Source organism: Sorex araneus, chromosome 3 (genome assembly GCF_027595985.1).
Source record: "Sorex araneus isolate mSorAra2 chromosome 3, mSorAra2.pri, whole genome shotgun sequence".
Taxonomy (NCBI): domain Eukaryota; kingdom Metazoa; phylum Chordata; class Mammalia; order Eulipotyphla; family Soricidae; genus Sorex; species Sorex araneus.
The window spans coordinates 218883007-218950726 of NC_073304.1; the positions used below are offsets into that span (position 1 = coordinate 218883007).

The window sequence follows — 67720 nt, forward strand, 5'->3', positions numbered from 1 at the left end:
CCAGCCCCAACCACCCCCACTCTTAAGCCCCAAGAAACAAGAGGTCAGAGTCCTCATTTAATTTGCAGTAGAAAGACTTTATTAAAAGGTCAAGATTCAACAGGGAGCAGGATCAACCCCAAACCAGATTGCAGAAGAGAGGTGTCTCCCCCACCTTGCCAGGTGAGTAGGTCAAAGGCAGCCGGTGCATCTGGGCTCAGCCAGACCACCCCACAGGGCTCGGGAGCTCCTCGCCAGCAGACAGACGTCACGTGGGGTCTGTCCATCAGGAGGGTGCTCAGCTGGGGGAGCGCCGGGGAGTGCGAAGGGGCTTAATACCGCATGAAGTAGCCTGTGGGGAGAAGGAAGGCGGTGAAGGAGAGACAGTGCGGGGATGTGCAGGACACAGGGGCACCTGGGACAAAGCTGGGGGCACTGGAACTAGACAGCTGCAGACCTTGGGCCCACCTGGCTCCCCTCCGATTCCTAAAGGTCCACTACGGCAGCCCTGGCAGACATCCTCCCCATTTTGGAGGACCCTGGCTCCTGAACTGCTCCCTCTTCTCCTTGATAGCTTCATCAGCAAATTCTTTGGCTGCTGTTACCCCTCCTTGGCCCTGCAGTCACTGGTGCACAGAAACACACCCGCAGCGACCAGAGGCCAGCTCTCCCCGCCACTCTAGGCACGGTGCTCCGGCCCCATCACTAGCTCCGCCTTCGCTTCCTGTTACCCATTTTATTTGGCTAAATTCAGCCTGCGCAAGAGGAAGATCTCTCCGACCTAGAGAGCACCTGCCCTGCCTGAGTCATTCTGTCTACACGTCCCTTTAGGAAATGGCATCTCGTAACTGGTGCGAGCTGGAGGAACAGACAGACCCACTGACTACGACTCCTGAACCGCTTCTGCCTGAACTGCTGTTGGTCTGGGCTCCCCTCCTCGGGGTGGTCAGCAGGACTGGCCCTGGCACCCTGCTAAGCCCCTCGGTTATGCTTTGTACTATCTGGAATCAATTCTTGACCTTCTCCCAGCCTCATTTTCCTGATCTCTGGAGTGAAGATATTACCAAAAGGCACCTCATAAGGTATGGTGGAGCTACACAAGATACGGCATGATTTGCAACCTCCCCCCATGCTCTTGCTACCCGGGTCATGTAGAAATTTGGTCCTAGCCTCATAGAAGGCTTTGGAAATAACAGCAATCCATTCAGGACCCACAGTACATCCATGATACCTCACTCTAGACCTCCATTAAATCTAGTTCTTCTCAGAGTCTGTAGTACTCAGGGACCCAAAGATACTCAGAAACAGAAACACCCTGACAGATAACACCTGTGTCCCACCCCACAACCTCGAGTTGTTGCTTACCTTGTGTATCATCACAGTTGCCAGATTTCGAGGAAGAGGACTGGGACTGGGGTGGTTTACTACTTCCTCCTCCGGATCCACTTCCTCCTTTGGATCCACTTCCTCCTTCACAGCTGCCACTATTTCCTCCTCTGGATCCACTTCCTCCACTATGGCCACCACTGCTTCCTCCCCCATAGCTGCCTCCACTTCCTCCACCGTGGCCACCACTGCTTCCTCCCCCATAGCTGCCTCCACTTCCTCCTTTTGATCCACTTCCTCCACTGTGGCCACCACTGCTTCCTCCCCCATAGCTGCCTCCACTTCCTCCTCTTGATCCACTTCCTCCACCATGGCCTCCACTGCTTCCTCCCCCATAGCTGCCTCCACTTCCTCCTCTTGATCCACTTCCTCCACCATGGCCTCCACTTCCTCCTCTTGATCCACTTCCTCCACCGTGGCCTCCGTAGCTTCCTCCAGAGCTACTGCCTCCACTTCCACCTTGAGATCCACTTCCTTTCCCGCCTCCAAAGCCCTTTTGTTCAGCGCCACAGGAATCACTGATCAGGAAAGAAAACAGAGAAAATGAGTGTCCCCCACCGATCTGCACGGTCCAGACCTAAACGCGAGTCTTCCTCAGTTGTCTCTCACACAGAGTGGAGGACAAAGGCAGGCTGGCTCCCCACACAGCTCCCAGCAATCGGGACCAGTCCCTGAATGCCACCCTCCTTTATACTGGCCAGACCCCTGGGCCCCTGATGGGATGAGGAACCCTCACGAGACCCTTGTGCACAGGAACTTTCCCAGCTGCCTCTGTCCCAGGACTGGAAGTGACGTCAGGGGCTAGGCGTTCCCAGGGATGCCACCAAGTCCTAGCACTTACAAGTCCTCCTGGCCGCCCTGCAGGAGGCTGCGGTAGGTCTCAATCTCCTGCTCCAGCCGCGTCTTGATGCAGAGCAGCAGGCTGTACTCCTGGTTCTGGCACTCTGTCTCGGCCCGGATCTCAGTCAGCTGCCCCTCCAGGCTTCTGATCTGGTCCTGGATCTGCTGCAGCTGCCCGCAGTAGCGGTTCTTCGTGTCTTCCAAGGTCTGCTCCAGGGCCGATTTCTAGGGGCAGAAGGAGGCTCTCAGCAGGGGGGTGCGGGATGGCTTTTCCCCGTCTTTCACCCCAAAGCCTGCCATGTCACGCCATGTCCGGGCAGAGGGTCAGGAGAGCAGAACCACCAACCATGCTCAGCTGGGACTGCAGCTCGATCTCCAGCGCCTGCACGCTTTGCCGCAGCTGGGTCAGCTCCTTGGTGCTGCACTCCTTCTCCTCGCCGCTGTTCTTCACCTGCTGCTCGATCTGCGCCATCTGCAACAACACCAGAAGCTCAAGGAGGACCAGCCTGGGCTGAGGCTGCCACGGCAAGGTCCCGCCCCCTCTCATGGCACCCACTTTCCAGGGTCAAAACTAAGTCAAAGCCCAGGACTCTCCGATCCAGATCCCCCAAACTAACTTTTTTCTCTCGGCAAGATCCTTCACACCTTGCTCCTAAACCACCTTTCCAAACTTGGTTTGTTTTGGTTTGTTTGTTTGTTTGTTTGTTTGTTTGTTTGTTTGTTTGTTTGTGGACCACATTCAGCAGTGCTAGGGGTGACTACTCCCAGTTCTATGCTTGTATGGAAAGGTGCTGGGGGTCGCTCCCAAGGGACCATGGCAGTGCTAGGGGTCCAATCTGGTCCTCCTGCGTGCAGAGCAAGTGTTCAGTCTATTGAGCCACCTCCCTGGCCCTCTAACCTTATTTTACATGACCGCAGACATGCACATTCTCACACTGCAGCCTCTGTCCTCTTTTGGGATGCTCTAGGCCAGGGACGGGAGACCCAGCCGGATGGGGGAGAGGGGTCAGCACACAGCATATAGTTCACGCTGATTGAGGGCCATGCTGCTGACCTCTGCTAGAACCTGGCTGCCCAGGGCCCTGAATTTTCATGCTCAGCTGCCATTCACAGGTTTGTATGGCCCGAAGCTTCTCCAGCAGCCGTCTGTGGCCTGTGTCTGATTGCTGAGCTCTGTGCACATAGCCAGGCACCATCACTCTGTCTACATGCCATGGAATTGACAGAAGGTGAGTGACAGAGGGGCCAGGGAAATAGTACAATGGGGAGGACATTTGCCTTGCACTCAGCCAACCCAAGTTCGATTCCCAGCATCCCATATAGTTCCTTGAGAAACATCAGGGGTAATTCCTGAGCACAGAGCCAGGAGTAATCCCTGAGCATTGCCAGGTGTTTCTCCCCCCCCAAAAAAAAGGTGAATGAGAGGGGTCTAGAGGATAGAGGGGGGTGGTGGAAGGGGATGGCAAAAGGGGGAGAGAGAGGAGGGCAGGGGCCCATAGGCAGCTCAGCGGCCCACTCTGCTCACCTCAGACTCATATCTTTGTTCGATGTCCTTGCGGTTCTGCTCACTGAGCTGCTCATACTCCTGGCGCATGTCGTTGAGGATCTTGGTGAGGTCTCTGCTGGGCGCCGCGTTCATCTCCACGCAGACATCACCAGTGGTCTGGCCCGTCAGCTGGCTCATCTCCTTCCGGGGAGGAAGGAACCAAGAGGTGAGGTGACCGAAGCTGCCGGCGCCCTCACTGCCCTCCCCTTGCGCTGTAACCAGGGTCTGAGTGGGGAGACAGAACCCAGCCCCTCCATGGGCAGTGCTAAGCAGCATCTGGAAGTCTCCTCAAGCACCAGGGACTGGAGGTCTCCCAGGCAGTGCACCCAGCTCGCTCCACACACACACCCTCCCCCCTATCTCTGCACTGCCGCTCCCCGGTGTCCCCATAGCCAGAAGCATCAGGGCCCTACCTCCTCGTGGTTCTCCTTGAGGGCTTTCTTTTCCTCCTCCAGAGACTCCAACTGCAGCTCCAGGTCGGTCTTCTGCATGGTCAGGTCGTCCAGCACCCTGCGCAGGCCGTTGATGTCTGCCTCCACACTCTGGCGCAGGCTCTGCTCCATCTCAAACCTGCAAAGCAGCCGGCGGGGATGGGGAGAGGGAATGAGCAAGAAGAGGCCAGTCCCTGAAGGGTCCCCCCCCCACACCTAGAGTACCAAGGGGTGGAGGAAAGGGCTTATGAGAGGAAGGGGAGTGGCGGCAGGGCTCACTTCATCCTGAAGTCATCCATGGTCATGCGAGTATTGTCCAAGTCCAGGAGGGTCTTGTTGTTGTTCACTGTGAGACACACAATCTAAAAAGAGATGTGCCAGCATGGAACACAGGCTCCCCTCCTAGGACTATGGTTCAGGGGGCAAGAGGCCAGACAAAGCCACAGAAGAAGAGGAACCCATCCAGAAAGATGCTCAAGCTGTGGGAGGTGCTCCCAACATCTGGCATTAGGGCACCCAACCCTCGAAACTTTCCACAGGGCGCGGAGTATGGCCTTTAGCCACTCGCTCAGGATGGATCTGAAGAAATGACCAAGAACTTCAGGGGGGTTCGAGATCAATGACACACAACTCCTCGAGGGATCTGCTCATTGGCTATGATGTTTGGAGTATGCTAGTTCAGGCGGGGGGAGGGAAAGAACTTGTGGCTATAGGGAAGTCCAGAAAGAGTTCAGGGAGGAGGTGGTTCTTGAAATAGTCACTACCTAAAGGATGGCTAAGGTCACACATGAGTGAATAAGTGGAAGAGATTTGGGGTGGAATAAATAGAACATCCAGAGGCAGTGATGGTGTGAAGGCAAAAGCAGCAAGTGGCTAGACTATGAACTGCTTGAGGAGCAGAGGCTAAGTCTGGAGCAATATTCTGCCTGCAACAACACTGACAGGTTGTTATTCACTAACCAGATAACAGATAGTTAAGTGGATAGATGTGACTGTGGGTGGATTGATGCATGGATGCATGGATGCATGGATGGATGGATGGGAAGAGGGAGGAAGGAAGGAAGGAAGGAAGGAAGGAAGGAAGGAAGGAAGGAAGGAAGGAAGGAAGGAAGGAAGGAAGGAAGGAAGGAAGGAAGGAAGGAAGGAAGGAAGGAAGGAAGGAAGGAAGGAAGGAAGGAAGGGTAAATGAGTGGTAGATGAATAGAGAAATGATGGGTGAATGGGAAGTGAGAAAGAAGGAAGAATGGAAAGGGAGAATGAAATGAAGGACAGATGGATAGATGAACAGACAGATAGATGATGGATGTATGGCTGGGTGGAAAGGTAGATGAATGAATGGGTGGATGGATGAATGGATGGGTAGATGAATAGGAAAGTGGGTGCATGGGTGGTTGGATGGATGATGGGTGGATGGATATGTGAATAGAAGATAAATACATAGGTAGAAGAATGGATAGGTAGATGACATTCATGACTTAAACAAGTAACTTGTGTATCTGGTTCAAGAAGACTGAAAAAATGCAAGTCAGGCTCTGATAGGAGCCTAGAAGGAGCAGGAAGGAAAAGATATGATTTCTGTTCAAACCAAGAGGATTGAAACTCCCAGGGAGTGAGAAGAGAGACAAGATCAGATGCTCCCTCTCCCGAATCAGGACAACATGCTTTGGGCAGAAGCATGCACACTCTTCTCTCATGGCATTAGACAAGTTTAAAACCAGCTGAAACTGAGAGCTGGTCTTCCCACCCTCTGCATTAAATGGGGAGAAGACCAGGTCCCAGAGAGAGTACAGGCTCTTCATGGCCACACAATCAATTGGTGGCAGACCCAGAACCCACAATCAATTGGTGGCACCTCTGGGTCGCAGGGAAGGGTCCCCATTGCTCTGCTCCCTCCACTCTGTGACCACACCCCAATCTGGACCCAGGCTACAAGGAAGCCCCCCACATCCAGCCCGAAGCTTGCCATGTGGATCTTCTTCCTGACTCTGCCCAACCTCTGAGATCTGGGAGCCAGATGTTCAGAGGCCACAGCCCAGGCCAGAGTCTCAGCAGGTGCCACACTCAAATGTGTTTCTAACACAAGTGGAGTTTGCAAAAGATGGATTCCCTGGCTTTTCTCTCCGCTTGAAGAGTAACGTCTAAACTGAGATGGTGGCAGGGAGAGAGAGAGTGATGGAGACAGCTTGGCACCCCGCCTACCTGCTTCTTGAGATCCTCGATGGTGTCGTAGTAGTCAGAGTAATCTTTCCGGCAGGTCTTGGACTCCTGCTTCTCATACCATGCCCGGATCTTACTCTCCAGGTCGGCATTGGCCTCCTCCAGTGCCTGCACCTTTTCCAAGTAGGTGGCCAGCCTGGAATTGAGGCCCTGCATCGTGGACTTCTCATCAGCACCCAGGATACCACCATCGCCGCCTGGAGCCCCGCCACCGAAACCACCCCCAAAGCCTCCTCCAGAGCCCCCAAAGCCTCCTCCAGAGCCCCCAAAGCCTCCTCCAGACCCCCCAAAGCCTCCTCCAGACCCACCTCCAAAGCCACCTCCGTAGATCCCAGAACCCCCAAAGCCTCCCCCAGACCCACCACCGCCAAATCCTCTGGAACCTCCACCAAAGCTTCCGCAAAAACTACCGCCGCTCATGCCCCCGCCAGACCCTCCACCGCAGCTGGACCGGTAACTGCCTCCCCCACCGCGGCCACAAGCCCCGGAGCTGCCCCCGCCGCTGTAGCCGCCAGAGGAGCTGAAGCGGCTGCAGGAGGAGCGGGAGCTGCCCCCGCCCGCCCCGCAGCTGCTGATGCTGTAGTAGGAAGATTGTCCGCAGCTCATGGTCCTGCCGGTGGGTTCCTGCAGGTAAGATCAACAGGAGGAGAGTAGAAGCTGGTTGCTTCGTCTATGGCTGTTCCTCGGGAAAAGCCTACTTATATCCCCCGTGGAAAGTGGCACACCTGGGTGTGCCCTCTGCGCCAGCCTCCCTCCATGGCGTTCTGGGACAAGGAGGCGGCTGGCTGTCCCAGGCTCCGCGTCCTTTGGTGACTGCCTGGAGGTGGCCCAACCTCTCTCCATTGTGTGGGGTAATTTAATGATATTAGGCTGTCAGGGGCCCATAAATCATTACTACCCCCAAGGGGCTGACCCAGATCCCGTAGTTTATCTCTGGCTGCGCTGCCAGCATATCTGAGACTGAGCCCCTCTGGGGTTGACTCCCAGGCTGGGAGTGATTCCCCCCACACACACCACGGATGGCACTCTGCCCTCTTTGTGCCCACTGGGGCTAGGGCAGCAGGAGTCATTAGAATGGCTGGTGTGGGGGAACACAGCCCTGATCCACAGGTAACCCCAATTGGATGAAGAGCCCAGTTCTTCTTCTTCCTGAGGATCTCTGAGGCTGCTGGGGTAGAATCTGCCCTCCAGACACTCCAGTCTGATGGAGGAGGCTCCAGTCTAATGGAGGAGATGGATGGATTGCCAGAAAAATCTTGGCTGGTTTCAAAGCAGCTTGTGGGAAACAGCAGGCAGAGGACACGGGGAGGTCTCCGGGAGGGAGTGGACTGGGTAGGTAAAGGGGGGCTGATGCTAGCTGACCTCTGAACAGGAACCATGCAGCCTCATTGCCTTCTGGCAGCAGCTGTAGACATGACCTTGGCTGGGTCTAAGCCCAGGAGGGACATAGAGACTCCCCCGTGTCCTCCGGAACAAGCAAGCACCTGGTTCCATGATACCCACCAAGGTCGGAGGGAGAAGATGGTGGGCTCGGGCCAGGCCACTGAGCTACGCCCCAGCTCTGTTCTCTGGCCACTGAAGCACCAGCTCCCTCATTCACCTCTCAGAAGGACTCTCAGAGTCCTTTAGTCAGCCTCTGGGTGTCCCTCAGCCTGAGCCCAGCCACTGCTCAGTGCTCCCTCTCCGCATAAGGGCACGAATAGAGAGGGGACCCATGTCTGACCAAATCACTCCCTAATTTTGCCCCAAGAAAAGGGTCACTTTCCCAGCATTCAAGGCCCATGCAGACTCTTCCATTCTGACCCCCATCTCCTGCCGTTCCCTAGTCCCCCCTCCCTAACTCAGACATACCTTGCTCCAGTCACCTTCCCACCTAGATGACACTCATTGCTCCCAGATTCCATCAACCCAAAGGTCCCTCCCGGTCTTTCCTACCAGAAAACTCCTGCTGGTCTTTGAGGACATGTCCATGAACCTCCTTCTCCAGGAAGTCTTCCTAGTTTCTCCCTCTAGGGCTGCTTTGCTCTGATAGTGTCTCATGTTGTCTCTCTGCATCTCCAATCACCATCCTGTGTCCACAAAAGAACCCAGCTCCCCCTGTGCCTGCTCAGTGGGTTCTGGTCCAGAGCCCAGCACCATGTCAGGGATGAAGGAACGCTAAGCAGCCATTCCAGAGAGACAGTAAAAACTTAATGAGAGGGCTGGAGCAATAGCACAGCGGGTAAAATGTTTGCCTTGCACACGGCCAACTCGGGTTCGATTCCCAGCATCCCATATGGTCCCCCGAGCACCATCAGGAGTCATTCCTGAGTGCAGAGCCAGGAGTAACCCCTGAGCATCGCCAGGTGTAACCCAAAATAAAAAAAAAAGAAAAAACTGAATGAGAAAGAAAGCAGAAAGCCAGGATCTCTGAGCTAAAGGGCTTTGGAGCTTCCTACAGGACCAAGAGGCTCTGAGATGTGTCTCAGGGACAATTTGGTGAACCAGAATCACTTGGCAAGGATGGCTCTGCTTTCCTCTGGCTATCAATCTTCTAATTTGGCAAGGAGTAAGTCTCAGCTGCCCCCCCAAATACCCCCTGGACATAGCCTCCTGAACACCCATCCGTGTTTGAAATCTCCTGGTTAACAGAACCTAAGTTGGTCCCCAGCTTCATGTCTGTAGGAAGCAACGACTTATTGTGAAGAGTTTATTCACAGAGCCGCACCCCCGGCCTCTGCCATGTGAATGACCCGGCTTCACGACTAGTCTCAGAAGAGACACCAAGACCATGGAAGTCATAGGTATACTGGTTTTCAAGCTGAAAACTCTGGGGTCTCCTCAGAAGGGGGCAGGGGCTGGGCAGGGCGAGCTGAGAATAGTCCCACCTCCACAGATCCTGGAGCCCCTGGAGGGCATGGCCACATGGTGACACCTCCAAACTCCACAGTTACTGACAGCCCAGTAGGAGCACAGCAAATTAGATGGGAAAGAAGCCTACGTAGAAGCCCGATAAGCTCAATAAACAAAAGCAATAACACTGAAGGCTCAACTAGTAAGAAACAACTCAGTCAACCCTCAGACGATGACTTTAATAGCACTATTGTGAGATATAACAATTTTCACAAATTTTCTTTTATGGAATTTTTTTGATGATTTCAATGAACATTTTTTTGTAACAAAGAAATATAAAATAAATTATTTTATGCTGCTAAGGGGGGCAAGCTGGGGACAGTGGTGAAGGGAAGGTAACACTGGTGTTACCTTTGGTTCTAGTACATTGAATACCTGAAACAACTGTGTTATGAACAACTTTGTAAACCATGGTGTTTAAGTAAAGTGGGGGGGAGGGGGCGGGAGTTTATTCGCAGGTCAGAAAAATAGTACAGCAGGTAAAGCAGTCACTCGCCTTGCATGTAATAAACCCAGGTTCCATTCCTGATACGCCAGATGGTCCCCTGAAGCCCTGCCAGGAATGATTCCTGAGCTCAGAGCCAGGAGTGTACCCTGAACACTACCCAGTGTGGCCCAAAAACAAACAAAAATCAGTTTATTCACAAAATGTTCTTTGCTATCTGACAGGTAATTCTGAAGCTCACCCTTGGATAGTTACAGAGTCCTGGGATTTCCTTCAGGAAGACATCTCTGTTGAAACGAAAGGCAAGCTGACCCAGCAAAAGGAAGTTTCATAAGTGTCTGAGCAGGAAGTGCCAAGCACAGGGAGTGAAAAAAGCCAACAAGCAGATCAGAGAGATCTGGAAGGCCTTTCGGGAGCACTGCAGGGGCGTCTCAGACGGGTGACTGGGGCCTTTCCTCAGGCTGTCGCCCAGCTCTGCTAGCTCCATCTCCCCAAATACCGGGAGGGGTGCCCGCCCCAGCTGCACCCACTCTGCTGCCCTCCCCCCACCCATGTCGGTGTGTCCCCTGGGTCCAGAGTGGACCGGGGGAGGAGAGGTCAGGCCGACTCAGGGTGAGGGCAGAGCTGACCAAGCACTGCCTCGGGCCCAGCCCCTGCCCTCTCTGCAAACGGGTTCACCCAAGGATCCAGGCTTGGCACCACCCAGCGGTCGTTCCTGCACTCCTGGATTCCCACCCGGCAGCCCTGGGCCAACTCAGCCCCTCCCAGAAGCCCCTCACTCTGCCCAGCACCAGGCAGCAGCTCGCCTGCTGGGTCTCCCTGAGGGCCGGGCCCAGCACAGGGGTCAGTGAAGGGCAGCGGAGTGAAGAGAAAAGGGAAGCGGGCTGCACACCCTGCATCCCCTCACCCTTGCGTCCCGCGCCTCGGTTTCCTCCTGAGAAGTCCCTTCGGAGTCATCAGAGGCAGAAAGACAGTGGGTGGGTGAGGCCATGCGTGCCGGGGCCTGGAGGGTTGAAGCCCACCTACCTCACCTGCATCAGCCTGCCCCCCCCCGTCCCGGGCTGCCTCTGCTCCCAGCATGGGGGCGTGGGTGGGGGCCCATGCGGGGCTGATTCTGTGTCCCACAGACAGCATGAGGGACCCCAGCAGAGCCATCCCCCAGCACCTCCCTCCCCTCTCCACATCTGGACCAAGGTACCAGCAGGGCAGGGTGAGTTCAGGACCAGGGCTGCGGGGCGGGGAGTGGCCTACAGCACCCCCCTCCCCGAGAGCCGGCACTCCCCTGGAGTATTTCTGAGCCCCTGCCTCCCAGAAGGCACAGCTCAGGCCCCCCACCCCGTACCCCAGAAACTCTGCTGCCTCTCCTTCTACAGTTGGGGCAGGGTGGGGGAGAGAGGGATGGGAGGACTCAGACAGAGGAAGCAGGAGGTAAGCAGAAGAGAGTTGGCCTGAGAGGGGTCCCTGGAGGGTGAGATTGGGGACATGGTCAGTCTTCGCCAGCCAGGAAGCCCCACAGCCCGTAAGCGGCTGCTCCCCGCCCAGTGCTGACACGGAGCCCCAGGCAGCCAGAAGCGCCTGACTCAGCCAGTAGCTGGCGGCCTCGGGGGGTGGGTGGGCGGCTTCTGCGCCCGCCCCACCATTAGTGACTGACTGCACGCCCCTCTTCCTCACCGGGCTCCCAGCCTCCACCAAGCCAGCTCACCCCGGGTCAGGGCTCAGCCCTGATCCCGAGCACACGCCAAGCAGAGGCCACCTGAGGTCCCGGTCATCTCCTTCCACTTAACCTGAAGTGGAAACCTGAACCTCCGTCTCTCACTGGGTTTGGATTCCACCCTCAGGGGCATCTCCGGGGGATAGGCCCGGGCCTGGGCATGAAGGGCTCGGCCTGCCAGACCTCCCTCCCCCTCCTGGGAAAAAAAAAAAAATGGGGTCACACAGAGCCTGGGAGAAAAATGAATAATCCTCCAAGTGTGGGGGAGTGCCGTGCAGTGGTGGGCGCTGGGGGGTTGCCATGAGGGTACAGCCCAGACTGGGAGATCAGGGAGGGTCCCCCTGAGAAAGAGACGGGAGCGGGGGTGAGTAGGAAGAAACTGGGGAAGGAAGCACCCCACAGGGGAGAAACAGACAGGGCGCCAGTGGCAGCACCGGGCGGCAAGGCGGAGGGCAGGGGCTGGTGTGGCTGATGGCAAGGGTCGGCGTGGCTGAGGGCAGCATGGGTCACGGTAGGGAGCACCTTTGAGGAGCACCAGTGGGGAGCACCAGTGGGGAACACCATTAGGGAGCACTCTTGGGGAACAGCATGGTCAGGAGCAGAGGCAGTGAGGTGGCACCCTCGGGCCACCATCTGGGAAGGGAGCGGTGAGGGGGGCATGAGGAGCTGTGACCGAGAGGGTGTCAATAGATTGTGAAAGGCACAACCTTTCCAGGCTGTCAGGGGCGGGGCCTACTCCCACCACCTCTCGGACTGGCTGGGAGCCCTGTCATTCGTGATCACCCCATGCCTCCAGTCCAGTCTTTCCCAAAGTGGGTGCTGATGCCCCCCTGGGGCGGCCGAAACCACCCAAGGAGTGGGAGTCCCCTTGGGTGGCACTTTCTGTTTGTTCTCTTAAAGAAGGTCCATCGTTTCGGGGAACAGGGGGAGGGGAGGGAGGGATCTTTTTCTGAAAGCAGGGGGGGCAGTCAAAGTCAAAAATCATTTGGGGGGGCTGGAGCAATAGCACAGGGGTAGGGCATTTGCCTTGCACGCGGGCAACCCGGGTTCGATTCCCAGCATCCCATATGGTCCCCTGAGCACCGCCAGGGGTAATTCCTGAGTGCAGAGCCAGGAGTAACCCCTGTGCATTGCCAGGTATGACCCAAAAAGAAAAAAAAATCATTTGGGATCTCGCTCTCGTTTATTGAGTCCCCATTCAAACAAATGGGGCCAGGGAGCAGGGGGGTCTCACAAAGGTAAGGCACCCTGGTTTCTTCCATCAAGGAGACTCCAGGGCCCCAGATAGGACGATGTTGCTTTGCCCTCCAGCCCTGACCCAGTTCATCCGCTCGGTTGGTTTTGGGGAGGCCATACCTGGAGGCGCTGGGGGTTGGGGGGTAGGCAGTCTGCACCCTAGTCCATTGAGCCATCTCTCTCCACCCACTCACAGTCACTTTTAACTCACTCAAGCCCTTGAGGCTCAGAGAGGCTTCGTCACAACGGGAGGTGGGCAGGGTCTGCCCCACAGCGGGAGGTGGGCAGGGTCTGCCCCACAGCGGGAGGTGGGCAGGGTTTGTCCCCATAGCGCCTTGGCCAGTGCTCTGCCCCTCCAGTCCCAGCCTCATACCCTCTGGGTCCCCCTCTGCCATCTTCCTCACTGGGTCTCCCTCCTGGTTCTGTCGCAATTCATCTCCTAGGCTCCCCCACCAAGGGGAATAAGCTTCAGAAACACATCTGAGGGGCAGAGAGACAGCAGAGCAGGTAAGGCACAGCCTTGCAAGCAGCAGACCCGGGTTCGATCCCCAGCACCCAGGAATGATCCCCGAAACCCAGGAATGATCCCCGAGAGCAGAACCAAGAGTGAGCCCTGAGCACAGTCAGGTATGGCAAAAAAAATAATAATAGTAAAAATAAAAAATAAATCAACACACCTGAATGAGTGAATGAAGGAATGAACGAGGAGTGAGTAAATGAATGAGGAGTGAGTGCATGAATGAGGAATGAGTGAATGAATGCGTGAACAAATGGTTCTCACTAGTCCTGGTCCAGGGCCTTCACTATTCTCTCTCTCTTCTCTCTCTCTCCTCTCCGTCTCTCTCTGTGTCTATCTCTCCCTGTCTCTCTGTCTCTTTCCCTGTCTCCCTATCTCTCTCCCTGTCTCTCTGTGTGTTCTCTCTGTGTGTCTCTCTGTCTCTCTCCCTATCTCTCTCTCCCTGTCACTCTCTGTCTCTCTCTCTGTCTCCTGTCTCTTTCCCTGTCTCTCTATATATGTCTCTCTGTCTCTCTCTTTGTGTTCTCTCTCTGTGTCTCCTGTCTCTCTCCCTCTATGTATGTCTCTCTGTCTCTCTCTGTGTCTCCTGTCTCTCTCCCTGTCTCTCTATGTGTGTCTCTCTGTCTCTCTCTCTGTTCTCTGTGTGTGTCTCTCTGTCCCTCTCTGTGTGTTCTCTCTGTGTGTTTCTCTGTCTCTCTCCCTATCTCTCTCCCTGTCATTCTCTCTGTCTCTGTGTGTGTGTTCTCTTTCTCTGTGTCTCTCTGTCTCTCTCCCTGTCTCTCTGTGTCTCTCTGTCTCTGTGTGTTTTCTGTCTCTCTCCCTGTGTCTCTATGTCTCCGTGTGTCTCTCTGTCTCTCTCCCTATCTCTCTCTCTTCCTTCCTCTCTCTCTCTCTCTGTCTCCCCCCACACCCTTTCTCCTATGCTGAGCCTCCACCCCACATTCACCAGAGCACCTCAGAAGAACTCTATTTCCCTCACAGCCCCAGCCCGACAGCTGATACCAGGAGTGCCTTGAAGCTGGCATCTGTCCTATATGTGCCCTGAAGTCCTGGCGTCCCCCATCACCTCAGGGCACCTCGGAGTTCGGGAGGGAGCCCAGACCCAGACTCACAGGCCTGCGGGACTGGTGGCCACGCAAGAATAACAGGTCACCTGTGGCCTCAGGGAAGAGCCGCTCTCCAGAGCAGGTGCTGGAAGGAGAGTCTGTGGCTCCCTGGACACTTCTCAGGCCTTGTCACAAAAAAAAGATCTCCCCAAACTATAAAAGACCCCAAATTCTGAATTTCAAGGTGGGCGCCATCCCCTCAAACAAAAAGCTCAAGCTTGGCTGCGAAGGAGGCGTGCTTCTCTTGCGGGGCTCGGCCTGCAGAGAGAGAGGGACAGAGGGACAGAGCGAGCAGGCCAGAGCAGCAGCGCCCAGCATCCTGGCTGGCCGGGTCCAGACCCTAGAGCAGGGGCCCTTCCAGCCTCAGTTTGGCTTCGGCTCCCGCTAGGGAGGGCAGGGCAGGGAGGGCAGGGCGGGGAGAGCAGGGCAGGGAGAAGGGTGCCTCCCAGATTGCTTTGGCGGGTAGGCGGGGATTGGAGCCAGAACGCTGGGCGGCAGTTCCCTCCGTGTCCACTAGACTGTACTATGGAGTCACTTTCCTGGTTCCTGTCTGGGGTGGGGCTGGGGGTGGGGAGGCAGACTTGGTCTTAGTGGGGTGCTTGTGGGAAGCAGCGGTCTCAGCTACATCCCAGTCAATGCTGGCCCCATCCTTGCCAGTGGAGCAAGGGGCCTAGGGAGAAAACCCCAAGGGCAGTTGCCTCTATGTGGATGACTGCTCTGGGGGGCCCTTATCGTCTGGGGTCCCCGGTACCCAGGTTGGGCCCACCAGGAAGCCAGCTGCCCCCCCCCTTGCGCCTCTGAGCCCACTAGCCACCAGGTGGACTCTGTCCACTACCCAGGCACCGGACAGGCCTTCCCTCCTGGAAAACCCAGTCCCTGCACCGAAGTCTAAGAAATTCAGTTGCTGGGGCTGGAGAGATAGCACAGCGGGTAGGGCATTTGCCTTGCACGCGGCCGACCCGGGTTCAAATCCCAGCATCCCATATGGTCCCCTGAGCACAGCCAGGGGTAACTCCTGAGTGCAGAGCCAGGAGTAACCCCTGTGCATTGCCAGGTGTGACCCAAAAAGAAAAAAAAAAAAGAAAGAAATTCAGTTGCCACTACTCCTCCCTCTGGGGTGAGAGTAGACTCTGGCACCCTGCCGGGCTCGGGGCGGTCTGGGGATTTGTGTGCCCAGCTGAGCACTCTGGCTTGGGGCCTTCCTGGAACGACGAATATTCTCTGCTCCTCATTCGGATTCCTGGTTCCGGGCATAGGGTTGGCCATCACTAGGAGCATCAGGCAGGCCTCCTCCCAGCTCCCGGCATGGCGCCACAAAGTCTCCCTTCCCAGTCTCTGAGAAGGCGCCTCCCAACGCCCCTCCTCTCTGCCCGGCCCCCTGCCCCAAGATCAGTCCAGTTCAAATCCTCTTATTGCCAACCCCAGTGCAAAGACAGTAGTGAGGGGACTCAGGGACATGATGCTCGCCTCCCTTCCCTGGGGTTGAGACCAGGCCACGAGTGAACCCACGTCACTTCATTCCTAATAACTCACCCTCTTTCTGGCCCATTGATGGAGCCCTGGGTGTGTGCCAGCCATGGTGCTCAACCCCAGTGCCTATATGAGATCACCAAGTCCCCCCCGCCCACCCACCTCTGCCTGCTGGAGTCAGCGTTTCTGTTCTCCACTTAAGGAAAGGAGATTTTGCCCTCACTGTTATGCCCATCCGCACGGGATCTGGGGTCCCACGTCTGGTCCTCAGTCCAGGCTTCCTGCCCCTGTGCCCTCAAGACTAAGCCTTTCACTAGCCCCAGTCCCGCCCTCTGTGCCCTTCATTCATGTTCCAGATGAGTGAGCTGTTGAAACTGATACCATGACGAGTCGACTAGTCGGCTAGTTGAAGCTTTCCCAGCCCTGGGCAGTGAGCCCCACCCACTTCTGGAATCTTCACTACTCATGCAGATGAGGTCTTCCCCTTCCTCCTCCCTTACCAGCCCCCCACAACCAAGACAACAAGTTCCCCACCGAGAAAGTGTGCTCCAACCCTGCTCCCCATGTGCGTTCATTCACTGGCTTCCCGTGGCCCCCAAAGCGGAATTTGCTGTGCTTACTAGGTGGCACAGTGACCGTGGGCCTCCATGGTCAGCCAGCCAGGTCACCATATAGATCAAAGCCAGGATTGGAAGCAGTCTGCTCTCAAAACCTCTAAACATAGCCTTCACAAAAATTCCAGCCAGAAAGTTAGTACAGGACTTAGGGTACAAATGCCGGACTCTGTTTCTATGTCATGAATAACATACTGAGCACTGACTTATATAGTCCTGGATGCCCCCAATCAACTCAAAGTGCCCTGTGCCCCCCCAACTCTATGGGGCCTGAGCAGGACCAACCCCTTGGGAATCCTGAGTAGACTCCGGGTTCCCTGAAACACTACTTGAGAGATTCCCCTCTCGTCACACACACACACACACACACACACAAGCACCCTTCTCAGAGATCCACCATGCTTGAGACATAGCCTCCCCATGCCCCAAACCTGCCCTGCTCCAGGAACTGTGCTTCTAGCCTTTTGTTCTAGAGAATCCTCACAACAAATCCACACAGTAGGGACTGTCATTGTGCCCACTTTACAGAGGTAGAAAGAGAGGCTTGGAAATGATAGTTTGCTTGCCCTCCCTCTCCTTAACAGCAGAGCCAGCGCTGGGGGCAAGAACAGATGAGCTGTAGACACATGATGGTCTACACCCACTGGCTAGTCTACACCCCTATGGGATGCAGGCGCTCAAGGAAACCCACGGTTTGTATGCAGATGTATGCGTGTACTTCTGGAAGTGGGGGGAAGGAAGGTCTGTACCCCCAGCATCATTGTCTCCAGGGAATGAATCCCTGATGAACAAAGCATTCGGAATCCCTGAACTCAGGAGGCACTCAGTAGTAACGAGTTGCATGAATGAGCCAGCAGAAGAACAAATAAGGGACTGGAGGAGTGAGCGAGCAAGCAAGCACGTGCCTCCATGCCCGAGGACACGCGATGACCCAGTACACAGACCAATCGGTGTCTTTGAGATGGTGAGAGTTATCCTGGGACCTGAGCCCGGGCCTCCCCCAGGCCCTTTTCCCCAGTCCCCGAGGCCCAGCCAGGTGTTCGGATGAGCTCCAGAAGCTGCTCCCCCACTCTCCCACCTCCTCTTCTGACAATGACCAGGCAGAGGCGGGTGTTGTGCAACGGAGATAATAAACTTTATTGACTGCCAGGAGGGAGGGGGCAAGGGTAAGGCAGGGCTCAGGTATGAAATGCTTGGGGCATGAGGGACTGGGGGGGCAGGAGAGGATATCTCCATAGAGATCCTGGCCCACAAGGAGGGTGGGAGAGGGGGGTGGTCTCCTGGGTCTCCTGAGCACTACTGGGCAGCCTCAGTTCTTGGTGCGCAGGACTTGCTCGTGGCTGGACACCACCTTGCCGTCGTGCACGTCCATGACCTTTGTGCGGATCTGGCGGCTGGAAGAGGTCACTGGGGAAGAGGAAAGAGGGTGTTAGCAGCTGTGGTTGGGCAAGAAGAGACCAGAGTGGGGAGCTAAAGGACTCGGGGCACTTAGAACTGCCATGATCTAAGCAATGATCCCTGCGGCCATGGTGGCACCCAGAACTAAGCCCATCCCATTGGTAGGTTTCCTTCAGAGTAGATGCCCCGTGTTGGGGGACAGGGTATGTCCTGGGCTGAAGCTTTGGAGTGGACCCAAACTGTCGGGTCATCCTGATAGAGCAGAGAGGGGCTCTGTCCATGGTGCTGACCTCAGAACCATGGGGTCTGCTGAGGACAGACAAGCTAGAGGCAGAAGCCACCAAAGATTTAAAAAGTTCCTTCTACACAATGAGTTATGTGGACGATTTTGGAGAAGGTCCTTGCTCTGCTCCCTTCCCGAGAAGCTCTGGTGCAACTCAAGATTTTCGGGAAGACAGGATGGCCTGAAGACCAGGGTGGAGGAAGAGACTTACCGTCTCTGGATGACTGGGAGCCAGAGGAGAACTGGGCAGACGAGAGGCTGTGAAGACAAAAAAGAGGAGCTCATTCGATCATTAGCTCATGGTGGGGGGTGGGGGTAGTGTGAATCATGGTGATGGATGGGCAAGGCGGGCCCCCCACTCACTGGGCGTCCTCGCCCTCCAGCAGGCGGCGGTAGGTGGCGATCTCCTGCTCCAGCCGAGACTTCACGTCCAGCAGGATCTTATACTCCTGGTTCTGCTGCTCCATCTCGCAGCGCAGCTGGGCCAGCTGCTCCTCCACGTTGCCGATCAGGTCCTGGATCTGGGACAGCTGCATGCAGTAGCGGCCCTTGGTCTCCTCCAGGCTGTTCTCCAGGGAAGCTTTCTGTGAGGGAGGGAAAGAGGATCAGAGGTCAGCATGACTGGTCCTTCCCCTTCCCATGTCCTGGGCATGCCCGCGGTATGGCAGTGCCCCTCACCCCCCACCCCATCCTGGACATGCCCACAGTATGGCAGTGCCCCTCACCATGCTGAGCTGGGACTGCAGCTCGATCTCCAGGTTCTGCACGGTGCGCCGGAGCTCAGAGATCTCGCTCTTGCCGCTCTGCACCAGCTCGCTGTTGGTGGACACCTCTCGGTTCAGTTCCTCCGTCTGCAGGGGAGAAGACTCATTCAGGCAAGGCCGATCCTGGGAGACGACTCTGCGGGGACCCTTCCGCCCTGGGCAACACCCACCTTGCTGAAGAACCAGTCCTCGGCGTCCTTGCGGTTCTTCTCGGCCATCTTCTCATACTGTTCACGCATCTCGTTCAGGATGCGGCTCAGGTCAATGCCGGGAGCGGCGTCCATCTCCACGTTGACGTCTCCGCCCACCTGGCCTCTCAGAGAGCTCATCTCCTGGACGGCGAAGGACAACCACCGTGAGAAGCCTCATGCTGGCAGCCCACAAAGGGGCCCTTCAGAAACGTGCTCCGGGCTGGACACGGCCCCTCCGCTGTCCTACCGCCTCCTCTTCCCTCCCAGCTTAGCTTCTAAGCTGGCTTTTTCCCGCACGCCCTCACCTCCTCGTGGTTCTTGCGCAGGTAGGCCAGCTCCTCCTTCAGGCTCTCGATCTGCATCTCCAGGTCGGCCCTAGCCAGGGTCAGTTCGTCCAGCACCCGGCGCAGGCCGTTGGTGTCAGCCTCCACGCTCATGCGCAGGTTCAGCTCCGTCTCGTACCTGGAACAAGCCACGAGAAAAGGCGTGAGATGCCCATTCTGGCCACACTACAGGCTTTGTTCTCCTCCCCCTGCAGCTTCTTCCCATAGCTGGCAGCTTGTGGGCGGTGTGGGAGCCAAGCATGAGCTCGGCGAGGTCGGACACAGTGCCCATTGAGTGCTCAGACCTGAACATTCCTGGGGGGAGGGCAGGCACTCCGCGCCTCATCCTGCAGCGGTATCAGGGGAGGGGAGATGCTTTCACTTGGGCCAGCCAATAGCACACAAGACTTCCAACTATGGCTCCCTCCTGGTGGGGCGCGGCAGAGCACCTGTCCCTCAAGCCATGTTTCCCAGACCTGGCTGCGTGACAGAATCACCCAGAAGCCTGTGCAAAATGGTTGAATCACAATGCTGGGGTGGCTCCCAGGACTCCGGCATTTTTACAAGCACCCTGAGGGGCTTGCACACTGCCATCCTGGCACTCTAAAAGTGCCCCACCTTAGGCCCTGGAATGATAGCACAGTGGGTGGGATGTTTGCCTTGCACACGGTTAACCTAGGGTTCAATTCCCTGGCATCCCATAGGGTCCCCCGAGCACTGGCAGGAGTAATTCCTGAGTGAAAAGCCAGGAGTAACCCCTGAGCAACACCGGGTGTGGCCCAGCAACAAAAAAGAAAGAAAGAAAGAAAGAAAGAAAGAAAGAAAGAAAGAAAGAAAGAAAGAAAGAAAGAAAGAAAGAAAGAAAGAAAGAAAGAAAGAAAGAAAGAAAGAAAGAGAGAGAGAGAGAGAAAGAAAGAGAGAGAGAGAGAGAGAGAAAGAAAGAAAGAAAGAGAGAGAGAGAGAAAGAAAGAGAGAGAGAGAGAGAGAAAGAAAGAAAGAAAGAAAGAAAGAAAGAAAGAAAGAAAGAAAGAAAGAAAGAAAGAAAGAAAGAAAGAAAGAAAGAAAGAAAGAAAGAAAGAAAGAAAGAAAGAAAGAAAGAAAGAAAGAAAGAAAGAAAGAAAGAAAGAAAGAAAGAAAGAAAGAACATTTGAAAAACTAAAGTGCCCCACCCCAGGGAGGCAGCCCCCAGAGTGACCCACCCCAGAGAGGCAAGTTGCATGGCCGTCACCCCTGACTCACTTGGTGCGGAAGTCGTCAGCCGCAAGGCGGGCATTGTCGATCTGCAGCAGGACGTTGGCATTGTCCACAGTGGCCGCGAGGATCTGCAGGTGGGAGAAAGGGGGCATGGGTCAAACAGATGGCAGCAGCCTGTCTTCCCTGCAGCCAGCACCAGGCATTTGCCGTCCTGCTCCTGCTAGAGTGACCCCGGGGGCTTGCCTTGGCCCAGCAAGATCTCCTCCCACAGCCACAGCTGTTAGAGGGTCCCTCGCATGGTCCAGCTGTGACCCAGGACAGCTGACTGGTGCTCGGCAGAGAAGGAGCAAGGAGCCCCAGCCACAGAGTCAAAAGCTTTCACATCCGGTTCCTCTTCTACCCCCAGTCTTGCTGAAAAACCTGAGCAGGCTCTCAGGTTCTTGGGTTCACCACCTGCTAAGCAGAGGAGAGATCTAAAGCTCTCCAGATGCCGTCCCTGATCTGCTCTCTGTGTGTGTGTGTGTGTGTGTGTGTGTGTGTGTGTGTGTGAGCCAGTCCTGCTGACCTCCGCGTGCACTAGCACTGCTCCCTCCCAAGCTCATAGGACAAGGGACCCCCAGTGGGACTTTTCCAGCTGGCACTGTGAAACACAACAGATCGGAAGAGATCTGTCCAGAGAACCCTGTACTGACGGAGTTCCCGCCTTTCTCACCCAATCACCCTAATCCTCACCAGGCAGCCCTGCCAGACAGCCAGGGCTGCCAGGGGCACCAGCCCACCAGGCTCCATCCTGGGCAGGGCACCTGAGGTAGACCCTCCACCCACCCACCCACCACCAGCTAAGGGGAGGGACCAACTCGTGCCCCTCGGACTCCTGGGCGTCGCCTGCCAGACAGCTCAGGTGAATAAGCTAATGAGCGGTTTGGGCGTCAGCCCGGGTCCCGTTAGTGCTGCCCCTCCCTTCCCGGCACCCAGGACAGGTAGCTGCGTCCCGTGGGGGGCAGGTGGGCCGGAAGGGTTGGCTCCTCCATGCATGGCCCAGGACAGGGCACAGCCCCTCTAGAAGCTTCCACGTCCCCCTCTGTAAATTAGCAGGCAGGTAATTGACACTGAACTTAGGGGTCTGGAGAGCCGAGCCCAGGAGTGTCTGTCTGAGCTGAGCACGGGAGGGGAGGCAGCTCCCCGCTGACCAGATCTACTGGGGTGTCCAGGGCCAGAAGAACAGGTGTGGGGCCAGAGTCCGGGGGCCTAAACACGCCCGGGGCCGGAAATGCCCACCGCATCCCGTCCCCAACCAGGTCCCAGCCCCCACCTTGCTGCGCAGCTCCTCGATGGTCCGGAAGTAGGGGCTGTAGTCCTTGCTCTCCTGCGGACGCTGCTTCTGGTACCAGTCTCGGATCTTCACCTCCAGGTCGGTGTTGGCCTCCTCCAGGGCCCGCACCTTGTCCAGGTAGGAGGCCAGGCGGTCGTTGAGGTTCTGCATGGTCACCTTCTCGTTCCCGGAGAGGAGACCATCGCCACCACCCAGGCCCCCACCGAAGCCTCCGCCGAAGCCACCACCGAAGCCACCGCCCAAACCTCCACCGAATCCTGCACCCAGGGCCCCGCCGAAGCTGCTGCTGCTGCTGAAGCCGCCGCCATAGCCGCCCCCCATGCCGCAGGCCCCCCCAGAGGAGAAGCGGGAGGAGGACATGGTCATGCCCCCGTAGGCGCTGGGTGCCCGGCAGGCGCCCCCGGCCAGGACGGACGACATGCGGCTGGAGCCCCCGCCGATGCCGCAGGAGCCCCCGCCGATGTTGCAGGAGCCCTTCATGGAGCTGGAGGAGAACTGGCGGCTGCAGGAAGTCATGGTGCTGAGAGCGAGCGGGCGAGCGAGCAGAGAGCGAGCGGAGAGCGAGAGAACGAGGTATGATCGTGCTCAGGGGAGCGGAGGAGGCTGTGGTGCTTTAAACCCCGGGGAGGGGGCCGGGCCTGGCCTCCTCCGGCCCCCTTGGCTTTCATCAGCCACAGGCAGCGCCAACTCCCATCCAGGCCCCTCCTCACCTTCGCCTCGTCATGTCTGTCATATTTTACTGGAAACTCATTGTTTGGGGTGTTTAGGGTTTCCAGTCCCGCCAGGCGTGATTCATTCAGGAGGAGTGGGCCTGCGGCTACACTTTCCCATGGGCCCCCGAGTCCGGGTGCTGGCAGCACCAGGTGGCAGGGAGCAGGGCCTATCTGCACCCCAAACCTAGTGACCCACTCGCGTCCTATGAGCTAACCGGGCCTCTGGCATTAGCCCCTGACCCCAGCTGGCACCTGGCTCCAGGCATGTATGCAGGAGCCAGGGATGCGTCCTCAGCTTTGCCACACCCGGGGGACAAAGTGAGTTCCCCACCCCACCCGTGTGACCGGGAGCCGGGGTCAGGAGGCTGCCCCTGCTCAGAGACTACCCCGCCAGACCCGCGCTCCGGCTGCCCGGGAAACCTCCTTTGGAAAGAAGCCTCGGACTCTGAGAATCCTTCCCCAGGCCTGCGCTCCCATCTGGCTAGCCCACACCCCGCCGCATCCAGCTCTGCCTTTGTCACCTGTGTCACCCGGGACGGATGTGTGTCTGCACCTTGTTTATTTTCTTTTTCATCTGTAAAAGTGGGAGCAGAAGCTGACCGCAGCCTGCCCAGAGTTCCCCGTGGCTGAGCACCCGAGGGGGCACTTGGGAAGTGGGTAGGGCCTTGAGTCTGGGTCCAATTATCAGAACCCAGGCGGTATGCCTGGGCAGGTGGTGCCGAACCCCAAAGCAGGCTGGAAGGGTCTTCGTGGAAGGGGCCCTTTGCAGACCTGGCCCAAGAGGAGTACTGGGGGATTAGGGAAAGGGGGGGAGGGGCTGACATTGGGGATCCCAGCAATTCCCAAGGGTCCCTAACTCCTAGGCTCTCTAGGGCCCCAGCAATCCGTTTGCTCCTGGATTGGGAGTTTCACCCAAAACCTCAGTTACCCTCCAAAATTTCCTCCAAAGACACCCCCCTGCGGCTCCACCCACTCCTGCCAGCCCCTCAGCCCTGCGGACCCTGAGGGCAGGTCGGGAGGAATGTGGTCTTGTCTGGGGCTGCCTGACACGTCCCATCTCCCCAGACAGGCCCCAACAGCCCCGCTGGCCGCTGCGGCTCTTCCTAGAACCAGCTGCTCACAGAAGGAGAGGGGAGCCGCCCTCCCGGCCCCTCCCACCTGCCAGCCCCGGGGGAGAGGCAGGCTGGGGACCACGTGCCCTCCCCCCAGCCCGGGGTTTAGGAGCTCGGAAGACAATGCTGAGGCCCACTGTGGGCTCCAGGGAGGGTGAGGTGTGCCCCATGAGCCCACAAAGATGTGAGTAAGTGAGGCCCCACCCTGCCCACAGACTCCCCTAATCTCCATCTGGGGGGCAGTTCCCCCCACCGACCGCCCTGCAATTTCCCTGTGAAAGGCAGGGAGTGGGGAGGGCCTGAGGCTGCTGGTGATGGCAGTCTGTTGCGGGGTGTGTGTGTGTGTGTGTAGGAGGGGTACTCAGCAGAGAAAAATGCAGCACCCAGAGGGATCAGGGGTGCAGAGCCCAACACCTGCCTGGCTCTGGGGCTACCACCCCAGAGGGACCTGGGGGGGTGGGAGCATGAGACCAGGACAAGCTCTCCTTTTACAGGGCAAGGGCAAAGAGGCCCCTCCTCATTCCCTCCCAGGGGAACCCCAAAAGAGAGAGACTAGACGGCAGTGAACCCCGTTTAATAAGCCCACACGCAGCCCAGAGGGAGCCAGCCCTGCCCACCTCCGTGGTCCCAGGGCTGTTCTTCTCCCCCACCAGATGAGCACCCCGACTCTGACCCTGGGGTCTGCCCCCCACCCCATGCCTTTAGGCCTGTGACCTGGCCTGGGGCCCTTGATGCTGAGGAAAGGCAGCTTCCTGGTGCAGCAGGGGATCATGAAAGGATACTGATGTCTGGGGGGTGGGAGGACCCCCAGCTCCAGACCAACCCAGCAGTCTGTGTTGTGGGGGGGAGTGGGGGGCTTTGTCTGGACTGGGCCCAGGACTGGCGTGGGGGAGGTGGGGTGTGAGTCTCCTCAATCAGCCAGACCCAGGCCAACCCTAAGAGAGGGGTGCAGCACCTGGCTGGACACCTGGGTAAGCAATCCTTAAGAGGGGGCCTTGGGACAGTCCAGTCTGAGGAAGGAGACACAGCTCCTACCCTCAAGTCCAGTCTAATGGCGGGGTCTGCAAGAGAAGAAACAGTCATTCAGTATCACTGCTGGGGGCGAGGTTGGGAGGACGACCCGAGGGCTGGAGCCCCAGTTCTATCACCAGACTTCCCTGCATCTTTTCCTGGGGCTGCTGGAACAAAGGACCAGGACAGTGGTTCCCTCACAGAATGGAGGCTCCAAGGAGTCCAAGAGTCAGGGAGTCAGTGGCTACACTCCCCCAAAGGGGCTAGGGGACCCTTCCTTGCCTCTTCCAACTTCTGCTGGCTCCTGGCATCCCTGATCCCTCGACCCCGTGTCTCCAGGTATCCTTCTCCCTCTCCTGGAAGATCTCAGTGTCCCCTGCATCCCTGAGGGCTCCCCTCACCTCCTACCACAGAGGCCCTCTTACCAAAGAAAGCCACAACCAGAGCTCCTGGGGGGCCATGAGCGGTGGGCGCTGGGGTGGAAGGGGGTCACAGTTCTGTGCTCTCAACTGCAGAGGCGGCCGCGGTGAAAAGTGAGCACAGAGATGGTTGCAGTATGACGGGGCTTGGCCAGCCAGGAGCTCCTACAGCAGCCTCCCGCTCAGCCTATCCTTTGGGAATGATTCCGTTCATTCTTCCCACAGCCTGGCATCTGGGGCTCCTTCCCAAATCCACAGTGGCTTTGGGAGAAAAGTTTGGTTTGTTGTTTTTTTTTCTATTTGGAAACAGTTTTACTTTCAGGAAAAGTTGCAGAAATAGAACTTGAGAACGGGTAGGGCACTTGCCTTGCATGCGGCCGGACCCGGGTTCGATTTCCAGCATCCCATATGGTCCCCTGAACACCGCCAGGAGTAATTCCTGAGTGCAGAGCCAGGAGTATCCCCTGTGCATCCCTGGGAGTGACCCAAAAAGAAAAAAATAATAAAATTTAAAATAAAATAAAATAAAAAGAAAGAGTTGCAGACATTATACCCTGCTTCCCCTGCTAAGAACAGGTGCCAATACACACAGTTCATTTACCAAAACCAGGGGATCAACCTGGGCCCAATACTGTGGATTCAGGACACACTTTCTCCAACACCTTCTGGGTACCCCACAAGTACCTACTCCACTGTGGAATCCAGATTCCTTGCCCTCTCGTCTCCTCCCAAGCTTGACAGTGTCTCTGTCCCTGTCTCAAAGGGCCTTGCTCCACTCCTGAGTCCTGGTCACACAGACAATACAGTGGGGAGGGTGCTTGCCCTGCACGCTGCAGCTGGCCTGCATTCTATTCTCAGCACTCCATCTGGTCCCCAAGCTCTCCAGGACTAGTCCCCGAGCTCAGAGCCAGAAATAACCCTGAGCACCCCGGGGCCAGGGCCTGTTGCAGAAGTTTCCTCAGCTATGAGCAGAACCTTTTAAGGCTCAGGTCCAAGTCACTGGAAAGGTCCCTCTTGCCACCGGGGAAGGTGATGGTTGCCAGATTCCTCCACCGATTCCTGCTGAAATCCATCAGTACCTAAGCAGTGGCCAGTGCCTGGGGAAGGTGACGTCTCTCTGCTTCTCTCCCCAGGAGCTCCTGGCACCACGGGGCCCTACATCCAGGAAGGCTTGAGGGGCTGTGGCCTTGGGGAGAAACTGCTGGGGGGGAGGGGTCCCAGGCCCAGGAGAGAACATCTCTTGCCCAAAGCCAGATTAGACGTCCTCAAACTCTCTTTATGATTCTGCCCTTCCAGAAACACCCGGTATTTCTCCAGTGGTTGAAATTCCTTCCTTTCGGTCTCCTTGGTTTTGTTTTTAGACCACACCTGTCAGTGCTCGGGGACTATTCCTGGCTCTGTGCTCAGGAGTGAGCCCTGGCGGTGCCTGGGAGAACATGTGTGGTACCAGGAATTGACTATAATGAAGGCAAATGCCTTAACATCCCTGCTCCCAGGCACGCGCGCACACGCACACACACACACACACACACACACACACACACACGCACGCACATGCACACACATGCACACACAGACACCAGGGCTCTCTCTGGCTTCATTGCTGACATTTCAAGCCTTTCCTCCTCCCACCCAACCCTGAGTCGAAAGGAGGAGACAGTGGTCAGGTCCTTCCCGTGTCACCCACTCTAGGGTCCAGAGAGGTCAGAGTCAGGTGTCCAGCTGAAGCCCACCTCGTGATCCTGAGAGCCCCCAAGGGCACCCCAGCCTGGGCACCCCTCTCCTCCTAGCTGAGTCCTGAGAGCTCTGCCCCGCCCCCTCCACTCCCCACCGAGCCCCCACTCCGTATGCTGGGGGGTAAGATCTCCTGACCCCCTGACAGCTACAGGGAGCCTCCCCAGGCCGGGGTGCCCTTTCCCCTAGGAAGCTCTGCCACCCTGGGCTCCCAGCGGGGCCTGCCTATCTGGGGCCCATGCCTCGTGGGAGGCCGTCAGGTGCTGGAGCAGAGGGAACAGACATCGCACCCCACATGCCAGACGCGGAAGGCTCAGCGGCTGAACTTCCCAAAGTTCAGAGTAAGGAGGCAGCTCAGCTGGGGTCTGCCCCAGCTCTGCAGGTTGCAAGCCTCACTTCTCTGTAGCAGGTTTCTATAGTCATTTAGACCAGTCTCTCTCTCTCTCTCTCTTTTTTTTTTTGGCCTTTTGGGTCACACCCAGTGATGTTCTGGGGTTACTCCTGGCTTTGCACTCAGGAATCAGTCCTGGCAGTGCTCGGGGGACCACATGGGATGCCGGGAATTGAACCCAGGTCGGTGCATGCAGAGCAAACACCCTACCCGCTGTAGTATCACTCTGGCCCCATAAACCAATCTCTTTCTTTATTTTTTGGGGGGAGGAGAATCCCAAGTCGTGATCAAGAAGACTGGGGGCCCCTCCTGGCAATTCTACACCCAGCAGTGCAGACTGTAAGGTTCAAAGCTTGGGCCCTGCATGATCGTGCCAGTGCTGGAGCCACCAGGGACACCCACTCGTGTTCACGGAACCATTCACTGGCAGGTGGCGAACCCTGGGCCTTTGCATGCCAGGCCTGGGCAATCTTCCATGCCCTAAGACCTGCCTCTTAACTTCACAGCTGGAACACTGAGACTGAGTGAGGGGAAGGGCTGTGTCCAAAGCCACACAACAAAATTGGCTTTGAAAATGCAGCTCAGGGGGCCGAGAGGTAGGAAGGTGGGTAGGGTATGCAGCCTTGCTGCTGCCAAGTTGGGTTCGATTCCCAGAACCTCATATATTCCCCAAAGCTCCTGTAGGTATGATCCCTAAGCAGAGAGCCAAGAATAAGCCCTGAGCACGGTCAGGTGTGGTCCAAAACCCAAAAAAATATAAAAAAAATAAAACACAGCCTGTGGGTGTTGAGGAAAATAAACATTCCGCATCTCAGAATCATTCTGCTTCTTAAGAGCATGAATTAGGTGGCCAAGGGTCAACAGTAGAGGGATTTATCAACCCTCTGTCTCTCAGACTTACTGTCATCCCGTTGCTCATCGATTTGTTCGAGCGGGCACCAGTAATGTCTCAGAGAGAGCTTCACTCTTCCCACCCTTAATGCCTGCTGTAAACAGCTCCACCCCAAAAACTCTAGTCCCTTCGTTGACCACTCCATGCCCACCCATCTCCCAGCCTCTGTCTAAATGCCCACATCTGTGTCCTCTCCTCCTCCCCAAAGCCCTCGCATGGAGGAAGGCCCATTGTGCAGATTTAATATATAATGTTCATTGTGGTTCATTGTGCAGATTTAATATATAATGTCTGCATTCTTGTGGCATAAAGCAGCTGCTTGATGAAGGAAAAACAGAAGAAAAAAGGAAGGATGGAAGGAAGGAAGGAAGGAAGGAAGGAAGGAAGGAAGGAAGGAAGGAAGGAAGGAAGGAAGGAAGGAAGGAAGGAAGGAAGGAAGGAAGGAAGCGAGGGAGAGAGAGGGAGGGAGGGAGGAAAGGAAGGAGGGAGGAGGGAGGGAGGTGGGAGGGAGGTGGGAGTAGGGTAGGAGGGAGAGGAGGGAGGGAGGAAGGGATCATGGATATAGAGTTGTGTGGAAAATAGACGGACGGTGGCTGGGCAGGTGGGTGACGGACGGAGGGAAGACGCAGAAAGGGCCATGGTCCCATCCATCCTAGGAAGAAACCTGAGCAGGTGCTAAACCAGCCACAGACAGGAAGACAGCTGTCCCATTGCTCGAGGAACCCCAGCAAGGATTCAAAACACTCTCTAACGGAAACCTGATGCAGCCACGCACAATGGGAGATGCAAAAAGGGTGGATCTGCCTGAACGACACAGGGCAGGGGCTGGGTCCTCGGAGCCTCCGAGCTCAGGCTGGAGGCTGGAGCCTCGGGAAAGCTCTGCTCAGGGAGAGACGTGGTGAGGCGTGTTTTACGAGGGCCTCTGCGGCGACCGTGTGGATTACGACGTGGGGCAGGCAAAAAAGGAGGACCAGAAGCATCAGGTCAGAGCCTGTCAGCTTGGACCCCGGCTGGCCCCAGACTCCTCCTATCCCCTGAGTATCCCCCCTTCTCAGCCCTCCCCTGCCCCTAGAGTCAGGACAAAGAGCCTTGGGGGTGCCATAAAGTGTCTCTGGCAGAGCAGGTGCTCCTCATGCTCATTTGCTCTAATTATTCTGGTCCAATGGGAGAGGCACATCCCTGGCCCGTGGGGCTGCTGTGCTGCTGGCGGAGGCAGTGCTGGGCGTGCAGCTCTGTGGCTCTGCTCTGCGGCCGGCGGGGCCGGGGAGCCACCAGGTGGGGCGGGTGGCTCGTGGCAGGCTCCTTTCTGGGAAAGAAGGAAGTAGCTAGCTGGGCAAGGTGGAACAGGGCATTCCCAGGCAGGGGTGCGGCTGGGAACTCCTGCGAGGTGAGTCGTGAGTCGGAGGAAAGTCAGCACCTGTCGTGGGAATGGCTGTGTCAGGAGTCCTGGGCCATAGGACATGAGAGAAGGGACAGAAGGAAAGGAGTCCCCGGAATCCTCTACCTGACAGGTAGAGAGAAAATGAGTATTTCCACTCATTGGAGGCTTGGGAACAGATTTGGGGGCCCCCGGGTGGGGACGGTGAAGCAGCAGGCTGTTGGTGTGACCCTGTGTGAGCTGGCTGGAAAGGGCCCCCTCCCATCCTCATCCTGTCCAACAGGGACACTGTCATTCCTCCCTCCTCCCCTTGAGGTGCTAGAAAGTCCCTGACTCACCACCAGAGCCAGTCCTGTATCCCGCCCAGAGTCCAGGTTGGTCCATAGGTTCCCTGAGGTCCCAGGGAGGGTGGCCTAGGAGGCAGGAGTGGGGCCAGGGGCGAGGCATCAGCACTGGGAGGAAGAGACAAAGCACAATGGGGGAGGAGCAGAGCAGGGAGCCCCCCAACACACAGCCATCAGCACTGAGGGAGTGAGGCCCAGCCAGACGGTGGAACTGAAGTCCTGGGTGCTGGTTCAGCAGTACGTCTGGGTGATGGGAGAAGGCTCTGGGCAAGGCTCCTTCCCTGCCCCCTACTCAGAGGCTAACCCCCAGCACTGCCTCCCCCAGGCCTAGCAGTGAGAGGATGGGGAAGCAGCCTCAGGAAGAAGCCTCGGAGGTAGGGACCCCCAACATCACCCAGTAGTTCTGGGGGTTCTTCCCCTCCTGGTCCGGCCTGAATATCTGCACACACACATTCATACTTACTCATACACAAACTCACACATTCACACACTAGATACACGCCTATAGACACAGACAGATAAACACACATGCACACAGTCATACATACATAGAGTCACGTTTATATACACACGTACACATTTATATATGCACTCATATACACACTACACACACATTCACACATACCTATACACACAGATACATTCATACTTACACAGATTCATATACACATACTCATACACAGAGTCACACACTGATACACACACATTCAAACACCATACACATAGTCCTACGGGCATATTCATATGTACTCATATACACATTTATACCCATATTCATACACAGATACAGACACATTCATATACAAACGTTCACACATTCACACAATGCCTACACATTCGCATCATACAACACCTACAGACATGTTCATACATTCTCATAGACACACTAATAAACATATTCATACACATATACTCATGCACATACCTACACTGCCATATGCACACTCATACACTCATACACGCTTTATACACATTCACATATATCCAAAATACTTACACAAATTCACACACTCATATACAATCTCACACATTTATGGATCATGCAGGCACATTCAGGTACACACATACACACATATGAAGGTATATTCACATACACACTCAAATTCACACACACTCATACATACACATAGAGGCAAATTCATATACACACTCTCACACATTCACTCACACTCAAACACATACAGACATTCAGGACTGGAGTGACAGTACAGCAGGCAAGGCTCTTGCCTTGCACACAGCCTACCCAGATTCAATCCCCAGCACCCTAATAAGGTCCCCTGAGCCTGCCAGGAGTTATCCCTGAGCTCAGAGCCAGGAGTAAGCCCTGAGCACCATGAAATGTAACCCCAGACATTAATATACACATTCATGCACACACACATACAGACTCACTCATTAATTCATTCATTCCATTTCTCTAGTACTCACCTCCAAAATGGGGAGCATGAGCAGCTTCTGATGAAAGATCCATAAGTGAGAAAACAGAAAAGATTCAGCAGGCAGGGAGAAAAAATATCAAGAATGAGGTAATACTTTGTCTTGCTGAATACACTTTGGTTGAGGCAGTAATTTGAATTTGTTTCAGAAGAGGAAATGTATTGGTGAGGAGATCCTTCAGAAGGCAAGAGTACACCCCAAGCAATGCCAGGTATAGCTCTAGAGTTCCCAAGCACCATCAGGGTGGCCCTCATGCTCCCTGGCACTACAGGGCATGAGCAGCTCTGCATAAGGCCGTAGCTGTGGTGTAACTCCATGGCAGGGCTCATGCTTTGCATGTGTGAGACCCTGAGTTTGACCTCCATCAGCACACAGGAAAATATATATATATATATTTTTATAAAATATATATTTATTTAAAAATATATCTCTAGGGGCTGGAGTGATAGTCCAGCAGAAAGGGCAATTGCCTTGCATGCAGCCAACATGGGTTTGATCCCCAGCATCCCTATAAGGTCCCCCAAGCACCAGCAGGAATAATTCCTGAGTATAGAGGCAATAGTAACCACTGAGCACCATTAGGTGTGGCCAAAAAAATCCAAATAATAATAAAATCTTTATATATATATATATGTGTGTGTGTGTAATAGATGGATAGATAGATTATAGATAGATAGATAGATAGATAGATAGATAGATAGATAGATAGATAGATAGATAGATAATAGATAGATGGGGGGCCGGAGCGATAGCACAGCGGGTAGGGCGTTTGCCTTGCACGCGGCCGACCTGGGTTCGATCCCCGGCATCCCATATGGTCCCCCGAGCACCGCCAGGAGTAATTCCTGAGTGCAAAGCCAGGAGTAACCCCTGAGCATCGCTGGGTGTGACCCAAAAAGCAAAAAAAAAAAAGATAGATGAATAGATAGATAGATAGATAGATAGATAGATAGATAGATAGATAGATAGATAGATAGATAGATATTCTTGGGTCTTAGTAGGCCTGGTCAACTGGTATCCTGAGAGTGATAAAAGTCCCCTTGGGTCCTACACCAAAATAAAAGCAGCCATTTCTCGATTCATCATTCTCCCTCTGTCTCCTTATGTCTCCATGTCATAAACACACACACACACACACACACACACACACACACACACACACACACACACATACACATACACACACACACACTTTTCCTTTGGGCTTCTTTGGTGCAGACCCACCAAGGTTAAGGTGGCTGAGCTCATCCTGAGACTCCTGCTCAGAGGATTAGTTCAAAACAGACCCACTCCAAGGAAAGCTCCCACATGTGCCCAGGGAACCCCAAGTCCCACCCTTGCACTGCACGGTCCCCCAGCACCATGCGGTCTGAGCAGTGTGGCATTGTCAAGTCTGAACATTGTGGACCCATTGGCTGAGGTTCGCCATGCTCTAGCTGGGGTACCCCAGAACATCAGCAGGTGGCCATGGAGACAGACCCAAAATTGATCACCCCAACAGGCATCTATGTCCCCTCTTCTCTGTGACCAAGAAAGAAGGGGCTAGGGCAAGAAGGGGACACAGATTTGCCCCCATCTTTAGGGTCGAAGCAGCCTCCTCTCTTTGTGCCTACTGCACGAAGAAGTGAGAAAGGGGGTGCTCTGTGCCTCTTGCTCTGGGTGACCCGGCAGCAAGGAAGGCACAGAGGGAAGCACGTTGGAATCTGGAAGGCCCCTAAGGCCACCGAGCCATGCAGCTGAGGTCTGGGGAGAGCTGTCAGCGCTGCAAATGTCCAGTCAGGCTCCGTCCATCACTGAGGGGTAGCGTTCATTGCTTTTTAAAATTAATTTTAATTAACACCATGATTTACAAAGTTGTTCATAATACAGATTGTTTCAAGCATTTAGTGCTCCAACACCACCAGTGTGACCATCCCTCCACCAATATCCCCAGTTTTACTCCCAATCCCAACCTGCCCCCTTAGGCACATAATTAATTCACTTTATATTGCTTATTCCAACACAAAGCTTAAGGAAATCGCAAATAGAAGAATCAGAAAATAAATCAGTAAGAACAAATTCTGATTACTATATGATTTTGACCTACATAAATAAGAAAATTAAAACCAGGGTTGGAGCAATAGCAGAGCGGGTAGGGCGCTTGCTTTGCATGCGGCAGACCCGGGTTCAATCCCTGTCATTCCATATGGTTCCCCAAGCACCGCCAGGAGTAATTCCTGAGTGCAGAGCCAGGAGTAACTCCTAAGCATCGCCAGGTATGACCCAAAAGAGCAAATAAAATAAAATTAAATTAAGGAGCTGAAGCAATAGCACAGCGGGCAGGGCATTTGCCTTGCACGCGGCCGACTCAGGTTCGATTCCCAGCATCCCATATGGTCCCTTGAGCACCGCCAGGGGTGATTCCTAAGTGCAGAGCCAGGAGTAACCCCTGTGCATCGCTAGGTGTGACCCCAAAAAGCAAAAATTAAATTAAATTAAATTAAATAATTAAATTAAAAACTAAAACCATTAATATAATATAAGTAAATGCCTATTCTCATTTATGTATATAAGTTTTCTACATTGGAATCCGAAGTATATTACATTAAATTTTATTTTGTAAGTAGAGAGAGAGTATGGGGAATATTGTCTGCTATAGAGGCTGGAGGAGGGTGGGAAAGAGGGGGTATACCCAGGATATTGGTGGTGGGAAATGTGTACTGGTGGAGGGATGGGTGTTTGATCGTTGTGAGATTGTAACCCAAACATGAAAGCTTGTAACTATCTCATGGTGATTCAATAAGATTTTTTTTTATTTTTTTTATTTTATTTTTTTTAATTTTTTATTGTGGAAAGTTACAAAGTTACAAAGTTTTCAGGTTTAAATCTCAGTTATACAATGCTCGAATAACGATCCCTTCACCAGTGCTCATATTCCACCACCAAGAATCCCAGTATAGCTCCACCCCGCCCCCTCACACCCCAAATCCCCCACGCCCCTAGCCCCCCCACCCTAAGCCCCCCCCCGTCAATAAGATTTTTAAAATTTAAAAATAAATATATAAAAAATTAAAATGTAGACTAGTGTTGCCAAAAAAATTTATTTTGTACTTGGGTGGATCTCATTATGTTAATAATCATGTCTCACCGTCATTAATAAAATTATAAAGCAATTCTGTGTTAATATATTTTGGAGTGTACATGGAATAGGTAAGGCCTACAGATGTAAATTTCCCCTTGTGCTTTATATAAACTCTGTGGTTTACAAAGCTGTCATTGTTTTGTTGTATTTATTTATTTATTTATTTATTTTTTCTTTTGGGGTCACACCCAGCGATGCTCAGGGGTTACTCCTGGCTCTGCACTCAGGAGTTATTCCTGGAAGTGCTTGGGGGACCATATGGGATGCCGGGGATTGAACCCATGTCGGCCGTGAGTAAGGCAAATGCTCTACCTGCTGTACTATCGCTCCGGCCCCATCATTTAATTCTCTAAATATTGTCACCATCACCTTATCCTCCATTGACAGCAAATGTCCGTGTTCCCTAGTTTATTTTAGTTTTGTTTTTGCCTGTTCATGCCTTTTGTGAGTTTGGGGGAGTTGCTGAGAGGCGGGGGGGGGGGAGGGGATTTCCCAAGCAATGCTCCAGAAGCTGGAGACCCCCTCGTGGCAGTTCTCAGCCAACAGGCCCACACAGCTTGAGCCAGCATTGAGCACTGGCATGGGGGCATCACACAGTACCAGGGCTGACACATGGGCTGCTGGTACATGGGTTGGCACATGGGGCTGCCGCCTGCAAGGCAGGTGCCCACAGAGCCTTCCTCTAACCCCTGCTCATCCACTTGATTTCCTTATATTGCACACAGTGATGAAAACTGGAGGCGGACGGCCCACAGCTTGGTGACTTTTACTCCACAAAGACAGGAAGAACCTACAGCAACAGAGTGATGGGAGGCCTCGGCGTGAAAGTGGACACCAGCACTTCTTCCTGGCAGCCTCTTGGGGAGGGCTGCTGCCTGTACGGCCAGGACTCATGCAAGCAAACGCAAGGAAGCCCCTCTGGCCTCTGTCCCCAATGACTGATCCTCCCCAGCTGACATTCACCCTACAAGGTATCCTCAGGGTGCCTTAAAGGCATAAGCAGCAGGGTACCCTGATGGCACTGTCCCAGCTCTCTGCATCCACGAAGCTCTGGCTGCCTCATGGGGCCCTTACTGGCCCGACTTGCAACTCCCCAGGCGCTTTGGGGACCTTTTCTGGACCTTTTCTGGTCCCCATGAGATGTCAGGCATTGTCAGAGGTTGGAGCAGGACAAAGTGGGTCGCTGCTGTCCACGGTACAGTGACAGCTGCCCCCACTCCCATGTCCCCACCCAAACACAGATGGCACTTGCATTTTTGCTCTCGGGCTTGCTTCTAGAACCCAAATCCAATCTCAAACAGAGATACCTGGGGTTTGGATTTTGCAGTAGAAAAATGCTTGTGAACGTTTCATTATCAGCCCTCCAGGAAGGAGGGGACTTGCAGATCCATAGAATCTGTGTGTGTGTGTGTGTGTGTGTGTGTGTGTGTGTGTGTGTATGAGCATAAAGTCAATCCTCTTTTAACCTTTTCAATAGCTCCAAGAAGTTGCAACCTTAAGCTAAGAAAGAAAAAAAAAAGATGCTCAATACAACCAATTTGATCAGAAGCTAATTCATTCAGAGAAGTCAAGTTCCCATGGCAGATTACTGGTCCCAGGAACATCCCAAATAAAGACCCTTCTAGTATAAACACTCCTAGTCTCAGACAGTTGTTTGTAAGCGAACAGGCATTCATTATCCCACTTGCCTTTCTAGCCCAAGGCACCCCACACGCCCACACTGTGCAGTCTGGGACCGGGCAGCAGACTGAACGTGTTGGCATGACAGCAAGTTGGCATGTTTGTTTATGTTATGGAATCAGATGCAAGTGAAACAACGAAGCCCTCTGCCCTCCTTCCTCAGGGCGCTCCCCCAGATGGGCGGGGTTGCCCAATCAAGCAGCAGAGTTCAAGGCCAGGAGGGCATTTGCTTGTGCTGTTCACCACTCACAGAGCCAGGATAGCAGCTGTGACGTGGTGACGTGTAATCTGAGTTCTTCTGAACATTTTCCCTTAGAAGGCTAGCACTGCCCGCTGTGTCATTAGGCTGTTCTGTCCACCTTCATCATCACCTTTCATGTTCCCACAAGCCCTTCAGGTGAGACATAGAGGGCTTAAATTTGCAGAGGAGACACCTAGAGATGAAAAGGAACCCGCCAAGGTCACATCTCAAGTTCACCTCCAGGAGGACTTCTTTGTTCATTCTGGGGCCAGAGTCTGCGGTGCTCAGGCCTTACTCCCGGCTCTGCTCAGGGATCACTCCTGGCTGTGCTCAGGGGACCATATGGGATGTCGGGTATCGAGCCCGGGTCGGCCTTGTGCAAGGCATGCGCCCCACCCACTGTACTATCTCTCAGGCCCGCAGGTGAATTCTTGCCTCTGTTCACTCCCCGGCGTGGGTTCTACTCATATCTTTCACATGTCTCTCACCGCCAGCAGTTCCTTTTTATTTTTTATTTTTCATTATCATTTTTTTTCTTCCCCTCTTTATTGTCATTGTGGTGTCTGGGGGGACTGGAGTTGCAGTGTATACACACACACACACACACACACACACACACAGCCTGCCTGTGGTGGGCTGGAAGCGGCACCCCTCATTGCACAACTGGGGATCCATCCCACAGGGCCCCACGGCACTCGGTGCATGGAGCAATGTGTACCTGCACTGAAATAGTCTCTCCAGAGAAGCTGTCATCAGGGCTGTGACACCCTTCAGCATCCCTGGGATGTTCCAGAAGAGCACAGACTCCCCTCTGACCACACAACGCAGCAGAGGCAGGACAGTCCAAGACCTCTACTTGCTTGGCACCTGATCTCAGGCAGGTGGGGCTCCAGCTCCCAGGTGACCCCTCCACAGCAGGGGGTCAACAGGCTGGAAGCTGGGAGCCACAGGGCCATGCAGAGAAGCCCTTCCTCAGGAAGCTTTCTTCTCACTGAAAGTGTACCGTGGCAGCAAGGATGTGCTTCGTGGACTGCACTCATTTGTGGAGTATAGAAGAACATCACATGAGGCTGACACCCAAGGACAGTAGATACAAGGGCCAGGAGGATTGCCCCATAGCTGGAAGCCTGCTTCATGAGCAGAGGGGAGAAGGCAGATGGAATAAGGAAGAGATCCCTAAGAAAATGATGGCTGGAGGAACCAGTTGGGATGGGAGATGCATGCCGAAAGTAGATAATGGACCAAGCATGATGACCTCTCAGTGTTTGTGTGCAAGCCATAATGCCCAAAAGTAGAGAAAGAGTATGGGGAATATGGTCTGCCATGGAGGCAGGGGGAGGGTAGGAAAGGGGGGGGTATACCCGGGATATCGGTGGTGGGGAATGTGCACTGGTGGAGGGATGGGTGTTTGATCATTGTGAGATTGTAACTCAAGGGGCCAGAGCGATAGCACAGCGGGTAGGGCGTTTGCCTTGCACGCGGCCAACCCGGGTTCGATCCTCGGCATCCCATATGGTCCCCCAAGCACCGCCAGGAGTAATTCCTGAGTGCAAAGCCAGGAGTAACCCCTGAGCATCGCTGGGTGTGACCCAAAAAGAAAAAAAAAAAAAAAAAAGAGATTGTAACTCAAACATGAAAGCTTGTAACTATCTCACGGTGATTCAATATAATAAAATTTTTTTTAAAAAAAATGTGCTTCGTAAGGTTGAAGTCCTATGCTTGATTCCCCAATACTTCACAAAAGGCGGGGAGCAGGATCCTGATATATACAGGAAGGGGAGAGGGGAAACTTGTTTATAAGAAACTCCATGGAGACCAGAAATAGCAGCAGCTTCTGCCCAAGCCCATGTGATTTGGTGACTTGACACACAAATCTTCCTTTGCTTTGTTTTTGTGGTGCAGGGGATCAAACCCAGGCCTTCACACTTGCAAAGCAAGCGCTCTACTGCTGAGTCCCGTTCCCTGGCCCCCAGATCTGCCAATTTTCACAGAAGCCCCTTTCACTGGAACAGGAAGTCTGTGGGGGGACAGCAAAACCAAAGGTTCCTAGTACTGTGTTCCAGGGAGCAGACAGGAGTTTAAACAAGAAGCCCCAGCGATGGGAAGGCTGGTAGAAAACAAGGCTTATCTCAGGCCCAGCAGGGCCTCTGCCTTTTTATAGTTCTGGAAACAATGGGCTCAAAGAGCCAGACCTTGGGCGCTAACCACTGACTGATTCATGAGTCTCAGCAGGGCCCTTTATGGGCTGTAGTTAATTCTCACTCTGCCCGTTGTTGGAGTACCTCATGCAATTATCTAAGACAGCATTTCACAAACTTTGACACGAACTCAAGCACAAAGAATCTTTGGGTGTGTCCAAAACAGGCAAGTTATAGGGAACGTTCATCCATGAGTGCTCCGCCTCCTCCCGCCGGCCGGGATCCTGGGAGGATCCTGGGGAAAGCCAGGAGAGAACCGTCTGGGCTGGGACTAGACTCTGGGCTGAAGAAATCCAGGCAGCAGCACTGGGAAGGCAAGTTCTCTCACTGACCTGACGGGGAAACTGCTTCCCCACCATCCTTCCAAACGGAGCCTGGTGCTTCCTTCAGGCAGTGCTTGATTTTTTTGGGGGGGTGAGTCACACTCCTGGTTCTGCACTTCTGGCGAGGCTCAAGGGGCCACATGACAAGCTGGGTATCAAACCCAGGTCAGCTGCATGCAAGGCAAGCACCCTACCTACAGTGCTCTCTCTCCAGTCCCAGGATACAGGTGTTCTTAACTCAAAGACCCCAAAGCCCTCAGTGCCTGAAGCTTCCTGCTCTCAGTAAGAGCCACCCACCTGATGGGGCAGGAATGATAGTACAGCGGGTAACAAGCTGGCCTTGTATGCAGCTGACCTGGGTAACAAGCTGGCCTTGCATGTGGCTGACATGGGTTCAATCCCTGGCACCCCATATGCTCCCCCGAGCACTGCCAGGAAAGATCCCTAAGTGCAGAGTCAGGAGTAAGCCCTGAGAACCACCAGGTGTGTGAAAGAAAGAAAGAAAGAAAGAAAGAAAGAAAGAAAGAAAGAAAGAAAGAAAGAAAGAAAGAAAGAAAGAAAGAAAGAAAGAAAGAAAGAAAGAAAGAAAGAAAGAAAGAAAGAAAGAAAGAAAGAAAGAAAGAAAGAAAGAAAGAAGAGAGAAAGGAAGGAAGAGAGAAAGAAAGAGAGAGAGAAAGAAAAGAGAGAGAAGGAGAGAGAGAAAGAAAGAAAGAAAGAAAGAAAGAAAGAAAGAAAGAAAGAAAGAAAGAAAGAAAGAAAGAAAGAAAGGAAGGAAGGAAGAAAGAAAGGAAGGAAGGAAGGAAGAAAGAAAGGAAGGAAGAGAGAGAAAGAAAGAAAGAAAGAAAGAAAGAAAGGAAAGAAAGAAAGAAAGAAAGAAAGAAAGAAAGAAAGAAAGAAAGAAAGGAAGGAAGGAAGAAAGAAAGGAAGGAAGAGAGAGAAAGAGAGAGAGAGAGAAAGAAAGAAAGAGAAAGAAAGAAAGAGAAAGAAAGAAAGAAAGAAAGAAAGAAAGAAAGAAAGAAAGAAAGAAAGAAAGAAAGAAAGAAAGAAAGAAAGAAAGAAAGAAGAGAGAGAAAGGAAGGAAGAGAGAAAGAAAGAGAGAGAAAGAAAAGAGAGAAGGAGAAGAAAGAAAGAAAGAAAGAAAGAAAGAAAGAAAGAAAGAAAGAAAGAAAGAAAGAAAGAAAGAAAGAAAGAAAGAAAGAAGAAAGAGAGAGAAAGAAAGAAAGAAAGAAAGAAAGAAAGAAAGAAAGAAAGAAAGAAAGAAAGGAAGGAAGGAAGGAAGGAAGGAAGGAAGGAAGGAAGGAAGGAAGGAAGGAAGGAAGGAAGGGAGGGAGGGAGGGAGGGAAGGAAGAGGGAAGGAAGGAAGGAAGAAAGGAAGAAAGAAAGAAAGAAAGAAAGAAAGAAAGAAAGAAAGAAAGAAAGAAAGAAAGAAAGAAAGAAAGAAAGAAAGAAAGAAAGAAAGAAAGAAAGAAAGAAAGAAAGAAAGAAAGGAAAAGAGAAAGTTGAAGGGGGTCCTTCTTCTATTTGGTGGAACCTCCATTCCCCATCTGTCAAACGGAGCCCCTGGTGCTTCCCAAGTATCCACTGATAAGTAAGTGGGCAGGTATACCAGGGACAAGCCTGTGGCCCATCCCCTCAACAGGTGCTGCTTGGGGCTCCTTGGTTCTCACACCTCCTTCCCAGCTCAGTTTTGTTTCATTTTGTTTTGGTGGTTTGGGGGCACATGTGATGGTGCTCAAGGGATGCTCCCAGCGCCATGCTCAAGGGTCTCTCACGGCTCTCTGGCATGCTGGGGATCCAACTCAGGCCTCCCACATTCCAAGCTTTGCATGCACTCCACATCCCCCCAAAGCTGCTGCCACACCTCTGGCCAGACTGCCCAGTAAAAGTCTTTTCTGGATTTTCTGGAGCAATGTCTACAAGGTCTGCAACACTGACATCCCAGTAGTAGCAGACCAGTTTGCATGGGACTGTAATGCAGAAGTAACGCAATCTCAACTAACAAAAGCAGGAGCATAGAAGGCTTCACTTGCAGCAACAGCTGAGTAAACCCTCAGACAAAGCCTTAATGTCCGCATGGTGGGATACAACGATTTTCATGAATCTTTCTTCTACGGAAATATTTTTAGATCCTTCTGTTGGCCGGTTAATGGTGAGGTGCAATATAAAATCAATTATTGTGAATCTGCTACAGGGGTAGGCTTGAGGGGGGGTTGGGAAAATGGTAACAACGGTGGCGGGAAGGTAACACTGGTGGTGGGGTTGGGGATGGAATATTGAATGTCTGTAACAAACCATCATGAGCAACTTTGTAAACCACAATGTTTAGGTAAAGTGGGGACAAGAGGAAAAAAAAAAAGGAGCAAGAGAGGAAGTGGAAAGAGAGCCCAGCTAAAGCCGAGCGCAGACTCCACCTGGCAGAGACCCACGCTCTAGTTCAGCACTGCACGATACCTGAGCAAAAACCAGAGCACCTCCTGAGCACAGAGACAGGAGAAGCCCCCAGCACTGCCAGCTGTGCCTCTCCTCCCTCCCCCCCCCCCGCCAAAAGAAATAAACCCAATAAATAATAAATAGTGGAAGCAGAAGATGAATCCGTTTACAAAAGCGATTCCTTTTTAAGATAATACTTAACTCGGAGAGCACGCTTTGAAAACGACACTCCCATTTCCTGCTGGCAAAATATGTAAATTGGCACAAGTTTTCTTTCGTCAATTTGGCAAGGCAAATCAAGAATCTTAAAACATTCATTATCTTCCCATCTAGTAATTACACTTCTGGGAATCTAGCCTAGGGAAACAGTACCCAAAATGTGGCTCTATTTAAAGCTCTCTACATTAAGATGTTCACTGCTGCATCCTTTTCAAAGGGGAAAGAAATGGAAATGACATTTTAAATGCATGATATTTAATAACACGGGAAAGAACTCCCTTACGATATTCATTAAAGCAGAACACAAGACAGGGTAGGCATTCGGCATTATTGTACTCATATATAACTTCTCACCCATACATATCACATCATGAAAGATTGTCACCAAAATGTGGCTAGTTAGCTTCAGGTACTGGGGTTTCAAGGTTTGGTTTTCTTCAGAAACGCACCCAAACGCAGGTCAGGATCCCTGAGCAGAGGAAGGGAGCTGTGATCGCTGAGCCCCGTGCGTGGCTGTGCCTGGCAGGACAGGACGCTGGCTCTGTCGTCTTGAGGAGGGACAGCATGTTGCAGGCAGAGCAGGCAGTGTGGACTAAGCAGCCCGGCTAAACAGGCACTGCATCTCCTACGACACACCTTGAAAATGAGTACGCCTGAAGAAAGCCCAGGACAACGAGCACAGGGGAGATTATGGGAACAAAACTTTAGAATCTGGAGAGCACAGATGGTCTGGGATGAGAACTCAAGTACTCTCAGAGAAGAACCAGGACCCCCAACTCTGAGCACTGGAAAGGGGCCGGATGGGGGAAAGGGTAGAACCAGGAGAATGAATGGGTGGGTTGCATGGAGTCTGTGCAAATGCAGAAGAGGTGCCAGAGAGAGAGTCCGACAGGTCGAGCGCTTGTCGATCCCCGCATCCCATGTCCCAAGCCAGCCCTGAGTGATCCCTGAGTGCAGAGCCAGGAGAAAGCCCTGCACACCACTGGGAATGGCCAAAAATGTTAATAAGAAGGACCCCCGATGGCTCTGTCTGCCCCCACCCCCTGAGACCAGCCACCCCACCCTAGCCCTGGCACAATACGTTTGTGCAGGGGAACCTGCCCATAGGGGCTGAGCCCTGAGGTTCAGCTCAGGATGGGGCACCAGGCTGAACCAAGATTCACCGAGACTGACTACCCCTGCACCCTCCAAAGGCTCCGGAAAGCTGGTAGCTTCTGTCTCAATGCTCAGAACATTAGTGCCACCTTCCTGAAGAATCCCCACCCAAGAGACAAGTCTAAGAGACTAACATCAAGTTCCCCCAGTGATATAAGCCAGTCTTCACCAGGCTATGATAAGTGAGATCCACATGTGGAGAGCCATCATTGTGCACACATACACACATATGCATGCATGCATGTATATACACTCATACATATATACACATGTGTGCACGCACACACATGCATATAGATGCATGTATAAAAACACATGCATACTTATATGCTTGTATATATGCACAAATATGCACACATGTGTGCAAAAACACACATGTGTAAATACACACATGCATGCTTATACACTCATACATATATGCACACATGCATACACACATGCATATACATGCATGTGTAAATACACATGCACACATGCATACTTGTACACTCGTGCATATTGCACACACATGCACACATGCATGCATATACACACATGCATATATGCACACACATGCACACATGCACACAAGTACATGCCAATCAGTTTTCTTTTTTTTGTTTCATTTGCCAATCAGTATTTGGGGGACCAGGGCCAACCCCACACAAGGATCTGAGTTTGATCCTAGTGCCACCAGGTCCCAAACACTGCCCTGTGACTGCTGGGCCCAAACAACAACCCATCCTCAACCTTACACTGAACCATCAGCCCAGTTAACTGAGCCCCTCCAGGTGGGGCCCACAGGAGCCCCCCACCAAAACAATACATAAGACTAAACATTGTATCAGCCAAGCGTGGTCTAAACCTGTCACTCAGAAAGAAGAGAGAATACCAGGGCCAGGACTGAGGGGGAAGTGGAGGTGAGGAAGCCGGCCTAGGGAATCATTCTTTTTCATAATATACGTTATTATGTAACAAACCCATAACTATGATTCTTTACCATAAACGTTAAATATGGAAAGCTTCCACGGTGGAGGACAGGGGCGGGACACCACAATCAGGATGGCTGACACATGGGGCTCAGGAATGGGAGGGAAACGTGAGCCCCAGGTGGCCCCACAGAGGTGAGATGGCCATCCCAGGGAGGCAGGGGCACACCTGGTTAGGGGGTGAGAGTAGGCTCAGACCCTGCTAGGTACTCGTCAGGACTCATCTCCTGGATGGAGGGGGAGGGGACAGAGGGGTGGTGAGGAGGCGCAGGTCAGGGAAAGGAAAGGTCAGGGAAAGGTCAGATCTGACCATGGCTCCAACCCAGGCATACGGAACTTTCCCTCCCAGCATCCAGCTCTCGGATCCGGCAGGCAAACATGAGGCTGCCAAGGGGCTGAGCTCAGAGTTCAGGCTTTGGGGTCTTGGAGTTAAGATACCTGTATCCTTTGGACTGGAGAGAGAGCACCGCAGGTAGGGTGCTTGCCTTGCATGCAGCCAACCCGGTTTTGATACCCAGTATGCCATGTGGCCCCTCGAGCCTCACCAGAAGTACAGAACCAGGAGTGAGCCTCACCCCCCAAAAAAATCAAGCACTGCCTGCCAGGTGTGGCTCCCAAAAAATGAAAAACTAAAAACTGGAGGGACATCAATGAGAGGTCTGAGCCATGTAGCCAGACAGAGCTGGGCGTGACCCCAACGGTGCCACCCTAGGCATACAATCTCCTCCCCTCTCTGAACTCCTGGGGTGCCAGGATGTCTCCTCTCTGCAACAGACCCAACCGCACCCACACCCCAAAAGCACGAGAGTCTGTAAAGAACCACTCCGTGGGGCGTGGAGTTTCCCGTTCCCGTGTCACCTCCCCAGGAGCCCCTCCAAGCGATCCTGGGCACGGCTCCAAGGCCTGCCTGCCTCTGACTGTGAGGCCCCAGAAGGGTTCCTGGGGGTGGACGAGCACCTTCAACAACCCGCTCCCGCCCACCACCACCAACCCAGTTTCAGAACAGAGACCCCACACACACAGGTTTGCATCAACCAGAAAGTCAGCTTTATTAGCCCATCACCAGCGGACAGGGCGGGGAGATAGTTGGGGAGCGCGCGGAGGGAAGCTGAGCACGGCCCGCAGGAGGTGAGGCCAGGGGGCAGCAAGACCCTCTGGAAGAGCCGCTCAGTGCTTGGAGCTCTGGCCGAAGCTGGACGAGCCCTGCTCCTTGAGGATGGGCCGGGTCTGGCGGCCAGTGGAGGAGGAGGAGGAAGAAGAGGTGTAAGCTGTGGAAGAAAAAAAAAAGAGGGAGGTGAGAGGGATTCTGGGGGCAGCAGGGAGGGACCCTAGGAGGGAGAGGGCTGGGGGGGTGGGGCTGCGGGGAGAGGGACCCTCGGGGTCTTACCATCTCTGGAAGAAGAGTACTGGCCGGAACCGGATGAGTGCTGGGAGGAGGAGAGGCTGTGGGCGGGAGAGGCAGAGCTGTTAGCTGGGCTTGGGGCAGAGACGGTGAAGGGCCACCCCCTGGGCAGGAAGGGCCCCCCCACACTCACTGGGCGTCCTCGCCCTCCAGCAGGCGGCGGTAGGTGGCGATCTCCTGCTCCAGCCGCGTCTTCACGTCCAGCAGGATCTGGTACTCCTGGTTCTGCTGCTCCATCTCGCAGCGCAGCTGGGCCAGCTGCTCCTCCACGTTGCCGATGAGCCCCTGGATCTGGGACAGCTGCATGCAGTAGCGGCCCTTGGTCTCCTCCAGGCTGCCCTCCAGGGAGGCTTTCTGTGAGGGAGAGAGAGAGAGAAAGAGAGAGAGCGCATCAGCGGCAGAGGTCACCCTCTGGGTCTTCCTTTCTCCATCCCCGCCCATGGGGCCATCATCTCCGGGGCCCTATGGCTCTCGGGACTGGGGGGATGCGGGGGTGAGCAGAGGGTCCCTCGTACCATGCTGAGCTGGGACTGCAGCTCGATCTCCAGGCCCTGGAGCGTGCGCCGGAGCTCGGTCACCTCGCTGCGGCTGCTCTGCACCAGCTGGCTGTTGGACGCCACTTCCTTGTTGAGCTCCTCGGTCTGCGGGAAGATGGAAGAGCAGCCATGAGGATCCGCGCCCCAGGGAGACCCCCCCACCTCCGAAGCCCCGGAAGTCAGGACCAGAGGACCCGGCACCCCAGCCTCACCTTGCTCAGGAACCAGGCCTCGGCGTCCCTGCGGTTCTTCTCAGCCATCTGCTCGTACTGATCACGCATCTCGTTCAGGATGCGGCTCAGGTCCACGCCAGGAGCGGCGTCCATCTCCACGCTGACGTCCCCGCCGGTCTGGCCACGCAGGGCGAGCATCTCCTAGGAAGAGGCAGCCCAAGAGGGGTCAACCTGGCGGCCCCCTCCTCCCTGGGTCCCGAGCACCCCCCCCCGCCACCCGCAGGCCGGCAGCGCCCTCACCTCCTCGTGGTTCTTGCGCAGGTAGGCCAGCTCTTCCTTCAGGCCCTCGATCTGCATCTCCAGGTCAGTTCTGGCCAGGGTCAGCTCGTCCAGCACCCGGCGCAGGCCGTTGATGTCGGCCTCCACGCTCTGGCGCAGGGCCAGCTCATGCTCGTACCTGGCAGGACCGAGAAGAAGGCATCAGGCTCCACCCTGGAGACATCCAAGCCCGAACCGAGCTGGGGATGAGGAGGCCCCATACTCGCCAGCTTGCACCCCGCCCGCTGTCCACTCACTTGGTCCTGAAGTCATCCGCCGCCAGCCTGGCATTGTCGATCTGCAGGATGGGCTGAGCATTGTCGATGGTGGCAGCAATGATCTGGGGGGTGGACAGGAGTTAGTCATGAGGACAAGAAGAGAGGGAGAAAGGACATCCCCAAACTCGGGGCGGGGGGTCTTCTGGCTGGCCAGTCAGACCCTCCTCTCCCCTTAGCTCTGGGGGACAGGGATGCAGCCCACATCTCCCACCACCCCATCCTGAACCCCAGATCCAGAGGCCCTGAGTTGTCCAGAGCAGAAGCTCATTGGCCGGCACGAAAGACTCAGCAGCTGCCCGGGTTCCAACCCCCTGCTGCTGAACACAGACCTCTGCCACCTGTTCTCCGGGTGGCCCTGGACACTCACCCCACCCTCCCAGGCAAACCCCAGTCTCCCCATCTGTGAAGGACGCTCGGGGTCACCCACCTTGCTGCGCAGCTCCTCGATGGTCCGGAAGTAGGGGCTGTAGTCTTTGCTCTCCTGCGGACGCTGCCTCTGGTACCAGTCGCGGATCTTCACCTCCAGGTCGGCGTTGGCCTCCTCCAGGGCGCGCACCTTGTCCAGGTAGGAGGCCAGGCGGTCGTTGAGGTTCTGCATGGTCACCTTCTCGTTCCCGGAGAGGAGGCCATCGCCACCGCCGAAGCCACCACCGAAGCCACCGCCGAAGCCGCCGCCGAAGCCACCACCGAAGCCACCGCCGAAACCTCCACCGAAACCACCACATCCAGCACTCAGGTTCCCCCCGAAGCTGCTGCTGCTGCTGAAGCCACCACCATAGCCGCCCCCCATGCCGCAGGCCCCCCCAGAGGAGAAGCGGGAGGAGGACATGGACATGCCCCCGTAGGCGCTGGGTGCCCGGCAGGAGCCCCCGGCCAGGACGGACGACATGCGGCTGGAGCCCCCGCCGATGCCACAGGAGCCCTTCATGGAGCTGGAGGAGAACTGGCGGCTGCAGGAAGTCATGGTGCTGAGACCGAGCGAGCGGAGAGCGAGTGGAGAGCGAGCGGAGAGCAAGGTGCGGGAGCTGGGAGGCTGTGGAGGCTGCCTGCACCCCGGGAACCTTTATACGCGGCAGGGGAAGGTGGGGCCTCCCAACTGCTGACTCGGGCTCCCCTCGGATTTCATCACTGGCTCGGGATTATTCAGCCTGGGGTCGACTCACCTGCCGGGTGCCGGCTGGTTCCCACCCAACACTGGGGGTGTGGGGCCTAGAGAGAGAAAATACACAAGCGCGAGTCGGCGTGACTCAGGATGGGCGGCGGGACCCGGCTCGGTTCCTGGAGCCCGGGGGCCAGCAGCGCCTTGACACAGGCGGCTTTTGTGGCAGCCGCGTCCCCGGGCGGTGAGTCAGCCCCCGGCAGGACTCCCTCCCTGCTCATGGGGACAGTCTTGGCAAGAAAGAGGCCCTAGCACTGGTATCTCAGGGCCGTGAGGGGCTGCCTGCCATGGAGCTGGGGAACATGGGGATCCTCTGGGCCGAGTCCACACTGGCTGTCCTTGGCTCTGCCTGCTGTGTGACCTGAGGCCTTTCACCTGCCCTCTCTGGGCTTGTTTCCCAGCAGTGACAAGGCTGGACTGGGAAAGTCCTTCCTGGTTCTGCCCTCTGAGATCCGATCTCAGTCCCCGAGTCTCCAGGAGGGGTGAGGGTTGAGGGGTTGGAGAGAGGAACCATCAAGCATAGCTCAACCTGAACTCAAACTCTGCCCTACAGACCAGGTGTGCCTCAGTTTCCCCACCTGTGAGACATAAGGACACACCAACAGCACAAAGGAGTACGCAGGAAGGATCCCACCAGCCCTCTCCCCTTGTCAGTCTTAGCCTTTAACCCCATGCTCCTTCCTTTCCAGGCCAGCTGCCCTTCTGCACACCCCCGCCCCTGCACACACACACACACACACACACACACACACACACACACACAAACACACACGGGTCAGTACTGAGCTCAGGGGAACTTGCCAGAGACTGAGCCCCAAAGTTCACACAGGCAGGTGTGAACTTCATGTGTGCTCCACCCATTGGGCCATCTCCCTGGCCCCCCATGACACTAACCCTGCACCCCTTTCCTCTGCTTCTTTCCAAGGAGTCACTGTCCTGCACTCATTCTATGGGTTCATCCCTGACCTTCCCAGTCCTTACACAGGGAACAATGTGGTCGGGGCGGGGAGTGGGGGGGCAGGGGGCTCTCTGTTTCCCGCCAGGTTCCTGTGGGCTGCTGCCCAGCCCCGGCCCTCACATCTTTGAGGAGTGCCATTCCTGCCTCCTTTCACAGCCAAGCTTGCTGGACAGGCCAGTGGGTTCCCCAGAGCCCCGTCAGGGACACTGAGATGACCCCAGTCCACTGTCTTGCCAGCACGAACCCTCTCCTGCTTCCTGGTGCATTTTCTCTGTGTCGCAAACATAATCGGCCCCAGGAAGTGGGTGGTGGTGAGGGGAGGCCAGGGACCGGGACGGCAGGTGTCTGGGGCTCTGACTTCAACGAACTCCGTTCCACTGTCCCCTGATGCCTCGGGGGCACCCGGGACAAGCCCACGCTGGGCGGGTGTGACCTGGGCTCTGGAGGCTGGAATGGGGGTGCTGGGCCTCCTCAGGGTGCCCTGGGGGTGCCCACAGGCTTGGCCACGGTCTTCCCAGAAGTGCCCTGTGTTGGTGAGAGGGCCCAGGCAGGACTCCTCGGCCTGAGGAGCACGATGCAGCCCCACGTGGACACAGGCAGGAGGCAGCCCTCGACCTAACCAGCCTTGACTGCTGCGCGTGGCTCCAGGGAGCACCTGGCACCTGGAGTGGTCAGGGCAGAGCTGGAGCCCCACACTCGCCGCCAGGGACAGGCCTGGAGACAGGACCCCACACCCACCACCAGACCCCAAATAGGTACATGGGGATCCTGGACTCTTGGATCAAATCTTGGGTGTGCCCAGGGTCGGGATGAGTGTGGAGTTTGGGTCCCATCTCCTCATTCTGGGCCCTGGGAGTGACCCAACAGGGCACCAATGGCCAGCCAGGCCCCAGCAGAAAGGACAGAGGGTGAGACAGTGCCGAGCCGAGCAAAGACTCAAGACTCGAACCCCACTCCCCCCCAGCACTCCCCTTTCCTGGAGACACGGGTAGAGGGGAATCACACACAGCCCCAGCCCTCGACACCTACAATGGGGATCAGGTGAGGGATGATGCCAGGGGCAGCTGCCACAGGCCCACACGGCTCTGTGTGTGCTGGCATGGGCCCAGTGGGCCGGACAGCTTGAAACTTGGGTCAGACATGGGGGCTCCTTCCCTGACTCTGAAGAGGAGGGGGCTCAGGGCAGGCGGTGCCCAGCACACAGGACAGGGCTGCTGAGTGACGCCCCATAGGCACACACCGACCCCCTCCAGGGTATCCAGAGCCTCCAAGGAGAGCCACAGACCTGAGTGGGCAGCATGGCAGGGGCCCTTCCCTGTAGGCACACATACCCCAAGGTGGCCCCATCACTAAGCCTGCTGGTCCCAGGACACAGACCACCCCCCCAGCGGGCATCTCTGCTGGCAGTGGGTTCCTTCCCCAACACCCCCCCCACCCTTTCTTCTCTCCTCACCCCGCCCCACGGCGCGTGTGAGGTCATCCCATTCCTGCGTTGGCTGGGAAATATTCTTGGCCAGCGCACGCTGCAACTTGCCCGATTCCCGAAGCTGAGCCGTCGTCGTCAGAAGCCCGCACTCCCCTCCACCCACCCCCCCACCCGCCCCTGCCTCAGCACCGCCAGGACAAGCCCGGTTGTGGGGACGGTTTACAAGCTCCCCCGGGATCCTGGTGACCGGGCAGGCTCGAACTCGGGATGCAGCCCTGGATGGGGGTGGAGGGGGCAAGCCAAGAAGACCCCAGAGAGAGCCCAGAGGGGACCCAGACCCTGGGCACCCACATGAGGTGAAGAAAGAGAAGAGGCCAGACAGAGCCGCCCTGGAGCGGGGCCGGGCCCAAGGCTGTGTGAGTCTCGGTTTCCCTCGGGAGATGCGTCCAGGGCCTTGTTGGTGTCACACATGCTGGAAGCCCAGAGGTGTACGAGATCGAGCACCTGGGACTCACCGGCTCTGCCCAGCAGCGACTTGTAAAGCACCTTTCCGATCCCAAAGCTGCTGGGCCCTAGAGTTCAAACAACCAGAGGGGCCGGGAGCAATAGTCCAGCAGGAAGGGCATTTGCCGTGCATGCAGCCAACCCGGGCTCGCTCCCCGGTGTCCCATATGGTCCCCCGAGCACTGCCAGGAGTAACTCCCGATGAGGAGCCGGGAGTAAGCCCTGAGCATCACCAAGTGTGGCCTAAATCCCCACCCCCCAAGAAGAAATTAACAAAGAACTGGACTGAGACCCTCTCCATCAGCATACATACAGGGCAGATCCAGGCTCCCTGGGAGTGGGCAAATATCCCCACCCAGGTTCTGGCCCCCTAACGGACCTGGATCTGGGTGGGTCTGGCACAGCAGCCCACCAAGGGTGCTCCTCTGCCCTCGCCAGTGTCTGTCTGGGGTCTCCCCGGCAGCCGTGGCTGGGTCAGCCTCCCTTACAGCCTCCGAGCCGGAGGCAGGGGCAGCAAGCTTGGGGTTGTACAAGGGTCCCACTGTGTAGACAATGAGGGACGACTACCCCTCCCAAACCTGCTCACTAGCCCTAGACTGGGTCCCTTCTGGGAAGACTCTGTCTTCCCCCTCCCCAGAAACAGGCCCTCCAGCACCCGCCCAGCACAGAACCATGCAGGCTCTGCCCTGGGCCCTGCCCCACCGGCGCCCCCTGCAGGAAGCATTTCCCATCGCACGGCCAGACTGGGAGAGGAAAATCCCAGGCTGGCCCTGAGGGGCGTGGGTCTGGGGTGCACCCACCACATGGAGGGTTGTGACCCTCATGTGAAGACTGCATCCATGAAACAGGGTGTGGCAACCCATCTGGGATTGGCCATTACCTGGGGGTGTGACCCTCACATGGCAGGGGAGCATCTGTGACCCTCACACGGGGGGGTTGTGACCCTCACATAGGGAAGCATCTGTCATCATCACATGGGGAGGTGACCCTAACACGAGGGGCATCTGTGACCGTCACATGGGGGGATGTGACCCTCACATGGCAAGGGGGGGTGTCTGTGACTTTCACATGCAAGGGTGACCCTCACATGGCAGGGGGTATCTGTGACCCTTACGGGGGGACATCTGTGACCCTCACATGGGAGGTGACCCTCACATGGCAGGGGGGCGTCTATGACCCTTACAGGGGGGCATCTATGACCCTTACAGGGGAACGTCTATGACCCTCACATAATGGGTGACCCTCACATGGCAGGGGGCGTCTATGACCCTTACAGGGGGACATCTGTGACCCTCACATGGCAGGGGGGTGTCTAAGACCCTTACAGGGGGACATCTGTGACCCTTGCATGGGGGGTGACCCTCACATGGCAGGGGGGCGTCTATGACACTCACATGACTGGTATCTATCACACGGAACAGGTCATTCGTCTCCTGGGATAGGTGCACACACGTGGGATTTACGTGTCCATCACACCAGAGGGGTCGGGAGCAGCTGCCCCCTTTGACAATGGGCTGGGCCAGGCCGAATGGGGAGCCCATCTCGGATCAGTTTGGGGAGCACAAAGCCCCCCAAGCCCCTCACAGCATCCCTAAGGGGAGCCTAGCCCTGCACCGCCCCACCCTGTGCATTTCTGGAAAGGGGGGCACCTTCCCTGGGGGGCCAAGGACCACATGCAGAGGCCCCTGCCAGGCCCAGGTGCACCCCTCGCCCCCCCCCCGACTTCTCCAGGGCCACACTCGGCTACGTCCTTCCTCAGCAGAGGGGGCCCATGCGCACACCCCAGTGGGATGGACCCCAGCGCCTGCCGGGACAGGACCCCAGCGCTGGGGTGAGGCGGGAGGTGGGGCCCCGGCGCCTCATCCCCTCCCGAGCACCCGGCAGGCTGAGTCACGGCTGTCGGAGCCTCAGTGTCCCTGTCCACACAAAGGGGTGCCTCTGCCCGACCCTGCCTGCTTCCTGGGCCGTGCCCGGGCACTGAGATCACCCTCGGGAAGAGCCACCCTGGCCCCGGGCACATTCTTCTGGTCTCGGCTGGATGTGCAGAGGGGCTGGGGGGCTTTGGCGGGGGGCAGCCTCCCTCCTACCCGCTGGCCTTGCCCTGGGCGCAGCCATCCTCCCCGAATGCCCCCTCCTGCCGCCCACCCGCCCTGGCCGTTAACTAGGGTGCAGCTCACCCCTCCTTGACTGTGGGTCGCAAGGACCCGCTCACGTGCCCACACCTGCTGCACACCTCCTTGGCAGCGCCCTCCCCTCCCCGGCCGCCCTGCAGCCTCTGGGACTCGGCAGCCGCACCTCCTCCCAGGCCTGTCCATGGAGCGGGGCGTGGGCACCCCTCCCCACAGCCCACCTGCCGGGGGAGCACGAGCAGGGGGGCACCCACGCCAGCCAACTCAGCTCACAGGGAGATTTCCGAGTGCTCGTTTGGGGCTGCCCCTGGGGGGGAAGCTGCAGAGCCCCCGGGGGCAAGGATGGGGGGACAGGGACACCACCGCCCGCTTCCCAGAGGGCACTAGAGGGGCCACAGCAGGAGTCTGCTCACGGCTTTGCCCTGGTGCAGCTGCCCCAACGTCGGCCGTGCCCACCCAGGCCGAGCCAAAGCACTGACCACCGGGCTCCTGTTCTCATGTCAGGGCAGGTGACTGGGGGGACACCTGGGGGCACACAAGCCCCTTTGGGGGTTCCTAAGACTCATGCAGGAGCCTGGCCCCAAACACCCAAGCTTCCCCCCCAGCCCCTGACTCCCGGCTCATCCCTTGCCCATCCCCGTCCCTCTCGGGGGGAGAACGCAGCCCCCGCACAGCCGCTGGGAAGGACCATTCCGGGCTCCGTCCAGCTCCTGTCTGACGCCTGTTCCTAGATGAGCGCATGGGGCTCAGCATGGGGGACCCCAGGTCACAGGCTTCCCCCGGGACAAGACAAGCCCCAGGAGATCCCCCCACTCCCCTAAACTCACCTCGGGGGGCTGGACCACCCTCCACAGCTCCCCGTCTTTTAGGAGATGCAAAGCACCCCCCAAAGTTCAGTCCGGACTGACTCTTTTTGGTTTGGGTTTGGGGGCACATGCAGAGGGTCTCAAGGGCTCCTCCTGGCTCCGTGCTCAAGGCCACTCCTGGTGGTGCTTGGGGACCCTTTGTGGGGATCAAACCCAGGCTCCCAGTGCCTGCACTCCTGCCCCTTGCAGGATCTCCTGAGCCCCCCAGGAGCAGACCCACTCTTCACCCAAAGATGACCCCTGACCTCCACAGCTGCACAGAGAAGCCCCCATGGTTCTTCCTCCTGTCCCCCTTCCCCTCCCCCGTCCCCCCGTGGGTGGGGGTGGCGCAGCCAGGATGCACACGCGTGAGACTCAGCAGGCTTTATTGTCAGGCAGTGGAGTGGCAGGGGTGAGGGAGGGGCTGCTGCGGCCTCGGGAATGGGGGACTGGAGGCTCCGTGGCGGGGGGGGGGCTCCTGCCTGGGGGGCTATGGGGGCGCTGCGTCCTCAACGGGTGGTCTGGTGCACCTGCTCACGGGAGGAGATGACCTTGCCATCCTGGACCTCCTCCACGATGGTGCGCACCTGGCGGGTGGTCACGGCTGCCGGGGACAGATGCACAGGTGAGCAGGGAGACCCCGACTCGGCGCCCGACCTCAAGGACCCAGACACCCCACTGTGCTCTCCCGGCTGCTGGGCTGGGAGGAGGTGCCCACGCCCCCACAGCGTCTCATTCACACCGTGCCCATGTCCCTCCTGCCCGAGCCGCTCTCTCCCTGCCACTCTGTCCCCTCCTGGGGTCCCCATGTGAGTGAAAGTCTCCCCACCCCCGCTGGCTGTACGGCCTGATCCTGACCCACAGAGGGCTCCAAGGAATGGCCTCCCTCCTCATCCTCCTTGGTCTCCAGGGCCTGGACCATGCACCTGTACACACACACACACACACACACACACACACACACACACACACACACGCCGAGCTCTCCAAGACCAGGTCCACTGTGGGTCCAAAGGACCCACAGGACTGGAACCCCAGGCCCCCAGCCCTTCGGACAGGAACCACGCCCATCTCCCCTCTGATTGGAGAATGTGCAGACAGGAGCATCTCCAAACAGCGCCCCCTCAGACTCTGTCAAGCTCCCCCTCAGCTGTAAGTCAGGACCAGCCCTTCCCCCTCAGACTAGCATCTCAGGGCAGAAGCCATTCGCTGCCCTACTCTCATCCAACCAGAGAGAGTCTCCCCCCTCAGACTAGCATCTCCAGGGCAGGAGTCATTCACTGCCCCGCCGCCATCTCCCCCATTGGATTCCCCTGAGCCTAAATGGGTCCTTACCCACCCCCCTTACTGAGCACCAGTACCCTTCCCAGGAGCTCCTGGGGTCTCTCCTCCAAAAATCGGCAGATGGTTGCCTATCCCCCTAGAGCACCCCAACCCTCAGCCCCCAAGAGATTCTTACGTTCTTTGGGTTTGTACTGAGTCAGGCTGCAAAAAGAGAGAGAGAGAGAGAGAGAGAGAGAAGGTTAGATGTGGGTCTCAGAGCCCCAACCCCTTCTTGGCCCCCAGCCCCGGCCCCTGGGCCCCCCCACTCACTGGGCATCCTCGCCCTCCAGCAGGCGGCGGTAGGTGGCGATCTCCTGCTCCAGCCGCGTCTTCACGTCCAGCAGGATCTTGTACTCCTGGTTCTGCTGCTCCATCTCGCAGCGCAGCTGGGCCAGCTGCTCCTCCACGCTGCCGATGAGCCCCTGGATCTGGGACAGCTGCATGCAGTAGCGGTTCTCCGTCTCCGCCAGGCTGCCCTCCAGGGAGGCTTTCTGCGGAAAGGCAGGAAAGTGTCTCAGCTCAGGCACAGTGGCAGGGGTGAGGGGTGGGGGGGTCCCCTCTTGACCCTGAGAGTGCCTCTGGGCGGGCAGTGCCCCTCACCATGCTGAGCTGGGACTGCAGCTCGATCTCCAGGGCCTGCACGGTGCGCCGGAGCTCGGAGATCTCGCTCTTGCCGCTCTGCACCAGCTCGCTGTTGGTGGCCACCTCGCGGTTCAGCTCCTCCGTCTGCAGGGGAGACACGGGAAAGGGCGGCGTGAACCCGGGGGGTCCCTTCTCCGTGTCAGACAACGCCAGTGGCTTCCCAGGACGGCAGCTGGGGCTCCCCCATAACAACACTGTGCCCACCTTCCAGACGCCCTCCCCCGCACTGAGCCTCTCCGGTCACCTCCCCCAAATAACTGTGGGAGTGAGTGAGTGAGTGAGTGGGGTCCGCAGCTTCCCGCTCCCCAACACCCAGGCGTCCCTGCAGTGTTTGCTCGGCTCTTTAGTGCCTGAGTGGAAGGGGAAGGAGACGCCTGGGAGCCAGCCAGGACGTGCAGCCTGGCTGGCCCTGGGTATGCTTGCTGCAGACCTGGGCAGTGAGCAGTGGATGCCCCTGGGGTCTTGGCTCTCTGCCTGCGTTCCTCAGGGGGCTTCCCCACCGCACATCACCCCTGGGGGCCGTCAGCTGAACAAGCTCCAGCCTATGGGAGCACGGTGACTGTCATCCCCGAGGGGCCACGTGACTCTCAGAGAGACTCCTTGAGCCCCCACATCCCGGGTCCTGGGCTTCCTGTCAGGAGCGATCCTGGCAGGGGCTCCCTCTGGACCCCCACGGTCCCCACCTTGCTGAAGAACCAGTCCTCGGCGTCCTTGCGGTTCTTCTCGGCCATCTTCTCATACTGGTCACGCATCTCAGACAGGATGCGGCTGAGGTCGATGCCGGGTGCGGCGTCCATCTCCACGTTGATCTCGCCACCCATCTGGCCTCGCAGAGAGCTCATCTCCTGGACGGGGTGGGGGACAGGGAAGTGTGGTGGGCGCCAGGCCTGACCCGGTCTCAGTCCCCACCTGAGGGGCCCTCCTCTGTCTCTGTCCTGCCTCTCCTCTGCCCTCTGGCCCTACCAATCACCTGCTGGATCTGGACCCTGCCTCTACCATCAGACTGGTGGACAGACTGATGACAGACTGATGACTAGTAACAGGGCACCTCCCTCAACCAACGGGGACCTCTCTCTGAAGATTAAAGCAAATCTTTTTTGTTTTTGTTTTTCTTTGGCAACCACACCTGGCATGCTCAGGACTTACTCCTGGCTCTGTCCTCAGGGATCACTCCTGGTGGGATTTGGGGAACCATAAGGGGGTGCCAGGGATGGAACTTAGGTTGGCCACGTGCAAGGCAAGTGCCCTGATCACCAGACTATCTCTCCGACACCTAAAATCGAATTCTTACACTATGCTCTCAAAACATCCCCTCTAATTCCCAAATTTCTACACGTTGGGGTCCAGGTTGCGGGTTTGAGCCTCCTGGTCCATCCCTCCCTCGGGGGACAGACTCATCTCGACAGGTCTGGGAAGGCCCCAGGTGCCGGGAAACAGGTGATGGCCAAAGGAGGCAACCCTGTTCCTGGCTCAGGCCCCAGGACTCTGCACCCCTGTCCAGCTGCCCCACCCGCCCCACCTGGGCACAGCCCATGGCTCTGCCACCCCCTCCCCATAGCCTGCCACCCTCTGCCCCACACTCACCTCTTCGTGGTTCTTGCGCAGGTAGGCCAGCTCCTCCTTCAGGTTCTCGATCTGCATCTCCAGGTCAGCCCTGGCCAGGGTCAGTTCGTCCAGCACCCGCCGCAGGCCATTGGTGTCGGCCTCCACGCTCATGCGCAGGGCCTGCTCCGTCTCGAACCTGCAAGAGGAACCAGCGACTCCCGTCTAGACACCTGGGCTGGCAGGTCTGGGCGCTGGCCCAGCACGTTGCTCCCCCCGGGGCTGGAAAGCAATGATGGGGCGAGGCAGAAAGCGGTTCCAAGCCCCCTGATCCCGATCCCTGTCCCCTCTGTCACCTGACTCCCCCCGCCCCGCACCCATCCACCTTCCATCCACCTGCCGAGGACCACTCAGGACCTTCAGACTCTGCTGCCTTCTGAACTAAGCGGGGAGAGCTCTCCCCCCAACAGCTCCTGGACCTGGTCACCAGCACGCAGGGGACTCCCGCCCAGCTGCCCTCCAGCCCAGCCCAGCCGCCCGGGCCCGCTAGCTGGGCTCACTTGGTGCGGAAGTCATCAGCCGCCAGCCGGGCGTTGTCAATCTGGAGCAGGATGCTAGCGTTGTCCACACTGGCCGTGAGGATCTGGGCAGACGGTAGACATCAGGCGCCGGGTGAGGGAAGCTCAGCCGGGCCAGGACTCTCGCCGCCCTCACCCTCCCCGAGGCCAGGATGTGGCTGCCTCTCTCCAGGAGGCCTCCTCCCTACCCGTTACTGTGAGTTACAGTAGGCGCGGGCGGGGCCCGCCGAGGCCAGCTGAACTGAACGGTGCTGCCCCTCCCTCGCACCTGCCCCTCCATCCAGACCCAGAAACTCCTGCGGGGGGGGCTCTGTCTCCAGCCAGACAGGACGTGGGCTGGGCAGTCCCCGGAGAGGAAGGAGAGGTGGAGCCCAGTCCAAAAAAAATCCTCGAAAGAAGTGAGGCTTGTGGGCACCCCCCTCCTCCCGCCACTGGGGAGAGAATAAGGCACCCCTGAGGGGCTTCTCCGAACAGAGACGAGAGGGGCCTCAACAAAGAGTGGTTCCAAACCAGCCTCCAGGGCCCTCCTGCCTCGGAGCCATGCAGTCCCCGAGGTTTTGGGGGAGCCCCAATTCCTAGAGGGCAACTGAGGTGATGAGGGAGAAGAAAAATTCCCAAATAAGGTCCCAGAGGCCTCTGCGGGGCCCCGCCCCTCCTGCCACCCTCCTGCCACCTCCTCCCTGACCATGCCTTTCTTCGGAGGCTCACTCAGACCCCTTCAGTCACAGCACCCCCCCAGAAGAGGGGGCCCATAGAATCAGCCCCCCGCAGGCTCAGCCTGGCCCACACATCTATTCATCATGGTTCAAACACACAGAGAGCAAGACGCCGCCGCGTGGGCAGGACCCTGAGACTCGAGGCCTGCGAGTCTGGGGGTTCAGCCTGCTGTCTGCCCCACCCCCCACAACAAAGTAAAAGTGGGACCATGGGCCCCCTAGGGCAGCCCCAGGGGGGTCCTCCCAGACTCCGGCTCCCAAGCTGAAGCCCAGCTGTTCTGAGCGTGCCGAGCCCCTGGGAAGCCCCACGCTGTCCGGGCAGGGACCGGGGAATTCCACGAGCTCCGTCCCCACCTTGTTCTTGAGCTCCTCGATGGTGTGGTAGTAGTGGCTGTAGTCGCGGGCGGGGCCCGGGGCCTGCTTCTGGTACCAGTCGCGGATCTTCACCTCCAGCTCCGTGTTGGCCTCCTCCAGGGCGCGCACCTTGTCCAGGTAGGAGGCCAGGCGGTCGTTGAGGTTCTGCATGGTGGCCTTCTCCCCGCCGGCCAGCAGCCCGTCCACAGCCCCGAAGCTGCTGCCATAGCTCCCGCCAGACCCAAAGCTGTAGCAGCTGGAGTAGCTGCTGCTGCCCCCAAAGCCGCTGCCCAGGCCGCTGGCCGAGCCCAGCCGGCAGGAGCCGGCACCCAGGCTGCCAGACAGCCGGCAGGAGGTGCGGGACGAGCCGCCCCCCAGGCCGGAGGAGCCCTTGATGGAGCTGGAGGAGGTGAACTGGCGGATGGTGGTGGTCATGGTGGTGGCAGGACGCGAGAGGGTCGAGGAGAGAGAGAGGTGCGAGGAGCGTGTGGCTGCCGGAGCCTGCCCGCCTCCTTTATAGGCTGACAAGTGGGCGTAGCGGATTACAACAGGCTCACTCCTGGGTTTCCATTCCCCTGGGCTTTCATCACCCCTGGCCACCCGCCAGCTCCCAGGTGGCTGCGCGCCCCCTCCCCTCCCACCGCGGGGCTCTGTGAACCCCCATGCTGGGCGTCTGCGTGTGCGAGTGCAGGCTCTGGTCCCGGGCGGCCCCTGGGATCCAGGTGAGCCCTGCAGCTACGCTTTCCCATGACCTAATAGGGACACTCGGGAAAGCAGGATGTGGCAGGATGTGGCCGTCCCCAGACTCCCGACCCACCTGCGTCTGCTGGGGGACAGGCTGGCCAGCCACACAGACCCCAGCCCCAGAGCCTGTGCCCTCCCACCACACCGGGGGGGGGGGGGTGCTGGGAGACAGGGAGGGTGGAACCCCGTCCCGAGCTGCAAGTGGGCACTGCGCCCACCGGGGTATGCATGAAGTCTGGACAGGGACGGTGAGGGGCAGGTTACCCGCATCTCAGTGGGGTAGCCCCCCACCCCGGCTCATCCAGCTCCAGAACTTGGGGGTGGGACGGGGCAGCTAGACCCAAGGAGAGCGGAAGACTGTGAGGGACACACCTGCTCCACATCCTTAGCTACACACACACACACACACACACACACACACACACACACACACGGCTGTACCCCAAGAGGCCTAGAGGCAAGGTGGAGCCCACACCTCAGGCCCAGTCAGCCGGAAATCTTAGAAACTTTTCTGAGCACCAGCCGACACCCCCAGCCTCTCCCAGAGGCCCCACCCCGTCCCCTGACGTGTGTCCCCAGCCCCGTTCCCGCCCCAGCCCCAGGTCCCAGGGTCCCCAAAGGCGCGCTGGGCGGAATGTGGTCGCGTCTCAGACTGCCGGTGCCCTGGGCTCCCCAGGCAGGCCCGGACAGCCCCTGCCAGCAGCTGAGAGAGTTCCCCAATCGCCCTGCGGCTGCCAAGCCACCAAAGCAAACAGGACGCCCCCCACGCTCACTCACCCCGCCCCACGCACACCCCCCGAGCCGGGCAGAGCCGGGCAGAGTCGGGCAGAGCCGGTCTGGTTTCCGGGACCCAGCTGGGCCGCCGCCACCACCTCCCCGGCCTGCCTGGACGGCGACTCGGAAAGCCCCCCTGCCCAGCCCTCCTGCTTGATCCCCGGCACCCCAGGCTGGAGTTCTCCGGAAGGGGGGTGTGTGGGTCCTGGGACTCACCGCCAGCCGGAACCACCAGCAGCTTGTACAAACACCCGCCCAGAGCAGGGCTGCCCCGTCCCTCCACCCTGAAACTCCTTCCCTCATGTACGGAGCATTGAGAACAGGTGGACAGGGGAGAAGCACCCCCTCACCCCAGACAGACACTCCACAGACTCCCCCAGCCCCACGTCAGTGACCAGACCACACCCTGGACTCCAGGCAAAGCTTTAATGACGGTGTCACGGGGACAGGCTCTGGGGGGCTCCCTCGAGAGGGGCTGTAGGAAGCAGTGACAGGAAGGCAGCACTGTTGGCGGGGAGCAGAGGGGCTGTCCAGAGAGCCGGCGCTGGCCAGCTGGGTGCAGAGGCGGCTGCAGCTGCCCCTTGGCCGGGAGGCTCAGTGGGTAGAGCGGTGCACCTGCTCTCGGGACGAGACCACCTTGCCATCCTGGACCTCCTCCACGATGGTGCGCACCTGGCGGCTGGTCACCGAGGCTGGGGTAGAGGAGCACAGGGGTCTCAGTCTCCCACGGGGGAGGGTCCCCTGCCCCCTCCCCACTGGGCTGGGTGAGGCGGCACTTACCTTCCCGGCTGGGCTGTGACACCAGGGAGGAGTATTGGCCGGCCAGACTGTGGAAGGAGGTGGGGGTGGGGGAGTCAGCCCGGGGGGTACCAGCACCCCAGGGAGCCCTGCTGGGAGGGGGTCTGCTGGGGAGCCCCGGGTCAGGACAGAGAAGTGTCAGGGACACAAGGGCAGCCACAGGGTCAGAGGGCACGGCCCGCCCCACGGCAGGAAGAAGGAAGGGGCCAGCCCAGCCCAGCCCTGTGGTCCTGCGGCTAACCAAGGAGCCACAGAGCCCCGGGTTCCGTGTCCTGCAGGGCTCGCCCGGACGCCCCAGGCACGCATGCAGGAGAGCAGCCTGGATGGATGCCAGGGCCCCGTGAGGGTCACCCGGGGCCAGAGAGCACCCGCCCTGGTCCCACAAAGCACCTTCTCAGCCCCGAAACCTGCCCCCTCCACACCCACTGCACAGGCCGCCCACCCGGCTCCCAGCCCAGGCACGGCGTCTCTCCGGACAGTCACCGGGGCCAGACACCGGGTCATCGCTCCCCCTCACCGCCGTGGCGTCCCGACGCCCCCACGCACGGGCATGTGATAACACCACATCAGCAGCCAGCCTCCCTCTGCTGCTCCTCCAGCCCCCGCGGGAGCTGCTCCTGCCCCCACAGCCAGGAGGAAACGTCTAGATGGGCCTGAGGAGGCCTCCTCTGCACGCTCCCGCCCTTGCCGGGGTCTGCACCAGCTACGGCGGGGGCTCCCACCTTCTGTGGCTGCCGGCCCCTTTACAGGAACGAATGCAGGTAGTGCCCTGCTAGAAATCTGTCACTGTATCACTGTCATCCCGTTGCTCATCGATTTGCTCGAGTGGGCACCAGCAACATCTCCATTGTGAGATTTTTGTTATGTTTTTGGCATATCGAATATGCCACGGGTAGCTTGTCAGGCTCTGCCATGTGGGCAAGATACTCTCGGTAGCTTGCCAGTCTCTCCGAGAGGGACGGAAGAATCGAACCCTGGACTGCCGCATGCAAGGCAAACACCCTACCTGCTGTGCTATCCCTCCAGCCCTATTATTATTACTATTGTTGCCGTTGCTGTTGTGTGTTTGTGTTCGATGGTGGGAACCAGTCCCCTCATCACCAGCTTGCAAGCACACCCTTTTACCACGGACTTACCTCCCCAGCCAAAGTTCCTTCTTTAAGTGAACACACGGAAAGTATCTCCTGGAGCCAGAGCACTAGAGCAGTGGGGAGGGCACTCGCCTTGCACGCCGCCAGCTCAGGTTCAATGCCTGGCACCCCATATGCCCCCCCAGAAGTGGTCCTTGAGTGCAGACCCAAGAGTAAGCTCTGAACACTGCCGAGTGTGGCCCAAACATTAATAATAATAATAATAATAGGGAACTGAAGCGATAGCACAGAGGGTAGGGCGTTTGCCTTGTACGCAGTCAGCCTGGGTTCGGTTCACAGCATCTCATAGGGTCCCCTGAGCACCACCAGGAGTAATTCCTGAGTGCAGAGCCAGGAGTAACCCCTGTGCATCACCGGGTGTGACCCAAAAAGCATAATAATAATAATAATAATAATAATAATAATAATAATAATAATTTTTTAGAAAAAGAGGAAAGCATCTCCCAAAACTGCATTAAAAACCACCGGGAGGTTCCGGAGGGCCCACTCTGGGGAGTCCCCAAATGCACGGCTTGTCCTCGGCCTCCCAGGTAGCCCCCAGCCCGTGTCCTCAGCCTTCCCTCCACCCTGCACTCCCGTGTCCTCCCGGAGGGGGAGGGCAGCCGGGCCCCACCCCCACAAGCCCCCACTCACTGGGCGTCCTCGCCCTCCAGCAGGCGGCGGTACGTGGCGATCTCCTGCTCCAGCCGCGACTTCACGTCCAGCAGGATCTGGTACTCCTGGCTCTGCTGCTCCATCTCGCAGCGCAGCTGGGCCAGCTGCTCCTCCACGTTGCCGATGAGCCCCTGGATCTGGGACAGCTGCATGCAGTAGCGGCCCTTGGTCTCCTCCAGGCTGCCCTCCAGGGAGGCTTTCTGCAGGCAGAGATGTGGCGGGCCAGGTGGGACTGAGCGAGCGAGCGAGCAGGGACCCTTCCCCGCTGCAGCTCTCCCTCCCAGAGGTGGGGGAGCTCCCTGCGGGCTGGGGCAGGGAGGGGCTGGGGTCCCTACCATGCTGAGCTGGGACTGCAGCTCGATCTCCAGGTTCTGGACCGAGCGGCGCAGCTCCGTGATCTCCGAACGGCCGCTCTGCAGTGCCTCCGTGCTGGTGGCCACCTCGCGGTTCAGCTCCTCCGTCTGCAAGGCAGGGGGCGAGCTAAGGGCTGCCAGAGGCTTGAGGACGAGGTGGACTGAGGACAGGGGCCACTCCTGAGCCCTGATCAGCTCCCTGCCACACCCACTTCCTCCAGACCCCTCCCTGTCTGCCGCGGGACCCCACTGACACCCTCTGCCCCCATGCGGGAACTCAGCACAGGTCACCCGGCTTCACTGTCGTTTCTATTCATTCCTAAGACCGAGCTCAAAACACGGCACCAGGGAGCGATAGCAGAGTGAGGAGGGCGCTGACCTTGCCTGCGGCCGACCCAGGTTCGATCCCTGGCATCCCATATAGTCCCCCAAGCCCAGCCAATAGTGATCCCTGAGTGCAGAGCTAGGAGTAAGCCCTGAGCACCATCGGGTGTGCTCCCCCCTAAAAAAAATGAAAAGCACTGTACCCCCATTCCCTCTGCCCCAGGCACTGGGAATGTCCAGGAAGCTTTCATTTTTTTTTTCCATTTTGGGTCACACCCAGCCCTGCTCAGGGGTTACTCCTGGCTTTGCACTCAGGAATTACTCCTGCCAGTGCTCGGAGGAACATATGGGATGCTGGGAATTGAACCCGCATCAGCCGCGAGCAAGGGAAATGCCCTACCCACTGTGCTATCGCTCCAGCCCCCAGGAAGCTTCTAAGTGCTTGATTTCTGCCCCCGAACACACACAACGACACGCGTACCACGGCCTACAGGCCACGGAGACTGGCACCAGGCCTCATCATCGACAGCTGGCAGGAGGGGCTGGGCCCATTGGTTTCCAGAGGCCCTTCCAGCTGGGAAGGCCCACAGAGCAACAGGTTTTCCACCACCCAGTGCAGGCTGGCACACGTGGGCACACCTGCTCCCCACGGCCACCCACCTTGCTGAAGAACCAGTCCTCGGCGTCCTTGCGGTTCTTCTCGGCCATCTGCTCGTACTGATCACGCATCTCGTTCAGGATGCGGCTCAGGTCCACGCCGGGAGCAGCGTCCATCTCCACACTGACGTCTCCACCGGTCTGGCCACGGAGGGAGTTCATCTCCTGGGGGGGTGGGGCAAAGGAGAACAAGGGTCACACACACACACACACACACACACACACAGACCTGAGACACAGGAGACAGACAGAGACACAGTCATACAGACACTCCCGGGGCCAGCAGCCCCTCAGCCTGATAAGAGAATAGGTCTCATCCCATCTCAGTCCTGCAGGGTTGTGGAGGGCTGCCCTCCACCACCACCCTCCCTGGGTATGGAGGCAGGAGAGGCAGCAGGAGCCCAGCATGGCAAGAGCGTGCCGGAACGCGCTCCTGTACCACTCTCACGACCCCAGCACACAGCCCGTCAGTATGGTCGAGCCAACCCTCCTGAGCCAGAGAGAGGATGCCAGGGGCTGAGGCCATGCTCTGCGTGCCTGAGTTCCATCCCCGCCAGCACCACCACATGCTCCCCCTGTGCCAGCAGGGGTGGGCCCTGATTGCAGAGCTGGGAAGAGCCACCACCCCCACCCCCCACCCACCCCCCCGTCCTTCCAACCCAGCCCCACTCAGTGAGGCTCAAAAACAAAACAAAACCAGAAAAGGGGAAAGAGACATGAACTGGCTGGGGGTCACTCCACACAAGAGACCTTCTCTGTGGGCTCCCATGAGGGTCCCCCAGCTCGGGTCAGCACAGAGGTGGGTGCAGGAAGGAACTATAGGGCTCACTAGTCCCCCCCACCCCAACCTCACAAGGCTGCAGACCCCATTCCTGGCTCCAGCCCTGGATGCTCTGGGACTCAGAACTCCAGCAAAGAGGTGGGCGAGGCAGAGGAGGTGGGATGGGACCTGGGCTTGGGCACGGGTCAACAGGCCGGAGAGGGGCCCCCGGTGCAGCTTTACTGAACCCCTGAAAGTCTGCACCCCCAACCCTTCCCCATGGGGAGAGGAGCAGTGTCCTGCCACCGCGGGGTTGCTGGTATCAGCTGAGGTCATGCCCGTGAATCACCGGTAACGTGCCGTGTTCCTGGATGTAATGACTATCACTTTAATAATTCATTACTGTAATTAGCATGCATGTTCCTGGCCCGGTGCTCACACAGGTTCGCTCCTCCACGAGTTAACCGTCGCCAGGCAGTGGGCTGGGCTTCATGGAACGGGGGAAGGAGCTCTGGATCCCACCCAGGGCCCTTCTGAGTCTCCCAAGAGTCTGGACCCAGCCCCGGGGAGATGGGGGGTCCCCAGCCTCCTTGTGCGGGGCGGAGGTGGGGGGATCGTTTCTCCCACATCCCCCGCACACCCTCACCTCCTCGTGGTTCTTGCGCATGTAGGCCAGCTCCTCCTTCAGGCTCTCGATCTGCATCTCCAGGTCAGCCCTAGCCAGGGTCAGCTCGTCCAGCACCCGCCGCAGGCCATTGATGTCGGCCTCCACGCTCATGCGCAGGTTCAGCTCCGTCTCAAACCTTGAAGGGCCGGATGGAAGCATGAGTGATGGGGTGCCCTGGAGGGAGGCCGATCCCCCTCTTTTGTACCCTCAGGGCTCTGGGCTCCTCACGGCAGAACCACAGCCACCGCCAGCCAGCCCCCCACCCACCCGGGGCGACCCCCAGAGCAGACACACTTGGTGCGGAAGTCATCGGCTGCCAGGCGGGCGTTGTCGATCTGTAGCACCAAGCTGGCGTTGTCAATGGTGGCCGCCAGGATCTGGGGGACACAGTGGGGTCAGCGGACAAACCTCCTCACGGTCCAGGAAGACGCTGCCGCACCCCTTTCAGCCCTTTGGAGTGTGAGCCAGAATGAGGCACCCCTGGTCTCCCCGTTGGGCATCTCACTGGGAACCCCAGGGGCTACCAGAGACTCTGAAGAGGGTGGGCCACAGAGGGAGGGGGCACAATGCCCAGACATAGGTACCAGGATCCCAGAATAGGAACCTTAGGTACCACTCTCCCACCATGGGTCACTGCCCAAGACGCATGGACCTCAGTCCCCCTAAACCACCTAAGGTCCCCTCCTGGTTCATTGGCCACCTCCTCCAGAAAGCACTCCTGGATTCCTTCCCTGACTGAGCCCTCCCCCCTCCTCCCACTTCCTTGCCCTTCCCCCACTTACAACACTTCTCCCCAGACCTCTCCTTCTATGACTGTGTGTGTGAGTCTTTCCGCTGTGGACTCCGGGAGACAAGGCCCGCGCTGTTCTGGGAGCTTCCAACAGTGCTGACCCAAGTTAGCCTCGAGGGAAGATCTGCCTAATGAAGCCACTAACTAACTAATGAGCCTGTGACGGGCCCAGCTTTTCCTTCTTCCACGGGGACAGCTGGGTGATTGGTGTGAGAACGTGGGACTGGTGGGGGGGTGCTCTGGGAGGGGCAGCGAGGGGGCCCCGGCACGCTCGTTGGTATTGCCAGGTGAGCCCCGGAGTGGCACCCCTCGAGGTCCCCTGAGCCCCTGTCAGCTGTGGAAACAAGGCGGGGGTGACTCAGAGGGGCGAGGTCTGGCGTGGGGCGACTGGGAACCGTGGTGCGATGCTGGCTGACCCCGGAGCCGGGTGCTGACTCAGCCGGGCTCCTGGGCTCCCACTGCCCAGACCGGGGCCAGCACTATCTGATCTGGCAGGCCCGGGGCCTGCTTCTGGGGAAGCTGCGGGGGTTCCCTGCTCGGCAAGGGCCCGGGCAGGAGCGGGCAGAGCCCCTCACAGCACAGCCCCAGGCCCGGCTCTGCCCCTGGAGATGAGCCAACCTGACCGCACTGGCCCCACCTCCAGGCCAGGCTCTTGGCTTCCTTCACCCCTTCCCGGCTCTGAGCTGCACCAGAGCGAGACTCACCAGCCTGGGTGATGCACAGACCCAGGCTCCACACGGGCAGTGCCAAGGGCAGGCTCTTAGCAGGAGTACATGTGTGCATGTGCGTATGTGTGCATGTGAGCATGTGTGTGCATTTGTGTATGTGTGTGTATTTCTGCACATGTATGTATGTGCATATGTATGTCTGCATGTATGTGTGTGCATGTGTGTGCATGTGTATATATGTATACATGCATGTATGTGCATGTGTCTGCATATGTGTGCATATGTAGGTGTGTGCATGTGTGTATGAGTGCATGTGTATATGTGTATGTATATGCATGTATGTGCATGTATGTGTATGTGTATGCATGTATGTATGTGCATGTATGTGCATGTGTGTATGTATGTGCATGTGTGTGCATGTGTGTATGTATGTGCATGTGTGTGCATGTGTGCATGTATATGCATGTGTGTGCATGTGTGTATGTATGTGCATGTGTGCATGTATGTGCATGTGTGTATGTGTCTGCTGTGTATATGTGTGTTGTGTGCATATGTATCCATGTGCATGCATGCATGTATATCCATGTGTTTGTGTGTGGACAGACCCCTCCACCAGACTAGCAGCACCCCTTTCCCCTGGAGGGCAGGGATATGGGTTTGATCCCAGAGTCATAAAAAAAAAAATCCTTCCAGTGACGGAAGATACAGATACTCCCTTGGGGGCCCTCCACCCAAGAAGAACACCCCGTGTTTTCAGGGATGTTCCCTCCCACCCTGAGGGACTGTTATGGAGGAGGAAGGGCCCACTCCAAGAAGCACCTCAAGAATGTGCTGAACTCAGTGCAAACAGCACCA

At 57.0% G+C, this 67720-nt stretch overlaps 5 protein-coding genes across 5 annotated transcripts in view; all 5 read right to left on the bottom strand.

Annotated features, from left to right (window-relative positions):
* Positions 1-311: 311 nt before the first annotated feature.
* KRT9 (keratin 9) lies at positions 312-7005 on the bottom strand. The gene is made up of 8 exons (XM_004608956.2): positions 6382-7005; positions 4462-4544; positions 4165-4321; positions 3731-3892; positions 2552-2677; positions 2207-2430; positions 1345-1883; positions 312-331 (listed from the first exon to the last, which is right to left on the bottom strand). The coding sequence occupies exons 1-8, from the start codon at positions 7003-7005 to the stop codon at positions 312-314; spliced, it is 1935 nt and encodes a 644-aa protein (XP_004609013.2).
* Positions 7006-17594: 10589 nt separating this feature from the next.
* Positions 17595-22392, bottom strand: LOC101555201 (keratin, type I cytoskeletal 14). The gene is made up of 8 exons (XM_055131936.1): positions 21856-22392; positions 20589-20671; positions 19332-19488; positions 19006-19167; positions 18797-18922; positions 18435-18655; positions 18283-18329; positions 17595-17797 (listed from the first exon to the last, which is right to left on the bottom strand). The coding sequence occupies exons 1-8, from the start codon at positions 22390-22392 to the stop codon at positions 17700-17702; spliced, it is 1431 nt and encodes a 476-aa protein (XP_054987911.1). The 3' UTR covers positions 17595-17699.
* A 22383-nt stretch (positions 22393-44775) lies between these two features.
* On the bottom strand, positions 44776-47313 carry KRT16 (keratin 16). The gene is made up of 8 exons (XM_012932800.2): positions 46777-47313; positions 46329-46411; positions 46054-46210; positions 45793-45954; positions 45560-45685; positions 45178-45398; positions 45030-45085; positions 44776-44910 (listed from the first exon to the last, which is right to left on the bottom strand). The coding sequence occupies exons 1-8, from the start codon at positions 47311-47313 to the stop codon at positions 44810-44812; spliced, it is 1443 nt and encodes a 480-aa protein (XP_012788254.1). The 3' UTR covers positions 44776-44809.
* Positions 47314-53879: 6566 nt separating this feature from the next.
* KRT17 (keratin 17) lies at positions 53880-58963 on the bottom strand. The gene is made up of 8 exons (XM_004608768.2): positions 58526-58963; positions 57438-57520; positions 56920-57076; positions 56019-56180; positions 55294-55419; positions 54964-55184; positions 54830-54855; positions 53880-53974 (listed from the first exon to the last, which is right to left on the bottom strand). The coding sequence occupies exons 1-8, from the start codon at positions 58958-58960 to the stop codon at positions 53880-53882; spliced, it is 1305 nt and encodes a 434-aa protein (XP_004608825.1). The 5' UTR covers positions 58961-58963.
* A 1649-nt stretch (positions 58964-60612) lies between these two features.
* LOC101555729 (keratin, type I cytoskeletal 42) overlaps positions 60613-67720 on the bottom strand; it is an 8241-nt gene continuing 1133 nt past the window's right edge. Inside the window, exons 2-8 of the mRNA XM_004608958.3 lie at positions 65702-65784; positions 65387-65543; positions 63984-64145; positions 62982-63107; positions 62626-62846; positions 60824-60870; positions 60613-60735 (exon numbers count right to left, since the gene is read on the bottom strand). Coding sequence (XP_004609015.3) covers positions 60638-60735; positions 60824-60870; positions 62626-62846; positions 62982-63107; positions 63984-64145; positions 65387-65543; positions 65702-65784 — 894 coding nt within the window. The 3' untranslated portion in view covers positions 60613-60637. The remainder of the gene's footprint in view (positions 60736-60823; positions 60871-62625; positions 62847-62981; positions 63108-63983; positions 64146-65386; positions 65544-65701; positions 65785-67720) is intronic.

Bases quoted from the DNA above. Each gene is read 5' to 3' on its own strand.
- KRT17 (XM_004608768.2), bottom strand. From the start codon at position 58,960: ATGACCACCACCATCCGCCAGTTCACCTCCTCCAGCTCCATCAAGGGC. The intron at 54,856-54,963 runs GTGAGTGGGGGG...CTCTTTTTGCAG, and splicing joins CTGGAGGGCGAGGATGCCCA to CCTGACTCAGTACAAACCCA. The intron at 53,975-54,829 runs GTAAGAATCTCT...TGTCCCCGGCAG, and splicing joins TCAGTACAAACCCAAAGAAC to CCGTGACCACCCGCCAGGTG.
- LOC101555201 (XM_055131936.1), bottom strand. From the start codon at position 22,392: ATGACTTCCTGCAGCCGCCAGTTCTCCTCCAGCTCCATGAAGGGCTCC. The intron at 20,672-21,855 runs GTGGGGGCTGGG...TCCCACCTGCAG, and splicing joins TCGAGGAGCTGCGCAGCAAG to ATCCTCGCGGCCACTGTGGA. The intron at 18,923-19,005 runs GTGGGTGTTGCC...TCTCCCCTGCAG, and splicing joins AGGACTGGTTCTTCAGCAAG to ACGGAGGAACTGAACCGAGA.
- KRT9 (XM_004608956.2), bottom strand. From the start codon at position 7,005: ATGAGCTGCGGACAATCTTCCTACTACAGCATCAGCAGCTGCGGGGCG. The intron at 4,545-6,381 runs GTAGGCGGGGTG...ATCTCTTTTTAG, and splicing joins TCGAGGATCTCAAGAAGCAG to ATTGTGTGTCTCACAGTGAA. The intron at 2,678-3,730 runs GTGAGCAGAGTG...GTGTTGTTGCAG, and splicing joins AACAAAGATATGAGTCTGAG to ATGGCGCAGATCGAGCAGCA.
- KRT16 (XM_012932800.2), bottom strand. From the start codon at position 47,313: ATGACTTCCTGCAGCCGCCAGTTCTCCTCCAGCTCCATGAAGGGCTCC. The intron at 45,399-45,559 runs GTACGAGGGACC...TCTCCCTCACAG, and splicing joins TGCAGTCCCAGCTCAGCATG to AAAGCCTCCCTGGAGGGCAG. The intron at 45,086-45,177 runs GTGAGTGTGGGG...TCCCGCCCACAG, and splicing joins CTGGAGGGCGAGGACGCCCA to CCTCTCCTCCTCCCAGCACT.